Genomic DNA, 70408 nt, shown 5'->3' on the forward strand with positions numbered 1-70408 from the left:
TGTCCAGCCTGTCATCCTTCAAGGAAATCTTGGCCTGTCCTTGGAGAAGCCAAGCTCCTTAAGGCAGGTTCAGCATCCTGTCTGTACCCACCCTAGCTAAGGGAGGGAGAGGGAGAGACTTTACAGCCTCCTGCTCCTGGGGGAAGAATTTGGTGAGCGCTGAGCTTAGACCTTGGGCCCTGTGCAGGCTTTGCCTCCTAACCATCCTGCAGGCCTGGCAGTTAGGGGTCGTAATAGTTTTAACATGGTGAAAGACAGATGACCTCTAATTTAGGGTCTAGAGCCCGTGAAACCAAGGCTGGACCAACCTGAGCTGAGGCCTGGCCCAGGGGCTCTGGGACCAAAGGCATAAAAAGCCACAGGTGCCCCTGGAGGGAGGGGAATGCTGAGGGAGAGGAGAGGAACCACAGAAGGAAAGGGAAGTAGAGATAAAGGGGCCGCCCTGGCCCAGGACAGAGAGTGCAGGGGAGAGGCATGGAGGTAAGCACAGCACCCTCCGCAGGCTTGGTGCTGGAGGCTTCCTGTCCAGGCTGCACATCTGCCCATTTACCTCCTTTTCTTCCAGCAAATGGCTGCATCTCTCTCCTCAAAACCAAACGGCCCTGCCAGCAAGCTCCCAGCCAGTTCCCCCGCCATATTGGTTTACTCTGCTTTCAGGGGACCTGTGGTCCCAACAGACGGAACGCCTGCCTCCTGCTTCCCACATGGAATCTGTCTCTCAGCCAGCTGCTGGGAGGCATTTGGGGAGAGGGATGCCCGCTTCCCATCCGGGCCCTGGGTTTTGTGATTTTCATCATTAACACATGGCAGCTTAAAAATCAGCTTGATGCCCAGAACTCACATCACGCTCAGAGCAGCTATTGCAATAAACACCTTGTGCTAGAGTCCTTGAGCCCCAGGGACTGAGGACCTGGTTTTGAGCAACGTCCCAGAGTGTCTGTGCTTGTTAAATACTTGTGGGAATGAATGAATGAAGAATGAATGACAGAAATACTAATACTTGCAATACACTGGTTCACTGGTTCTTATTTGGGCTGCTTTTCTGTGCTCCCTCAGCTCGCTAAAGGGTAGGCACTACCATAGTGCCCGTTTTACAGATGGGGAATTGAGTAGTTCAGTTAATGGCCCAAAGTCCCTCGAGCTCCAGGGGGCAGAGCTAGGCCTTGAACTTATGCCCCGTGTTCTTGCACTCTGACCTGCTCTTCCTGTGGAAAAGGTTCTGGGTGAGGTTTCCCAGTGCCTTAAGAGACTCTGGGGATGTCCTCCATCCTGGATGTTTTATAACCAGCACTTGGACCGCTGTGGCTCCGGGTCCCAGGCTCCTCGGGTGCGGTGAAGGGTTGTTCCGTTCCTCTGGGCCAAAGGAAACAGTAAGTCCCCCATAGCTGAGCTTGAGTCAGTTACATAAGCAGCTCTCAAAGCCCAGTGGTCAGCTTCGGTGGTTGGTGGGGGGTGTCCCACAGCAGCCCCAGGCCTGCCCTTGTGTCTGCCATGCATTTTACAGGACACCCAAACCCCTCAGCAACTTCCAGCCTAAGTCAGGCTCTGAGTGGGACACTGGGGCTGAGCAGAGGATGAGCTCCAAACCAGCGTGCGGGACGGGGAGGGGCAGAGGTTGGGAGGTATGCACAGCTGCAGAGAGTCACCAGGGCTCCAGAGAGAATGACCTCCTTGCCTGGCAGTGATTGGAGCCACCCTTGTGGCGTAAAGGAAGCTGTGTTTGATGACTCAGCGGTGGAACAACTTCGTTACTGTGTCCCTCACAGGCTGGGAACCATGGAGAGAGTACTGGTGAGGACATATTGAATTGCCTAGTGTCTTGTGAGTCTGTGCTTAGATAACCTTCCTGGAGTCCTTCTTTGGGGCAAGGCAAGTATAAAGATGAAATCTATCTGAATGTTTCTTGGGCCTGAAAGTGACATCCCCAAGGGTTGTCAGGGTTTGGAGAGCCCTCATGGTGCACACCCCTATCCCCTTCACCACTGTCGTCACCCTCTCGAGGCCATGGAGTCTCCTACTGCTCTGAGACTCTGACGCCCCTCTTGACATGGGGCAATGGAGGCTGACTTTAGCCCACTCCGAGCCCCCTGGCCCTCCCCCTGGGATTCCCCTGCGCTCCAGCAAACAGTTCCTGAGCTCTGGGACTGCTTCTGGCCCAGGATCTGCCCAGCAAAGGCACGCCTTCTGTATGAACTGGACCTGCACCAGCAGCAACACATTCAGGACCCCATCAACCTCAGGACCAGGAGAGGAGGGAGGGCCTTCCCTGGCTCCCCTCCACTACCCCTGGCCCTACCAGGGCAAGGGGAAGGCAGGGGAGAATTTCTTCCATCTCCCTATCCCAAGAAACATCCTTTACTATTAATTCCCTATCTAGGACCCAAAAACAGCCCTGGAAGGTCAGCAGCTAGGCCGTCATCCCCACCTGATAACTGGGGAAACTGAGGCTCAGGTCATCACAAGGCTAGTGGCAGAGCTGAGAGTGGCCCTCGGGGCTCTAGGCCTCTCGTGGCCACCATCTCCCATCTGTCACTGATGCCCTAGGAGAGAAAAAGTGGCCACAGGACAGGATGATCCCTTGCCTCGCTGGACTGCAAGACGCTGGGTGCAAACCCTCTCAGAGAATGCTAGAAGAAAGCCTGGGAAAGGGGCAGGCAGCCGGGCCTCCAGGGAGACGCTTATCTCGTTCAAGTGTTGGTACGGGTGCTGACCAGCAGAACAAACTTCTGCAACTCACATAACATTTACGTCCACACCCTAGAGCACACACGTGCACACAGCTGAGTGGGCGTACACAGACCCGCCCCTCAAAAGCACCCCCCAAGTGCCCTGCGTGTGTGAGTGAGAGAGTGGGTGGGCGCCTGAGTCTCTGGAGCTTGCTCAGAGCCCCCCGCTCTTGGCTCAGCGTCAGCTGCAGCCCTTATGCACAGGCAGCTGCCTCTGGAGAAGGATTTGAAGGCTCCCAGAAGCAGCCTACCCCTCAGAAACCTCCTTCCCCTCCCCCTAGCCTGCCAGGGGGCCTTCCCAAGCCCCTGCTGAGATCCATGGTGGGAGGGGACCCCAGCCGCAGCCCCATGGTGGGCCAGGCATTGTGCTGATTTACATACACCCGTCCACTGAATCCCCCACAACAAACTTGCAAGATAGCCATTATTTCCTAGTTCACCATCCTTTTGGTAGAGGTGAGAAAACCCCGCTCAGGAAGGCAGACAGAGCGGTTCAGGTCCTCAATGGAAAGTGGCAGAGCCAGCATCAAAGCCCATGTGCCCCAGGTCTTCCCCAACACACTGAGGAAAGAGGCCAAGGGACCAGGTTCTTTGGGTACCCTGGCCTAGCTCAGAAGAGACAAGTCTCAGGAGGCCACAGGTAGAAAGAGAGTGGAGCCCCCAAGTGGGACAGGGAGGGCCACCCTGAAGGAAGTTTCCAGATTTGCAACTCAGCCACCACAGTCCTATAGCTCTTAAGAGCAGTAAGACCAAGAAGTGGCCAGAGCTGTTGCCTCACCAGCTGTGCACACACACACATGCATGCATGAGCAAATATATACCCTCACATGTGCCTGTAGCAGGAAAGATGCTGGGAAGAAGGAAATGTCTGCAGTTGGGGGCAGGGAGAGGATTCTGGTACCCTAACCTGGAAGATGCCTGTGGACAGAGACTGATAACTGAGAATGCCCCCTACACCACATTCCCCAGACACTTGTTGTCTATCCAGCAAACCCCAAGGCCCCCCACCTCAGGCTGGACCCTGTCCCTGACTGCATTTCATTTCACCACTCACTTCAGACATGGTTTAGCAGCATCTCAAGAGGACACAGAGCTGGAATCTGAACGTGGGTCTATCTGACTCTACAAGTTTGGGTGCTCAGGGTGTTTTGGGCCTGGGGAGGTTTGGGGAATGGAAGGAAGGCGTAAGATACTCTGGAGTCCAAGGTTCATTGGAAGAGGGAAGGAGCAAAGAGAGATGGAGGCCCTGACAGCCAGGAATCCCTCTTCAGAAAGAATTTTCTAACCAGGGCAGGGCTCAGAGATGGGCAAGGCCCACAGTGAGCCTCCTAGAGGGGCTGGTGTCCCTTCAGCCCAGGACTTGTCATCTGGGGAGGGCTGATTCCAGTAGCCAGGACCACTGAGCAACTGGGCCTGGGACACCTGAATTGGTGTGTGGGGGGGTGTGACACCAGATCAGATCAGAGGTCATATATTGGGGTCCTAAAGGCTGAATTTGTGTGAATTTGTGTGTTGTCTTTGGCCAACACAATGCTGGTCCACAAATGACATTTTGAAAATCAAATTAGTTGCCAACATTTAAAAATCAGGAGGTTGCTGAGAATCTAACAATCTTACTGGGCACCAGTCTGTTGTAGGTGAGTAGCAGCCATCCACTAGGGAGACCCTAGTACTGTTCTCTGCAGTTCCCAACCCTCCCTACTGCCTGCCCCAGCTTCCACGCTCATCCTGCCAATCCCTGTGGGTCTTTGAGTTTGCCAGGCCTTGACTGGATGGTGTACCTTCCAGCATTTACACACCAGGTTCTCAGGCAAGTCATTTCAAACCCCTCCTCAATGGATCCACCTTGAGTAAGCCCCCACGTGTTGGAGATAACACCAAGTGGCACAACCGTGTAGGCAAGTAACTTGCCCTCCCATGGGCAAACAAAAAAAATCAAACTAAATGAGAAGGCCCATCCCGACACTAAGACTCTGGGATTCAAGAACAGACAGAAGGTGGAAAAGAAGGAAAGTAAAGGTGGCAGGAAGATGTCCCTGGAGTGTTGGTGGTGAGAATAGGTGACAAATACAGCTGCCTTTTACTATCTCATAGTCTCTGTCATGGGTCCATTTGGTGGATATGAGTGCATCATTTAGCTAAACCACCCCAAAACTTATAGTCTTATAACAACAGCCATTTAGGGATGCCTGGGTGGCTCAGCTGGTTAAGCATCTGCCTTCGGCTCAGGTCATGATCCTGGGATCCTGGGATGGAGCTCCATGTCAGATTCCCTGCTCAGCGGGGAGTCTGCTTCTCTCTCTCCCTCTGCCCTCTCTGCCTGCAATTGCATGCTCTCTCTCTCTCTCTCTCTCTCTCAAATAAGTAAATAAGCTTAAAAAAAAAAAACAATAGCCACTGATTTAGCTCAACATTAAGCAAGTTGGTAATTTAGGTTGGGCTTAGCTGGGAGGTTCTTCTGGTCTCAGCAGGCTGGAGGCTGAGCTTGGCCAGGCTGTTCATGCAACAGAGATGGCTAGACTAGGATGGAGCATCTCACCCTTCTGAGGTTGGCACATGGTCATTTAGGACAATGATGGGGACTGAGCCATGTGTCTCTCGTCATTCAGCAGACGTCCTGGGCAGGATTCCAAAAGAGTGAATGGAAGCATGCAAGCCTTCTGGACACCCAGGTCTGGAACATTTCCATGGTCATTTCTGCTATGCTCTTGGCCAGAGCAAGTCACAAGGCTAGCCCAGATTCAAGTAGGGAGGAAACCAACTCCACGTCTGGTGGGGGAGCTACAAAGTCACCCTGTGAAAAGTGCCAGTATTGGAAGACATGTATGATATAGCTATTTTCACCATTGATCTCTGCAAGTAGAAAACACACAGAGGTGGCCTAAAAAAGATAGACTTTTTTCTTCTCTCATATAAAGAAGTCCAGAAATTATAGGATGGCTCCTCAAAGAACTCAGTGATATAGACTTCCATCTTTCTGCTCTGTCACCTCAGTGCATCTTCTACCCTTAAGGTTATCTCATGTTCCAAAATGGCCACTGAAGCTCCAGCCATCAAGTCTTCATTCCAGGCAGGAAACAGAAAGAATTGGGGTGGAAAGGAGAGAGAATGCACTAAAGAGCATACCTTCCTACCCAACAACTTTTGTCCACATCTCCTTGGGATCAATACTAACAGCAAGGGGGGAAAAAACATGAGGTCCATGATTTGGGAACTTTGCCACCTGGATAAAATCAGCTTTCTATTAGGGAAAAAAAAAAAAAAGATATGGAGAAGAAATACTAAGTCTGAAACTATCAGTATTTGCCAAAGGGAAGAGAAGTGGAGGGGAAGAGAGAAAAAGATGTGCTAAAAGGAGTTAGAACCACAAACTTCCCCTTCCTGGCATCTTAGTTAACTATCTGGAGGGCAATAAAGAAACTTTTTCAATGATTACACTTGTGAAATTATATTATCCATAGTAAAGTGTGTATTAAGATACTTGTGCATTTATTAAAGAACATAAACATCCATGTACCCAACAAGTAGGAAAAAATAATCAGTCACTACCCCATCAATAGAGAATACAGACCTGGGACCTGTCCTCGGATCATTCCTCCTGAAGAGGAGACACCCCAACGTGTAAGTCTCCCCTCAGCAACCCCCATCCCTCCAGTGGAGAAACCCCAGCCCCAAGTGGGGCCTGACTCATGTCCAGGTAGTATCTACAGGGAAAATCTGGTAGCAGCACCCTGCCCTAGATGGGGTGGGGGGAATTCCTCTCTACCACCAGGCCTCCAGACCTGCCAGGTTCCACTGCATCCCCAACTCTCACAAGACTTGCTGACCCCAGATGAGCCCTGTCAGGGCCCCAGAAAGGACAACAAATGTCAGGAAACACTACCGTCAGAAGGAGGTAATAAAACGTAAAATGCAGACAGGGTTGCTCAGGTCTGGTCTAGACACACGGGTCCCATCATCATGGCTTCCCCCTTCTGAGCAATTTCCTCTGACCCCTATGTCGCCATGACACCTCAGACAAGGGGCTGGACCCAGATCAGGGAACAGAAGGGCCTGGGAGCTGCAGCCTCAGTGTCAGCATCTGGGCAAGCAGACCGGAGCCAGAGCCAAGCCTTAGCTCCCTGGAGGGTGTTCTTCTCCCCAGCCCAGGGAAGAGTGAAGCTCGCTCCATTTTTCATCCAGCGGGGATTGACCGGACCCCTACTGGAACCCACTTCCTCTGCCAAACTCATGTGGCCACCTCTGGGCACAGTGCACTTAGCTGACATCAGGCTGGAAGGACCTGAGCCAGCAAAGGCCATCATGAATTCTATGGCATAGCCTAGCCCATGTGGAGTGAATACTGTGTCGGGACCCCCAGGCTCACCTGGAAAGGTGTGCTGTGCTGGGCCTCGAAGGTCTGCCATCAAGCATGACCCTCACATGGGTCTCTTGCCAAGTATTTCATCTGCAGAAAGGGCTCGCAGTCGTGAAGGGATGGGTGAGCGCGTGAGCGAATGGTTGAGAGCCATACACCAGAAGAGCGCTGTTGATCGACTCCACAGAGCTTACCAGGTGGAGCCTGCATGAGCAGCTCCGTGCACACAGGCTAGGGTACAGAAAGGAAAAGCCCAGCTATGCCCACCAGCCCTGGACGAGACAGTTCCGCAAGCAAGAAGACAAGTCCGTTAGAGATGAGAAAACAATGTAACAGACCTTACTGCCGCTCACCGCTGGTCTGCCAAGCCTTGTTGCCGCACCCTCCCCAGTCTTGAGCCCACATCCCACCACCCCACAAGCTGCCCTGTGTTCGTTCCTTCCCCGGGGTGGGCCTAACTGCCACCCAGTAGTGATGGCACCTGCCCCTTGCTGGTGATCAGTGCAGATATGGGCCCCCGAAGCTGGAATAGAGGTTTCTAAGGGCCTCTGGACCCCAGTTGCTCTCTCAGAATTGACTCTCTGTCTCCCCTTCCGGCGGCTGTCCTAGAGAGGCACAGACCCAGGGCTGCCGCGGGTCTCACACTCCCTGCCCAGAGAAGCTGCCAGTCCACAGAGGAGACAGGGCCAAGATTACCAGAGATAACATGCGCTAGCCTCCCCCAAAGACCCTATGCCCGCACCCTCAGATCTGTGAGACCCAGGGCACCCCACTGCTTAAGCCTGCTAATTTGGGGTTTCTGTACCTTGCGGCTGAAGGCATCCCTGTTATCTGGCTTAATGGGGACTGTCACAGAAACAGAAATTTTCTGCCTAGAGGAAGGGGCATTTAGGCAGAGTTTTAAAAGCATGAGCATGAATTTGCCAGAAGGATAAGGAAGGAAGAACATTTCAGGCAAAGGGAATGGCATGAAGAAGAACAGGAAAATTTAAAAAGCCTAACTTCCTCAGGCCGTGGGAAGGGAATGGTCTTCTGAGGTACGGAATTTTGACAGCGGAGTATCACTGAGTGTCTCGCCGCGTTGGGACTCTACTATGGGATTAAGCTCATTTAATCCTCATGGTGACCTACCAGGACATACAAATTTGGTCCCCACTTGAGGATAATTATCAGCTTTACCCCCTGAAGAGACTGAGGCACAGAGAGGGTGAGTAACATACCCAAGGTCCCACAGCTGCTGTTAGAGCTGGGATGTCCGGGCAAGCCCTGGCGCCAGTGTCCAGACTCAAAACATTCTGCTCTGAATCCCGACCGTCGCATCACCTGGGGCAAGTCATTTAACTCACCTAGCCTCTATCTTCTCAACTGTGAAATGGAGATATGAAGTTCTCCTGACAGACCAGAGACCTGAGCAATCGGATTGTATATCTTCTGTGGGTTTAATTGGGATCCTCTGGCCTTTCTCCCTGAAGGAGGCAGTCTCAGGAAATGAGTGGTTACCCAGGTCCACAAGCCTGAGTCTGCATTCGCATTTGACCTGTTTCTTCCTAAGCGGCTTTGGGCAAGTATTTGACTTCACAGAACCTCAGTGTACTCGGCTGCAAAATGGAACTAATAGAGCAAATGGAAACCCCCTGGTAACTGACCAGGTGTCTGACTCCTAGGTGGTTCAGCAAGCCTGGCCAGCTGCAGGTTGAGGAGGGCTGGGCATTTAGGAACACAGAGTCTGTCCCAGGGGCTTTCAGGGTGGGGAGGGGGGGTGGGCAGAGGAAGCCATGCGAGCACGCACCCCAGGAGAGCATGCAGTGAGAACCCTGGAAACTCCACAAGGCGGGGAGGGAGCAGACCCTGCAGAGGCATGAGGGAATGGGAGCACAGCAGGTCAGGGAGCAGCAGCTTTGGGAGCCAGGAGCAGCCAAGGAAGCAGGCAGCAGGCGGGGTCAGCCTCCTCAAATACCACAGAGAAAGCAACTGTGATAAGAACCCGCAAGTGCCTGGCAATTACAAGGTCATCAGTGACCTTGGCAGTGGCCATGGGGGCAGTGGGAAGACAGGAGCTGGGTGTGGAGGGAGTGGAAGCTGGCAAGGCAGGAAAAGCCCTCCCAGGAGAGAAGATAACTGGTGACACCAAATAGCAGCGATAAGGCAGTGGTCTGCATGGGCCACCAAGTTCTCAGGCTTACTGGCCAGGAGGGGGTGGCCAGACCCCACCCCCATGGCAGTGAGGACATCCTAAACCCAGCAAAAGCAGGACAGGGACTTCTAAGGACACACAAGCTTTACCTGTCAAGTCACCAGGAATCACCTCGAAGCACAATCTTCCAAGGACCTGCAGCACATCTTGCCCTAACTTTAGTGTAGACGCTTGGGAAGGTAGATGTAGCCATATCTCCCAGAAGTTTGCATGCACAGATGGAGGCAGTCCTAATGATACATGAAAAATTGTGCTGTTTCAAAATCTAAACCTAGCTAGTAGTTATTTAGTGACTACAGAAAAGCAGACTCCCCTGCATCCTGCTAATCGTGAGCTGATGGGAAACACATAAAGGCAGAGGCTAGCTCTCCAGCCCCACCCCTCCCATTCGATTATTTGGATGGATGGGTGGATGGGCAGGTGGGCAGGTGGGCAGGTGGAGGGATAGATGGATGGACGGATGGATGGATGAGTGGATGGAAGGAAGGAAAGAAGGAAGGAACGTTATTGGGATATATGGTTTGGGTACAATGCTAAGTGATCACCCAGGTCACAGAAATATTTTGAAACAAACCAGAAGCACAGTATGTCTTCCTATGAATAGAGAAAGTCAGTGAAACTTCTCCAACCCCTTCCTCTAATTTGACCATCACTATTTTGGTTACAAAACTCAAGTGTCTAAAAAATATATTTAAAAAAATAAATTAATTAAAAAAGAAAAACAAAAACAAAACTCAAGTGTCCCTTCCAATCACAATCTGGGAATGAGATAATACTACTGCTACCCCTACCAATTTAATTTTACTTACTTACAGGTCCCCAACTTAAAATAACAAGGTTAAATTACCCCTGTGCCTACACACTATTGGTCTGATTTACAATGGGTGGAATGTGAAGACGCAACTTTTGCATCTAAAAGACTGGGTGTAGATAGCTACCTCCCCCCACCCACAGCACAATGGCCTATTAGCCCTCTTGGAACACCTAGGACAGGGCCCAGCATACAGCAGTTGTTCAATAAATGCTAGTTCTTATTTTTCTTCTTAGTCAAAATCATCACCCATTTCAGGGGGTCCTAACCAAGTGGTTTTCCCAGGACCAGCGTCTTGACAGGCTTTACGGGAGCCATGCTGACCAACCATGACAGCATCAGCTTCACCAAGGCCTCCAGCAAGCCTCCAGATTCTCAGGAAGAGAGGTCAGTCCTCCCCTGAAGCTAGGCTGACCTGCTGCAGGCCAGGAGACAGGCCTCCCCCTCCGGGGCCCATGGCTGGGTATCCCTGCAACTAGAAGGACTAAAGCCAGTGCTGGTTCTCTTCTTACCCAGCTATGTGACCTTAGGCCAGTGACTTAACCTCTCAGAGGCCCATTCCTCTCACCTGTGAAAATGGGGACAATACTAGCCCATGGGCCCAAGGATGCTTGTGAGGATCACACAAAAAAATAAGTGTCAAGCATTTAGCTCTGCACCCATACGGCAAGAATTTACTAAATGGTAAAACAGTGATAATCATTTTTATTTTCTAAAATAATAACAGTCTTCCTTGGGTAGATCACTCAAAATTATACAGATGAAGTGGTCCTCACAGTCACGGTGAGACAGGGCAGAAGTTCTCATTCAGATTATATCCATAAGGAAATGCACTGATCAGAAAGGGTAAGAGACCGGCCTGAGGTCACACAGCAAAAAAGGCTGACGTTGGGAATATGCCTCCAACTCCTGCCCAGGCACCTTCCCAGGGCCCCTCCCGAAACCTAGTAAGACATCCTTTCTGACTGCCCAGGCCCAGCCCTGCTCATCTTTGTCCTATCTTCCCCTCCCCCTTCTCCAGGCTAACATGATTTCATTCAGCCCCAAACGTGTGAGAAGCTTGGGCTGATGCATAATTCATGATGCCAATTTGCATTCTCTCCACCAGGCCTTCAGCCTCCTCCCCCACCGCCCCCAGCCCAGCCCAGCCGCTCCTCCCAGATCTAGCATCTGCGTTCCCAGTGACATTTTTCTAGCAGCAGTGGTCTGGAAGCCCCATTCCAGAGCTGGAAATGCTTCGTGAATCACAAGGCAGTTCTGTCTCCTGTGGACCTTGGCAAAGCAATTCAGGGGCCTGTCCTTGGGGATCATGAGTCAGGCCTCCTTCTGGAACCTCTATTGGGCAGGTGAGGCAGGAGGGAAGTAGGAACAGAGCATTTCAAAGTAAGCCCCTGTGTATGCATGGGGGGAGGAGTTCTTCTCATCTTGCCCCACAGCAGGCACACATACTGCATTTTGGTCCAACCCCGAGGATGCTCAAGTCAGGTTCACTGACCCCCAGCCTCTGTCAGAGCTTGTCCTCAGATGAGAAGATGAGTCTGGTTGAGTCCAAACTCCATGCTCCCTCTGAGGCCCTGATGTGAGGCCCCCAGGCCTCGGCAGAAGATCTGGCTGAGGCCTGGGGAGGATGAGGCCTTGACTCTGCGGCTAGGATGGGGATGGGGGAGAGTAGTGGAGGGCAGGTCAGACACCCCAAAGCTGCCTGGTGGGAGATGCAGGGAGGTCCAGTGCAGAGACCTGCAAGGCCAAACTCCCCCATCCAGACTCCTGCCCACCCAGGGACGAGGCCCCAGGCCTTCCTAGATGGGCCTCCCGGAACAGACAGACATCAGGACATAGTGGCACCCTCTGGAACATCAAGAGGGCCTGTAAAGGCCCATGTGGGCTTGCCCACCTCAAACAAGTGTCCTGGTGTGGCAGGCACTGGGGAGGGCCGATTGCCCAGTGTGGGGAGGGCCCTGTGGGGGCAAGAGGGCCTGCTTGGCCCAACATCTCCATCCCTGTTGTGGGACACAGTAGGCACTCAGCCTTACAAAATGCTTCTGGGGCAGCTGTCTGCTATGTGCCAGAGGTCCTGAGGAACAGCAGTCCTCAATGGCTAACCCTACTTTGCACGTGGAAAAAACCAGTCCATCCAAAGTCCCCCAACTAAGGAAGGACAGCCTGGCCCTCTGTCCCTCCCCAGGGTCTCAGGGAAAGGAAGAAGGTTGGATTCACTGTTCCTAGCAGGGGAGAGCCCCTCCCACGAGCCCCGTGCCAAGGCCAGGCTCCATCTGTCCAGACCCGGCTGCTCAGCGAGCGTGGGAGGGAAGAGATAGTTCACTTAACCTCATGGGGGCCTTATCAGCTAGTAGACTCGATGAGGTCAGTGTGCGGCTCCTCGCCCTTCACCTCAGCCCTGCCCTCCCGGGCCCCTCTGTTGTGTCTCCCACGGGTGATAGATTCAACTGGCTATCGTGCCATCTTTAGGCCAGAGCTGGGGAGCCCCAGATGAACTCACTCGCAGGCACCTCCAGCCTTGGGGAGTCACAGGAGGTGAGAAGGCGCTTTGAGGCTGGCCCAAGAGGCCAGTGCCCTTTCTAGAGACCGCCCTTCAGAGGGCTTGTTTCCCCCAACTTGACCCTGGTCCAAAGGACTTCCTTCCCTTGGTGCCAACAGGTAAAACGAGGCACATAGATAGACGATGTCTCTTTGCAAGCGCCAAAAAAAACCGGGAGCCCCAGCACACATTGTACGCTCCTGACCACCAGCCGTTCCCTTCATGACTTCATGGAGTCTTCACAATGACCACCCCCTGTGGTGGGTGCTGTTGTCCCCTTTCCACAGATGGAAAAACCGAGGCCAGGGAAGCTTGTTATCCTTAATCAAAAAGCTGGGTGAGTGGATGGTAGAGCTGGACATCCTGGCCCCGGCTGGCTCACCAGCCGTGTGACTTTGACCGAGTCGTCACAGCCAGCCGAGCCTCCGGGTGGCCGGGCATTTCGGGCTGTGAACCTGGAGCCCAGTGCCTGGGGCAAACCCCCAGCTGTGTGACCTGGCTGCATTCCAGTTTGTCCATCTGTGACACGGGGTCGTGACCATGACCGCCTCACAGGCTGTTATGGGACAATGCGCGTCAGGTGCTCAGGGTGGGACAGCACTCAGAAAAGTTCAAAACGCACCAGCTCCAGCTGTCACATTACTGTTACTGGCAAGAGAGACCGAGCCAAGTTTGAACATCTAAAACCTCATAGCTGAGTGGTTCTCAAACTTTCAAGCTTCAGCGTCAAGTGGAGGGCTGTGTCCATACCAGTCCCTGGATTCGGTCAGTCTGGGGTGGGAGCCTAAGGATTTGTGTTCGTAAAAGTTCCAGGTGAGGTTGAGGCTGCTGGTCTGAGGGCCACACTCTGAGGACAGTGTGGAGCTGGGCATTTTAACAATTCACAACAAGCCTCGTAGACAGGATGGAAAATCTAGCTGCTGGGCTCCGAGGGACAGTTTCGGGTAGGTCCCTGGAGGCCCAGAAGCAGGCGGGCCCAATTAAATCCATAATTGTGCTCTAATTGTTGAGCATTTAGTAGCCTTATCTCTCTAGACTGTAATTGTCCCCTGTCCCCAGTTGTCAGCTAGAGTAGTGCCAGGTGGCACTTTTGGGTGGTGTCTGCTCTTGGGCCAGAACCGTGAGTGGCAGGGGATAGCCAGTTGTCTTCCGTCTCCCCTCCGCAGGCCCAGCCAGGCACACAGGTAGCCACCCAAAGGGAGCTGTTATTCTTTTTTTTTTTTTTAAAGATTTTATTTATTTACTTGAGAGAGAGACAGTGAGAGAGAGCATGAATGAGGAGAAGGTCAGAGAGAGAAGCAGACTCCCCGTGGAGCTGGGAGTCCGATGCGGGACTCGATCCCGGGACTCCAGGATCATGACCTGAGCCGAAGGCAGTCGTCCAACCAACTGAGCCACCCAGGCGTCCCGGGAGCTGTTATTCTAATGATGGACTGCCCCTGGCAGCTGCTTCCCCTAGTACCCACTGAATGATCCCATCAACTGGAAATAGATCCGGGCTATCTCCAGGGTACAGAGGAAGCACGAAGGCTCAGAGAGGCCAAGAGATTCCCCTAAGGTCACACAGCCAAAAAGGGACCCACCTAGTCACAAGCCCATAGCGCTTTTCCAGGTACTCAGTCTTCCTTAGGATACCAGCTCCCATTTCTCAGGGCCTTCCTAGCCCAGGCTTCTGGATCCCCCTGCATTAACCCCCTTTTCTCCTTCACAACACTGACCATCGCTGGAATTAATTCACTCTGCTTCTGGGGCACCTGGGGGGCTCAGTCAGTTCAGCAGCCTACTCTTGATCTCAGCTCAGATCTCAAGCTCAAGGTTGTGAGTTTGAGCCCCACACTGCACTCTACGTTGGGTATGTAACCTCGTTAAAAAAATAAAATAAAATCACTTTACTTCTGTTTAAGAGCTCATGCCTCTCTCCTGCTAGAGTGCCAGCCCAGCTCCATGAAGGCAGGATCCGTGTCTCTTACTCCTCACCAAGCCCCCAGATCTTGGCACACTGCCTGGCATGAAGCATTTATTTCATGACTGATCGCTGAATGAGGTGGTTCCACAGAGCTCCCTGAGACAAGTAGCAGGCCCTCTGGAGGTAGGGATTCTGAGCTCCTGCTTCCCCTCCTAGCGTGGGGCCCAGGAGCCCGGGGAAGCTGGCTCTCATTCTCAAGGACTTCCCAATCCGGCTAGCCCCAAAGTACTGGGGCACATCCCTAGGGCCCCAGCCCATGTGTAGCTAACTCTCATGCCTGGGCCCCATGGGGTGGAAAGATCTGAGTGGGACCTGCCCTGGCCTCTGGCATGGACCTCTGCTTGTCCAAGCACTTGGCACACAACAATGAAGGCGGGACATCTCACCATCTAGAATTGAATTTCTGCCACCCTCGTTCTCCACGCCTGGGAAATGGAATGATGACCCATGGCTTAATCTGCCTTATGGCAATCTTGAGACTGGAGATGATTCTGTACCCAAGGCTTGTAGGGGGACTGGTTGTCCTGCTTTGTCCAGGACTGAGGTGTTTCTTGGGGTGGGGGTGGGGGGCGGGCAGGACTTCCAGCCCTAACTGAGGCAATCCCAGACAAAAAGGAGTGGTTGACCATAAGAAGGTTGACCATAAGAAGTTTGACAAGCCCTTGACATGTGTGTTTTTAACTCTCAGGCTGAGGAGGAGAGCTTAAAGATTCTCCCCTAAGACAGCCCAACAAGTCAAGCCTGAAATTGGCAAAGATGCTGGTCGTCTTCCCTGCCTCCTGGGTCCGCTCTCCTGCAGATGCCCCGGCACCTATTCTCCGTGGCTGCACACAGCTGAAGCATGGGGAGCTCAGCAGGAAGAGAGAACCCTGCAGGGGTTCAGCAAACTGAGGGGCTAGGCAGGCTGCCCCTCTGCCTGACTCATGGCCTTACCTGCCCATTGATCCCCTTAAAGCCTTTTCCTCCAACAACCCTAATCAAGTTCAAATATGCATTACCATTAAACCCAGCTGCCAGCCATGGCAGAGCCAGTGCACAACAAGATAATAGAAGAAATTGCTCTCTCTGCTCAGAGGGCTTGGGGGAGGTGACAGGCACCCCAACAGATGGGACCCGCACCAAGCTTAGGATCTGCCTGGTGACCCTGAAGGGTCTTCGGATGGGTACACCCACGGATACTCAGGGTGTGGCTCTCCAAAAGCCAAGCCAAGCCAGCCAGTTTGGCCAAACGGACAGGGTAGTGGGACCAGAAGAAGAGGCAGCTCAGAGGATTCAGCTTTCCTGGGACTCTGGCATTCCTCGGGCCCGGGTCCAAACCCAGGCGGAGCCACCTGCCAGTCAGTGCTCCTGGGCAAGTAGCTTCACCTCTCTGAACCTGCTTCCTCATCTGCTCATCTTTCTCGAGCAGCCTTCCACATGCGTGGCACCCGGCTGGACGCTGTTGGTGAAGTACATCGCTTGATCCTCGGTGTGACCGTGCAAGGAAACCTTGGAGAGGTGAGGTGACAAATGAGGTGGAGGTCATGGGCTGGAAAGTCAGAGCTAAGGTGCAGAGGACTCGTGCGAGCATACGGGGGTTCTGCACCAACCGGTAAAAGCACGCGTTTCACTGGTGACCCAGGGCAGGAAAATCAATGCACACAGCTTTCTCTCCTCCCACCTTTTTATTTCTGAAACCCCAGGGCTGCGCAAGCATCAGCCTACAGGAAGTAATGGGAAAAGGTTTCTGGAATGAATGAATGCACTGTTTCCCCCCAGTGAGTGTCCGTAGCAGATATGAACACACCGGGAAGCAAGAACTTTCTCATGGACAACTTGTTGTACCGAGGGGCGAAGGGAGGGTCTGGTTCTGCAGGCACTGGTGTCCAAGCGTCCAGCAGCTGCTCTGGGAGACTTTTGGAATGGCGTACAGCACCCACTGGAAGGTGGATTGATCCGCGATGGGTTGATAGCATTCAGGACTTGAGGCTGCCTGCCCCAAACAGCTCCTTGCTCTAGCCCCCAGATGCCCCCACCCTCCCTGTTCACCCAGGACTCTGGCCTTTGCTTTGAATTGTTGGCCTTCCATCTGGCTATATAGCATCTCAGCCCCACCCCAGGCTTGCTACCCACTTCCCTTTTGGATTAATGTTATGTCCTGGTTAGGCAGAGCAGCCATGAGCCCAGCCTCCCATCTCTACAAACCAGCTCCTGGGTGATGTTCCTAGGGCAGAAGCCACACCTGGGGTAGGCTCAGTAGCTCCTGGGTTTGGTGGGAAACTTAGGGGGGGGGGGGCCTTCCTGAAACATGCATGTCTTCTGGAACATCTTGAAGCAGATCTGCCTGTGGTAGGACCCGCAGTCAAGCTGCCGGCCTGGGATGTGTGTGTATTTACTCACCAACCAGACTGAAAAAGACGAGGCTCGGTGGCCAGTGCAGAGCCCTGGGCCTTGTTCTCTGGGTCTGGACCAAAAGACACTCTTGGGCCCAAGGCACTCAGTCGGGGACAGTAGGAGAGTGGGAGCTGAAAGTGACAGAAGTTAAGAGGTCTAGGTCATCTGCCTCCTTGGGGATGTAGAGGCCAGTTGTCTCCCAGATTTACAGCCCCTCCTGCCAGCTCTCCCCTCTAAACCCATGTAGTTCTCCAAACTGTCAGCCTTCTGCCGGCCACCTCTGTCCACCTCAAACTGCTTTCTCCGTGCCCTGCCCCAGCCTGAAAAGCTGCCCACAATGGTTTTCTGTTGCTTTCCACATTAAATCTGGAGCCTACAAGAGAGGGTAATTGTGTGACCTTGGGCAAGTTGCTTAACCTCTCTGAGCCTTGCTTTTCTCAAATGTCAGCAGTGGTGAGTACGCTTGAGACCGTGTGTGTTTAAGGGCGGATATCCTTTCCTGCCCTTCCCTCCCTTTCTCCCTGGCTGGGCATTGAAGGCTGACATCAACCCCCAGCTCTACCTCTAACTTCTTCCCAATGTGGAGCCTTGGCTCATGCTTGGCCAGTTCTCTGACTATTTTCCACTTACGCCAAACTTCACCCACCGCCAGGCCTCCACCCTTATGGAGCCCTTCTCCTATCCCTCCAGTTCCCCACACGCTACCCATCATGCCAGGCCCCTAAGCTAGTCCCAGCTTGACCCTGGGAGCCACCCCTGCCACCGCTGGTCCTCCTGGTCCTCCATCCCCCTCTGACCCTCGCTGTCAGGATGGTCACAGCCCCGTCTGGCCATTGCTTAAAGCAGCACACAGGAGTCTGTGATGTTTTCTTCAGGACCCCTCTTGGCAAGACGGCTGCCAGAAGGTAGGGAAGTATTTTCGGCTTCTCCTACAGAAAGCCCTGGGCTATACACTCAGCAGGCACGTTGCAGGCCTGACCTACCTCAGCCCTAACCACCACCCACGTCAAAGTGCCCTCCCAGACCAAGGGCCCCATCATCATCAAGAAAATGATCATGTGTTGCCAGCCCACCATGAGTCAGGCATTTTACAAATACAGACTTGCTTAATCCTCACAGCTCTGCATGTAAGTACTTATTAGCCCATTTTACAGACAAGGAAACTAAGGCTCAGAGAGCTTGGGTAGAGGCAAGAGTCCTCAGCTGAACTACAGCACGGTCGCAGGCAGACTCGGGTCTACCTGCCTCTGCTGTTTCCACTGCTTGGAACAGTGCCCTACAGCGCACCTGCCAGGCTGGTCCTTGGGGGCGCGGACAGGGGTCCCCCAAGGGGAGATAAAGGAACGGGTTCTTGGCTGGACTGAGGCTCTTCCGGTCTTAGGACTCTCACCATGGAGCTTCACAGCTCTGTCTATAGACGGAGTGAGGCCAGGCATGCTAAGCCAGGCAAGAGACCCAGGGGGGCAAGGCCCAGAGGAGAGTGCAGGGTGGAGGCAGCCCATGGGCCATGGTGGGTAAAGTGAGAGAGACACAGAGGTTGCCTGGATGCCACCTGGAGAGCAAAGGGAACCACTAGTGCAGAGATGCTGAATCTGGAGGCCACCAGGCATGTTCTGGGGTTGAAAGGAAGTGTGTGCATGTGGCAGGCAGCAGGGTCGGAGCGGCAGGGGGATGCCCGAACATGGAGAGCAGGCAGAGGTGAGTCCGATGGTGACAGCCCGGCTGGGAACCTTTGGAGGCTGTGTGCTGAGTCTTCACCCTTCATTTCACAAGCTCTGTCTGTTCACAGGGATGCAGACTGGTGCAGAGGACCAGGGGGCAAGGGAGCCCCGCTAGGAGATGTAGGGGAAGTGGTGACAGTGGCCTGTAGTGAGGCTCCACCTGGGGACAGGAAGAAGCAGATAAGCACAGACAAGACCATTCCAGAATTAGAATTCTTGGTCCTTGTTAGTGGCCTGGGTGTGGGGCAGGTGGCAAAGGGAGTCAGGTTTGTGCCAGATTTCCAGCACAAGTGACTGGTATCTATTGAGAAGACTGGGGGAAAGGGACAATTGAGAAATCTGGTTGGCCCTGTTGCATTTGGGGTGTCCGGGAGACACCCAAGTGGTGACGTCAAGCTGGCAAATGGGGAGAGGCTGGGGTGCACCCCAGTGGGCCAGAAGGGCTGACCTTGGGTGTCCTAACAGCAAGAACAGGGCCGACGACCAGGCCCTGCCAGAGGGTGAGAGGGTGAGGAGTAAGCTGCGAAGGAGGGGGATGCAGCAAGTTGGGGACAAAGAAAGCGGCCACCAGACCTGGCAGCCTTGCAGTGGTGGAGAGCCTGCCCTGAGCAGATGAAGACAGAAAGTGGCCTGAAAGTCAGGCTGGAGAGGACGCAAACCCTTCTGGGACAGCTCATCCTGGATGGGATGTGGAAGACAAGGAGGAGAAACTGTGGTCAGAGGTGGCTAGGTCCTGTCCCAGGATGGTGGGCCAGGGGACAGAGGTCATGGAGTCCAAAGTCCTCAAGAAGTCAGGGGCGCTGGGGCACAGGCCCAAGAGGAAGTGTTGGCCTGTGGGAGGAGGGCCCTTCCCCATTTGTACCAGGAGATGTGAAGATAGAAGTGAGTGAATTGGGGTTTGAGAAAAAAGAAGTGGGGGGCCCCTTGTGCAGTGGCTCCTGTTTTCTTGCACTGAGGTGTGGAGAGGGCATCACATGGGGTGAAGGGTCCCTGGAGGCGGAGGGCCTGTGAGGAGTAAGCCTCTGCATGGGGCTGAGGGAAACCCTCCCAGGAAACCCTCCCAGGAAACTCTCCGAGCACCTGAGCAACCCCGCCCCACTGTGCAGCCTCAGGAACAGTTAGAACAGAAGCCCAACATCCGGGCTCCTGTGAGGGGACAGGGGCCCAGCGGGGATGGGGCCATGCAGGGCAGGAGAGGGGAGTATCTGCAGGACAGCCTTCTGACTCCCTGTCCTAGGGGACCCGCTGCTGAGCGTGTGGGTAAGACTGGAGCTGCCAAACCCCTGTGCGGTGTGCAAGGGGGTGGGGTGGGACACCCTGTGGGACCTGCCCTCCCCGCTCACACCTCTGCTCCAAGCAGGGGGTAGGACCAGACTTCCTTAGGTCATGTCCAGGGAGCACTGGGGAATTGAATCAGTGAGTGAAGACAGCAGGAAGGAAAAGAAATGCACTTACCAGGTACCATGCTAGAGAGGACACAAACAAATCCCCTTTTGGGGGGCATTCTATGCCCCCATTATACAGTCAAGGGGACTGAGGCTCAGGGAACCTGCATCACCATTGTGGTTCGTTCGAAGTTCAGGCTCTGGGGCCAGTGGACTTGGTCCCAGGCTAAATTCTGGCCCCAATCAACAGTGCTTTGGGGCAAGTGACTTCACCAGCCACACCTGCCTTAATTTCCTTTCCTGTAAAGTAAAAATAACCATCCCTCCCTGCTCAGGTTTGCCTTTCGTAGGGCTGTGGAGAAGCTCACAGTCAGTGCCCGGCATCCAGCGGGGTTGGGGGGGAAGGGGACTTACACGGGGAGAGGGGGGCAGGGAGTACCAAATGCTTGAGGCAGCTCCACACTCAAGGGAGTCCAGCCTGACATGTTGTCCTCCTTCTGGGCTAAAAGTTTCATCCACCTGTAGAGTAAGTCTTTCCAAGACACCATTTCTTTGAGCTGGTTATTTTTAAGCCAGCAAAGCCAGGCAGGAGGGGTGGGGGGGCTAGAGGGAGAAAGGCAGAGGCCAGGGGCCCTGGAAGAGACAGGAGAAAGGGAGGGAGCCCCCAGCTGGGTGATAGAGCGGAGGGACGGAGAGACAGGGCAGCCACAGCGGGCAGAGGGGAGATTAGAGCCCAGAGCAGGATGGAATGCCAAGGTCACCCGGGTTGGGCTGGCTGGGGCCACCAAGACCCTGAGATCCAGATCATGACCTGGCCTTGTGGGCTGAGTCACCTATGTGGTAGGGCTGGGAGGAAGGGCCCAAGAAAGCCCCTCACCCCTCACTCCTCAGGAAAGCCACTGCTCTGTGGTCCTACCCAGTTGTCCCAGAGCCTCATTTCCATAGTAGGGCTTAAGCCAGTCAGCGATGGAGCCTGACTCATGTCTGGCCCGAAAGCCCAGGGCTCAGCCAGGGTTCTGTCACCCCCTACCAGCCAAAGGTCTCCTACCTTAAATGTGCACCTTTAAGGGGCACCTGAGTTGTTCAGTCTTTAAGCATCTGCCTTCGGCTCAGGTCACGATCCCAGGGTCCCAGGATTAAGCCCCACATCAGGCTGCCCTCTGGGAAGACTGCTGCACCCTTTCCCGCTTCCCTTGCTTGTGTTCCCTCTCTTGCTGTCTCTGCCAAATAAATAAAATCTTAAAAAGAAAAATGTTCACCTTTAAGACACACCCCAGGGGCTGAGTGATTCTGGCTTATCAGCCCTGGTAGGAGATTGGAGCTTGGACATCCCTCCCCAGCCAAGGGGGAGTGCAGGGTAGGGTGTGGAGGGAATTGTGGCTGATTGGGGGATGGGCCAGTGGGTAGAGGCATCACTGCAAGAGATCAGGGGCTCACAGAAGAGTCTCCAATGCCCACCCAGTCTGAAGGACTCATTTCTCAGGTATTACACACTGAAGCTAACCAAGGTGAGGCCGGGCTGGAGGTTGGGGTCTTGTCAGAGACACCACATAAGAAGGGCTAGACACAGACAGGGATGTGGGGTGTCTGGGCACCTGGTCCGCTGGGCCTGCCGAGCTGCTTCAGCCCTTCTCTGTGGGCTGCAGGAAGGATCTGGGTTGCACTGTGTCCTGGCAAGCAGGGGTGAGAACCAGCACCGGGGCTGTCCAAAGCCACACGGCAACAGGAAAAGTAGCAGGGCTTTAGGGTCCCTGGGCAGAAAGCCAGGGCCGGCTATTTATCATTCCATACCGCCTTTCCAAACATCCCAGATGCTACCAGGAAGAGCTCAAGGACGCACATTTGGAAGAAGAGAGCATTCGCTTAGGGGACGCCCAGAAGGAGGAAATGAAGCCAGTCTAGGGTGCAGGTCCATGGCAAGTCAGGAAAGCCCTTGGCCCAGGCCCTGTTCAGACAGACTCACAAGCTGGTCCTCTGACCTGCGGGTCTGGCAGGATGGCAAGAGGGCAGGGGAGCAGCTGCCAAGACCTGGGGCAAAGGAGAGTTCCAGCCTGCCCTGGCCAGCCCCCAGCAGCTTTGGAGAGCAAGAAGCCCCCAGCCTACAAGACACAACAGTGATAAGGGGCTATCTGGGGCAGCGGGTGGGGCACGGGAGGGCAGTCAGCCAGCAGCCTCCACAATCTCCCGGCAGCCCCATCTCACCAGCCCCCCAAGAGGCCCGAGGAGTTGTCTCTTTGGAAAGGCCGATTCAGGGAGGAAGCAATCTAGCCATTCCTTCTAGAAGAAGGTGCCCCCCAAAATTGTGGTGGGAACACCAGTATCCCAGATTTGCACACTGTCCAAATTCTGGGCTTGCCACCCTGAGTTCCTGGGCATAGTGGGCATCAGGGAGCAGCTGTGTCTCAGGTAGAGGAAGAGCTCCCCAGCCAAGGAGATGCTTCCTGATGTACAGGGCCGTTAACCCCAAGTCCATCCTCAGCCTCAGAAATGTTCAAGGTGGGGCGCCTGGGTGGCTCAGTTGATTAAGTATCTGCCTTGGTTCACGTCATGATCCTGGGGTCCTGGGATCGAGTCCCACATGGGTGCTCCATGCTCGGCACAGAGCCTGCTTCTCCCTCTGCCTGCTGTTCCCCCTTCTTGTGTTCTCTCCTTCTCTCTGTCAAACAAATAAATAAAAATCTTAAAAAGAAAAAAAGATTTAAAAAAAAAGAAAAGAAACGTTCAAGGTGGGGTGTGTGAAGGGGGTGCTGTAGTTGTCCCTCAAGATGTCTCATCACTCATAGGGAGGATCTAGATCTGCCTCTGTAGAGCCCTAGGGTCTCCCAGTCCCAGGGGTCCAAGCTCCACTCTGCCAAGCCCAATGATCGCAGACATGTCACTTGGACCTCCTGTGCCTCGGACAAGAATGACCCCTTTAGAGGGTCTCTGTAGAGGGGGATTCAAATGTTCCATGGGATAGCTGCCTTCTGATGTCAATGGCAGTTCGCTTCCCCCACTGTCAGATCTCCCCACACAGCCTTATTTTTGGCCACCTCCCTTACTGGCACGTTCCTGCTAGGGACAAGTTGGTGCTGAGGCCCTGGGATCTTGGTGGACCCCCAGATAAGGCACACCTTCAGAAACGTCCAAGTCCCCACAGAGAAGAATCACTTCCCCTTCCAGCCTTCCAGGACCCGTTGTGGGGGGGGGTTACATAGAGGAACCGCCGCCTCCTCCAGTCTCATCTGGGGTCCCTTACCACCTTTGCTAAGGGCCCCTCTCCCACTCCCTTTCACAAAGGTCACCTACAACAATCATGGAGGCCAGGAGCTCAGATGCCGGTGCCTACTGTGTGAGCTTAGGCAATCTGCTTTATCTCCTTGTGCTTCTGTTTTCTCATCTGTAAATGGGGGCGACAGAGGGCCTACCACATGATATTGCCCCAAAGTCCATTCAAAGAGCTCAGCGTGGAGACCTACCTGGGTGAGCCCTACAGGTACTGGCTCTTGACAATTTTTAATTATCACTGTCATCTCCTCTGAGCCTTTGCCCCCGCTGTTCTCTCTAGGATGTTCTCTCTCTCTCCCTTCCCCTGGGTAACTCCCGCCCAGCCTGCAGGACCTGGCCTAGGCATTGCTCCCCCAGAAATCCACATCGTACAACATGCCCATTGATTCCAACCCTATGCAACTCCCCACTTCCACCCTCTGGGCAGCCCGAATTTTTTCCCCCACATAAAAGGAAATGTCTGGGTCCACACAGGCAGCCAGGCCAGGGCTTCCTTTCACTCTGGGATCCTCCCTAGCACAGGTTTAGCAGAGGCTAGTGCCCAGGAAAACGTTCTCATGCTCAGAGCCTAACCATGAAAGTCGTCAACGTTTCATTGTAGCAGCTCTGCCTGTCAGACCCTGGAAATCTTTCCTTTATCTTAAAAAAAAAAAAAAAAAAAAAAAAAGTTCCTTTTTGCATTGTAATTACTTTTGTTGTAAGTCAGTTCGGGAAAACCTTATTCTTGTGAAACAACAACAAGAAAACAAAAGATAAATATGATGAAAACTTCCTGTAGAAATCAAGCCCTCCAAGGGCCAGAATGCTCTCCCTCCCCAGACCCAACCACAGGCAAGGGAGAGAGAGCCATAGGGATGTCTTTTGTTTTTTCCATATACATGAGTCTGTGTCTGTAGGAAACAAATAGAAGTCTGTGTGTGTGCTGTGTACTCACTTAAAGGACACCCTTCCACCCCTTGCTCTTTTTCCACAAGAATCTAGCTCTGATCTCTCCCTGTGTTGACACCTGGTTAGAAATCTTTTTGCCTCCTTACTCTTTCCCCAGCCATTGACCCTTTGGATAACACACCTGATCCCCGCACTCTGGTAGATTCTCCCAGCCTGGGACTGGAGTTGAGCCCAGGGGACTGTCACAAGGCCGGCATTTCCCAAGGTGAGATATGGGGGTCGTTGGACCAGGGAGATGTCATAAGGAAAACACCCAATCTCCTTCTCAAATTGAATGGGGGGGAAACGTAGTATGTTAGCCCTCTCTTGAAAACTCCCAGGGAACATAACAATAGAGGCCCTGAGAAGCAGCTTATTGACTTTCCTTAACCCAGATGACCCAAGCTTGGGAGATCATGGAAGACTCAGGATATTTAAATCACACCAGATGAAATGCCAGGGAGAGTTCTTTCCAGGTTGATACTGTGGTGGTACATTCTGATTTTTTTTTTAATTTATTTATTTGAGAGAGAGAAAGAGACAGCATGAGCAGTGGGAAGTATCAGAGGGAAAGGGAGAAGGAGGCTCTCCGCTGAACAGAGAGCCCCATGCGGGGCTCAATCCCAGGACCCTGGGATCATGACCTGAGCCCAAGGCAGATGCTTAACCCACTGAGCCACCCAGGCAACTCTGAACATTCTGATTTTTTTTTTTTTTTTTAAAGAAGTCACCATCTTGAAATCGACTTCCCCACACTCCACTTAAAAAAAAGAAAAAAAAAAAAGGTAAATAAGAGCCTCGTGGCAACCTCTTGTGGGGTCCTCCTGGTTACTGTGTATCTCCTGATTTGTGTCAAATTCCCCGCCTAGCCTGAGTCCTGGAATTTGACAGAGCTTGACTTCCTCCCCATGGAGTTTCTGGAATTATTTCCCTTTTATGAGCCTGGAACTTTAGCCTGTCTCCACTCACCTGGCAATTCTCCTGCTCTCAAGAAGTCCTCAAAGCTTCTCCGTCATGGCTCTGCAGCTTCCTCGGCCAGGCTTGCCCATCCAGAGAAGAGGTGATTTGCTGGAGTGGGGCTGACACCTGCTTTGTGTCACAGGTAGGTTGCCGTCAGGATTTGCCCACAACAGTGTCACTCCTGACCTGCTGATCTCAGGAATTTCGTCCTGCTCCACACACAGAGACCCTCTGAAAGATAAGCCCTGGTGGCTCCCCCAGATCCACATGGAGCCTGCCCTCCTGCTAGACTTCGTGGTGGCCTTGACCTTGCAGACCCTACTTGAACTATTTCTTTGTTTGGTCTCAGGACTCTGCTTGCACCAGGCACAATGACATGTCCTCATGACCAGAAGCCCTGCCCGGGGACACCAAGGGAAGTGAAGAGGAAGCTACCGCCCTCAAGAGCATGGCTGGAGTAAAATGTTGAACCAAGAGGGGCACTCTTGGGGTTGGAGAAGAAACAGATTCTAGGAGACAGAAGACAGCACAGGAGTCAAGGAGTTGGGAAGGCATCAGTACAAGTCAGCAATGAAAGGCAAGGAAATGGGATGAGACGGAGTGTGGGCTCAGGTAGATGCTCCTTCTGTGCAAAAACAGACGCACTGAAGGTTCTAGCCAAGACACTTAAGAAAAAAGAGAAAGAGAGGAAGGAAGGAAGGAAGGAAGGGCATCCAGATTGGAAAGGAAGAAGTAAAGCTACCTTCATTGCTAGATGACATGATCTTGTATACAGAAGATCCTCAGGGAACCATTGTAAAACTATTATAATAAATGAGTTCAGAAGTGCCTGGGTGGCACAGAGGGTTAAGCCTCTGCCTTCGGCTCAGGTCATGATCTCAGGATCCTGGGATCGAGTTCCGCATCGGACTCTCTGCTCAGCAGGGAGCCTGCTTCCCACCGCCCCCAACTGTCTCTCTGTCTACTTGTGATCTCTCTCTATGTCAAATAAATAAATAAAATCTATAATAAATGAGTTTAGCATAATTGCCATAAACAAGATTAAAACACAAAAATCAATTCTATTTCTAAATACTTATAATGAACAATCCAAAAGTGAAATTAAGAAAAATAATTCCACTTATAGTAGTATTAAAAATAAAATTTTTGTGAATAAATTTAATAAAAGAAGTATGAAAATTATACTCTGAAACCTACCAAAAAAAAAAATGTTGAAAGAAATAAAAGGAGATCTAAACAAAGAGAAAAACGTTTCATGTTCACAGACCACAGGACTTAATATTGTTAAGATGGTAATGCTCCCCAGGTTGACCTACAGATTCAAAACAAGCCTCATCAAAATTCCAGAAAGCTCCTTTGCAGAAATCACAGGCTGATCCTAAAATTTATATGGATATTTGAGAGACCCAGAATAACCAAAAGAGGCATCACATTTCCTGATTTCAAAACTTACTCCAAAGCTGCAACAAACATGACAGTTTGTTACTGGCACAGCAGTAGACATATAGAACAACGGAATGGAGTTGACAGTCCAAAAATACATTCTCACATTTCTGGCCAACTGAGTTTCAAAAAGGACGCTAAGACAGTTAAATGGAGGAAAGGATAGTCTTTTAACAAATGGTGCTCGGATAACTTGCTATCTGCATGCAAAAGAATGAAGCTGGACCCTTACCTCACACTGTATAGAAAAATTTCATCCAAAGACCTAAATGTAAGCGATAACACTATAAAACTTTTATAAGAAAAACGGGATGATGTCTTCATAACCTTGGATTAGACAATGGATTCTTACATAGGACACCAAAAGCACAAGCAATAAGAGAAAACATAGATACTCTGGGCTTTATCAATATTTTAAAAATTTCATGTTTTAAAAAACACCATCAAGAAAGTGGGGTGAATACACAGGAGGGGAGAAAATATTTGCAAATCACATGTCCTGTAAGGAATCTGTGCCCACAATATATAACGAACTTATACACCTTGATAATAAAAGACAAATCATCCAATTTTAAAAAGGGCAACAGATTTGAATAGATATTTCTCCAAAGAAGATATGTAAAGAGACAAAAAGATGCTGGTCTTCACAGCCATCAGAGGAAAGCAAATCGAAGCCACAGCGAGACGGCTCTTCGGTCCCATTAAGATAACGGTAATCACAAGCATTAGCAAGGACATGGAGGAGTTGGCACGCTCATACACCTCTGGTAGGCGTGTAAAATGGTATGGCCACTTTGGGAGTCAGTCTGGCGGTTCCTCACAAGATTGGGGGTTACGTTGTGTCCCAGCAATCCCATGCCTTGGTATATCCTCAAGAGAACTGAAAACATGTGTCCTCAAAAAAACAGATACGGACATTTACAGCAGCCTTCCTCACGATGGCCAAAAAGCGGAAACCTCCCGAATGTCTGTCCGTCGATGAACAGATAAACAGAACATGGTATATCCATGCAATGGCATCCAATTCAGCCATCAAGTGTGGAAGAGCTGATGCTATGACAGGGACGGATCTGGAGAACACACTGCCTGGAAGAGGCCATGATTTCATTTACGCGAACTGTCCGTAGTTAATAGGTCAACCTAAAGAGGCTGAGAGGAGGTTAGGGACTGCCTAGGGCTGGGGGTGGAGGTAGAGGAAAAAGGGGAATGACTGTTAATGTTTGTGGGGTGAGGTTTGGGAGGTGATGAGAATGTTCTACAATGGGTTGCGCTAACAATTGTGCGACTCCATGACTGTGCAGAAAACCATTGAATTGTGTACTTTAAATAGGTGAATTGGATGAGATGTGCATTTTTTCTCAATCCTACTCTTAGAATTGGAAAAAAAAAAAAAAAAAAGCAGCTCTGGACTCATAAAGGCCTGGCATTAGGTTTGGGGGGCGTGGGCACGAACCCTCCTCGGTTATACTCTCTCCTTTCTGGTTCCTTTCCATTGACCTGACCCTTGCCTGAGAATTCCTCCCTGGGCCCTCCCCACCTTCTTCTTCTTCCTGTCCAGTCACCCCAGATAACCTCACCTTCTCCTTGCTTCCTCTCTCAACTCAGTGCCCTTGACGGGAGGAGCACTCTTGAGACACCCCCTCCCTCCGTCTGGGAGCTGTCACCCACGCTGCTGGGGGCTTGACTCGTGTTCTCTCCTGATCATAATGACAGTGACAGTGATGATGGTGCTGATAACAGCTATCGGGCTACTATTACTGCCAAACCCTGTATCCCCCAGGCACCCCATGCCCACAAGGCTGGCCCATTCAGGCCCTCCGTGCTTCCCGGGCTCATGGAGCGAGCTCCCAATGGCAAAAATGACTCAGGCCCACCCACTGAGGCCCAGCTCTGTTCCGGGAACAGCATTTTAAATGAAGTGACTCAGGGCTCAGATGAGTAAGGCAGACATTCAGTCCAACAGACAGACAGACAGACAGAACATGGCAGTCGGTGTGCGAGACGTGCAGGCCCTAGGCGCCTCGGGGCCTCTGTAGGACCTGTCTGAGCTCATGCGCTCAGGAATCAGGTTCAGAAGATGGGCCCTGCTCCTGCCCCTGGGGGCCCAGAAATGCCGCCAGGGCTGCTCCCCAATCCCAGCCACGAAGGAGCCCCCAGCCGACCTGCCTGCTGACAGGATCACGTATTTTCTGTGCCAAGTGCAGCCCTTCCCCAGGGCTCTGTGATCTAGTTTTTCTTTTCCTTCCTTAGAAATAGCTCATCGCAAGTTTACCCACAAGCCCTTCTGAGGGCAGGGGGCCCCCATCCCCCAGAGGAGAGGCTCACCGATGAGGAATTTCTGAGGGCACAGCCAGCCTTGTAGTGATATTCAAGTAACTTTTTTCTTGAGTGACAAGGAAGGAAGATGAGAGAAATGGAGGGAGGGAGAAAGGGAGCGATTCTAGGAGCCCCTGGTTCATTCAAGTATCCTTGAATTGACAGACTGGCTTTACTCTCGTTGGTCTTCCAGACGCTGTGTGACCTTGGGGAAGTTATAGAGTGTCTCTGGGCCTCCTTCCACCAGCCGTCAGCCAGGAGGTAATAAGATCAGGCCACTGCCTACCTGCTGAGACAGCGGGCATGTGATTCCAGCATGGGGACTTTGCTAGGACTTCGCCAGGACTTCGCCAGGACTTCTCAGTGCTCAGCCTGGCTTGGGTGGATCTTGTCGTCTCCACAGCTCATCTCCCTTTCCCCCCACACTCCTCACCACATTGGCACCTACCCAGGTCCTTGCTGCGCAGTTGGGCTGCATGGAACGTGCTATGCAGAGTTCAGAAGGCAGGTCAGCAGCTCTGGATAGAGACAGAATTAAGCCCCCTAGGAGAATGGCTTGGAGAACCCACGCCTCCTTATGGAATTAGGACATTCAGGGAAACATGGCTAGATGACCCTTCTTGCCTTCCCACCCCCTACCCTCCTGCCAAAGCACACACACAATTTCTGCCCATTCTTGACTTGACTGACTTGTAGCTCCCCATCACTGCATTCCCACCGAGTCCCAGACTTCTGGTGGGAAGACTTTGGCCCCTTGACCATCGCTGGTCACGGGATGTTCAACAGCTCACCATTCTGGGAGTCTGGAAACTGTCCTGACACCTGCAGGGCGGTGGGGGAAGGGGGGTGCTCCTCCGGGAAAGAATCTCAAAAGCTCTCCCCAACCTGCCACTGGTTGACATCTCCCCCTTCAAACACCCCCGCCCTACGGCTGCCCTGTCCCACGCAGCAGCCCCCACAAGCCAGCACCCACCCGTGTGCATGCATGCCCACACAGAGACACACACGCACATGCCAGCCTGGTTCTCAGCCCCACAGGTGCTCCAGAATTCTGGCCAAGGGAAACTTCTAGCCTCCTTCATAGGAAACCAGGCCATGGATAGCAAAAATGGAAATGCCACTTCGTGAGTATGCTTGGTGACCTGACAGAAACTACCAGCCATCTCCCAGCCCCTGGGACAGGAGACCACCCCCCCCCCCCCGCCCCAGGCCTAAAGATAAAACACCTCTGTTTGTTCTGGAGCATGGCTGTAGGGCGACCTCGCAGAGGAAGAAGACAGGACCCGAAGGGTAGGTCCCACAGGGCGACCACAGCCTCCTACACCTGCCCTCCCTCCAGGGCCTCCTCCCACCTTCTCCACACCAGTGCCCCACATTTCATGGTCCCAGCCACTCCCTGCTCACTGCCCAGCCCTGCCTGGCCTGCCTTCAGAGTCCTGCCTGAGTGCAGCCTCTTCTGTGTGCTTTCTCGCCACTACCTGATACCAGCTCCCTCGACTCTGGCCCGCCGTACAAGAGCCTCCTCTCCCGGCTTCCTTCACCTCCTCACCCTGCAAAGATCCTTTCACCACAGCATCTTTTGAAGACCCCCAGGTGCACCATCACAAACAGCCCAGCATGACCAGGCCCTTGCCCCTGATTTCTGGTGGTATTGTCTTCTTCCTGCTCCCTTCACTCAGACTCCTCTAAGCTTCTTTCAGTGCCTCCAACATGAAAACCTTTTCCTGCCTCAGGGCCTTTGCACATGCTGTTTCCACTGTCTCGACTGCTCCTCCCACCCCACCCTGACACACCTCTTTCGTGATTAGCTCCTTCCTCAACACTCAGCTGAACTTTTGGGGCAGCTCCCCCCGACCACCTCATCTGAAGCAGGCCTCCCTGGCTACAGCCTGTGAGGGCTCTGGCTATTACTTATGTGCTCATGTTGGTCATCTTCACTGGACAATGGGCTCTGGGAAGACAGGGACCACATCCACCTTACTGGCCATTATGGGCCTGGCCCCTGCCACTGCCCTAGCACTTGTGGACACTTGTAAGAAGATGTGAAATGAATGGAGGGATACGGAGAGGAGTGCAAGGACAGCAGAGAGATGAAGCCACACCACAGAGGAAAGGTGGAATGGAGACATCTCCCCCTATGCTCCTGGTCTTGGTCACCCAACTGACCCCAACACTAGGGGCTATCAAGGCTGGCTGCTTGCCAGGTGCCATCCACCACATGTGGACTATCTAAGTCAATTCCTGTGACATATCATCATGAGTGCCCTCTTCTGAGGGGAGGAAATGAGGCACTTCTGGGAGCCCCAGGGGCCGGAGAGGAATGACCCAGGCCAGCCACCACTGGCTTTAGGACAGACGACAGACCCAGAGTGAAGCTGTCCATGTGCAAGCTTTGGGGGTCCCCAAGGGTCCCTGAGACCCACAGAATTCTAGGCAGCTCTGGGAGCACCATTGCAGGGGTGCAGGGTGGAGACCATAACTGCAAACTGGCCTGGGACCCTCAGGAGACACCTACCCCGCAAAGGGCCTATGCTTTGCAAAGTTCCCCGGACAGAGGTGAAGTCCTGACTGGCTAAGCTCCTTCCCCAAGCCCAGCCCTGGCTGCTAGTGGCCTCGTGGGGAGAACTCACAGAGGCCTGGTTCCTCAAGAGCCCCCTTCCACCCAGGAACTCCTTGGCAATGTAACACCTTTGGCCCCAGCCCAGTCCCACCAACTGGAGTCTGGTGCCACAAGACCCCCAAGGGCCCTGGACCCCACTAGGAGTTCAGAAGCTCTGCTCCCACGCACTCTCATGGCCTACACGCAGGAGGAGCGTCGCTCACGATTCCAGTACTGTTCTTGGCAGTCTAAAAGCCCCACCATCGACAACCAATTTTCTCTAAGATGTTCACCATAGAGTTGTTTACAAAGGAGAAAATTTGGAAATAGCCTAAGTAGCCAACAATAGAAGACAGGCCCCAAAGTAAGAGACAGCCATCCAAATGCTCCTGCCAGAGCGTCTGATCACCTGGGGGAAGTGGTCTGACGCTCCTACTGTTGGGAAAAGCCAGCTCAGACCTGTGTGTGGGCCTCCACGACACAGTCCCACGTGTATTCACATTAAGCTCAGGCATGTTCTGACCGCCGAGAGGAAGGTGATTTTTTTTTTTTTAAAAAGATTTTATTTACTTATTTATTTGAGAGAGAGAGCATGAGACAGGGGAGGGTCAAAGGGAGAAGCAGACTCCCTGCTGAGCAGGGAGTCTGATGTGGGTCTTGATCCAGGAGCCCCAGGATCATGACCCAAGCCGAAGGCAGATGCTTAACCAACTGAGCCACCCAGATGTCCAGTTTTTCTTATTTCCTTTTACTTTGATATATTTTCCTAATTCTCTCAGTGAACATACCTTACAATAATGATAATGAAACCAGTAAATGATATTATTTAAAAGAAAGAAAGAAAAGGTAAGAAGGGAAGAAAATGTGATTATTCCTTGGAAGAGGCACTCTTGCAGCAATGTATTCTGCCAAAGAGCCTGACAAAGCAGGTTTTGGGATACCACCTGGGGCAAGGCACTAAGGAGGGAGTGTGGGATGAGAGGAGGTCATGAAGGTAGTGTGAGAGGCAGGGGTGTCATGGGCACCTTCCCTGGGAAGGCTGGCCTTCTGGAGGCCTGGTTGGGGTGAAGAAAGCCAGGGGAGTGAGAAGCACTCAAGGCCAAGGCCACCCACAGTGGGGACTTGGCTCCTTCGACCTCAACTTTCTAAAACACCTTTCCCTCTACCTTCTTTTCCGGCCAGCAAGACCTGGTTCGCAGATCACCTTCTCCAGGAAGACATCCCTGATACCCCCAGGCCTTTGGGCAGGGTTAGGTGCCCTCCTGTGGGTGACCACAGGAGCCTCTTGGGTTCCAAACAAAGAACTGTGAAAGTGTGCTAGAAAAAGTCTCATGCATGCATTTATGACAGTGTCTGGGACCCAGAAAGTCCTCAACGAACAGCCACTATGCACACCTAGCTCTCCTTCTGATTCCTGGCTCACCCGGCTTCCCCTGTGTGAGTCTCCATGGGTCTTCTTTCAGCTCCTTGCTCTGGCCTAGGCTCTGCCCACTCCTTTGGGTTCTGCCTACCAGTTGCTCTGGGCCTCCATGTAAGGCCCAAGACAGAGCAGTTTTATGAAAGCATTTCAAGATGGATGCCAAGCATTTCTGGCAGGCTCTGCAGTGGGTTCAATCCCTCCTCAGCCCGTAGGTCTCAGAGCCCCACTTGGACTCTGAGGGTCCAAGGCTCCAAGTCTTTCCAGATCCTCTCCAGCCCCTTGATCTGGGACCTTGAGGCGACGCAGGACAAGCAGGAACTCACGGTGCCTATGTTTCATTGAGTAATTGTAGAATAAAGGGAGATGGGAAAATCCCCACTCAGTGCCTGGCCAAGGGAGCATGCTCAGATCCTGCAGGTTCCCATCTCCCTCCAGGCCTGTGAGGAGAAGGTGATGGCTTTTCTAGATAGGGCCCAGGCGAGTGCGAGTCCTGCAGACCCTCACCCAACCAGCTGGTCCGGGCCAGGCCGTTCTTCGAGGTGATCCAGCCTCAGGCCAACCCAGCATCCACAGTGGGAACATCCACCTTCTCTAAGGAGGATCCTTGGGCAACACACTCCCTTAAGGGCCACACTTGGCACCATTTCCAGGATTTCTTGGGCTGGTTGTGACATCTGCTTCTGGATTCAGTTCCAACTGAGGTCTGACATCTGAAGGGGCAGGGCGCACACACCCACTCACTCATAGAGAGAACTTCCTAGGCATGGAAGGCCAAGACAAGGTGTGCCTCTGAGAATCTGGCCCCCTGGAGAAAGGGCAAGGTCAGCAGGCAAGAGGACACTGACATCTGCTGCCAAGGAGGCCATCAACAGGCCTGCCCCATGGCTTCTGTCATTTGTGGTTTTTTTTTTTTTTTAAAGTTTTACTTGTGACATATTAGGTGTAACATGAAATTTACCACCTTAACCACTTTTTTAAAAAGATTTTATTTATTTGAGAGAGAGAGCGAGCACGAACAGGGGCAGAGGGAGAGGCAGACTCCCCGCTGAGCAAGGACTCCGATGTGGGACTCGATCCCAGGACCCCGGGATCATGACCTGAGCTGAAGGCAGCTGCTTAGCCAACGGAGCCACCCAGGCACTTCCAGACTTTTCTTGTCCTCCCCAACTGAAACTCTACCCATTGAACAACAACTCCCCAGACCCCTTCCCCTGGCCCCTAGCAACAACCCTTCTACTTTCTGTTTCTATGAATTTGACTATGTAATTGGCATATACTCATCTGTCACTGGACACCTGGGCTGCTTCCACCTTTCGGCCCCAGTGAATAACGCTGCTGTGAGCACAGGTGTGCGAAAACCTCCCCTCCATTCCATGCCTTCAGTGACCTGCCCAGGAGTGGGATGGCGGGATCATATGGTAGTTCTATTTTGCCACCCACTTCCTGTGGTTTTTCTAGTCCCACTCTGTGCCAGGCATTCGGAGGACTCTGAGGAATCACGGAGTACACCCTCAGCCTTTCAGGACCCTTCCTTCTAAACATCCAGGAGACACTCACTGATGGTGAACTTTAACATTCAGCGGACTGTGACTATCTTGGCCAAGGTCATGTGTCCTCTGCCCGCATCAGCCCTGGAAGGTCCTAGAGGTATGGTGGCCTATCAGGAGGGTCTTGTAGAAGGAGAGTGGAGGGGGAACACCACAGTGGCCTACTGGGACATCCGTCCTGCCAAAGGGGCATCTAGATCAGTGGTCAACTAAACTTTTCCTCTAAAGGGTCAGGTTCAATGTTTTAGGCTTTGCAGGCTGTATAGGTCTCTGTCATAACTAATATATAATGAATGAGGAAGCTGTATGCCAATAAAACTTTATTCACAGGCACTAAATTTGGATCTCATATAACTTTCATGTCACACAAGGTTATCCTTCTTTTGATTTGTTTTCAACCATTTAAAAATGTAAAAGCCATTTGTAGTTTGGGGATTTGGCCATAGGTTATCAAGCCCTGTTCTGGAATTGACATGGCACTGGCAGGGCACCTGGCCCCTGCTCTGCCCAGGGGGTGGGACATTCCTCCAGCTCTCTTCAGGAGTCAGGCAGTCCCAGGCAATCTGGTTCCATGGGAGAGCATGGCTCAATAGGAAGCCGTGTTGGCACTGACGCTCAAGGGCTCACCAGTCTGTGCCTGGCTCTGTGTTCCACGTTGATGACAGCGGGAAACCATGGGCATCTACTAAAGGAGAAGATTCATGACTAAAGATCGGGAATCAGATACCATGAACTGCTGGGGAAATGCGGCTGGAATGCCTGCTTCACGATTTCCTAAAACAATCCCAGAACTCTGTGTCAACCTTGACCTGGAAGGAGGCTCACGATCATCCTGGTGGCCCTGACAGGTCTAGCCCAGGCTCTCCGGAGAGAGGAGGTTCACCCATTCCCCAGAATCAGCCAACTTCATGAGACCCAGCAGGGTGCAGACCATACAGACCGGAGCCCAGTATCCCTGGGAACCAAGACTTCCCTGTGGCTCTTCCCTATCAGACCATGTGACCCTGGGCCAGTCACTGACGCACTTGGGTTTCTTCACCTGTGGACTAGAAATAATAATACTCCCTAGATTCGTGGTGGATTAGTTGGGTGAAAATATGTCAAGGGTTTAGAAGAGTTCTTGGCACATTAGGAGCACTCAGTAGGACTATTACTATTATTGTCTCATTTAATCCACACAATTAGCCGGTAAGGTAAACACTATTATTAGCCCCATTGTATGAGGGAACTGAGACACAGAGAGGTTAAGCAACTAGCCCCAGGGCACACAGCTAGAACAGGGTGGGGCTCGAGTGTGGAAAGCCACACCACTGTCTACTTAGCTCTTAGCCACTGGCCTGCGTGGCTTCCCCCTCTTGGGAAACTGTGGGAGCTGAGAGCCCCGGGGCCCAGGGAGGACCCTGCAGGAAGGTGCCCTGGGGTGATGGGGCCAAGTCCTGCCTCTTCCAGAGAGCCTTTCTCTGCGCTCCCATAGCCCCACCTCTTACCTTCAGGCACCACGTGCGCATGGCTGTGTATCACAGGCCGGTAAGGATCGGGAGGATGGCATCTTGCAGGGTCAGACTCTGCCCAAGAGGGACCCTGTCACTCTGTGCGCAGAGAGAGCACCAGGTGAGAATCTGCGCAGCGCAGCTGAGCTCCATTAGCTGCAGGGCCTCTGGCGAATCTGCAGCCTCCCTGTAGCCTGGTTATCCCCGTACAGAGTGAGAGATCACATGGGTTTCTCTACAGTTCTGTGATCTAACCAGCCTCTGACACATCTTCTGCTTCCAGCAGAAGTGGCTGCCCCCACCCCCACCTCCCCAAACACTAAATCTCGGGGCCTGCCTTCCCATGACTCACAGGAGACTGAACAGAATGGGAGCTCTTTTTTAACTTTTACCCGGAAGTGCCCCCGTGGTGGGGAGACCACCTGCCTTTCCAACACCAGGCCAGCATGGATATCTCTTGGCTGGCCAAGCCACTCATTCCTCCCTGCCCACTCCCAGACCGGCCACAGATGAGAGCCCATTCCAGCCTAGTGCTCAGAAGAAGCGAAATATTGTGTGAAGATAACATTCTAGCCTATCACGGTGGCTAAAACCACGGCGTCCCCAGCCACCAAGGGGGGGACACAGAATAATCCCGAAAGTGGGTATCAAGGGGAGGCCCAGTCTCTGCCTGGGAGGAAGGTCACATGAAGTTCACATGGAGCTGGCTCAGGATGACTGTCCCTCTGAAGGCAGGTACCCCCTATCCCAGAGCCCCGGGGCCTTGTCTTTTCCAAGGGAATGGCTCTTGGCAGTAGCAGGGGCTACAGGTGACTGTCCTCAAGGAGAGAGGAGTGCTGCCTCTGGACTACTGATGTGTAATAGACACTTCAGAAATGAAGCGAGAAAAAACAAGGAATTACTAGAGAAATAAATGAGAGAATGAATGAACGAACCATCTAATTCAATCCAATTTCAGGCGAGAAAAATCTAGGCTGGAGAGGGCAACAAACATGCCTAAGATCACATGCCCTGGGGGCAGGGCCAGCAGCTACTTCCTGAGAGCACCTGCTATGGGCCAGGCGCCAATCCCACGCTGGGGGGATACAGCCATGCACAAGCGGATAGGCCCCCGCCCTGGCGAGGCTGACAGCCTAGTCCGCCTCCCAAGTCCAGCCCCCGACCCCTCGTCCGTCCAGGGCCCTTCCTCACATCGAAATGGCAAAGAAGATGCACGGCTCTGGAACCTCGCTCACACCCCCGGGGAGGGGGCAGAGGGCTGCCCTGCAGAGCCGACTCGGCCTGTGCACCCTTCCACTCCTCCTCGGGAGGGCCGGAGCCTTCATTAGTAACGCTGAAGTAACTGACCCTCGTTATGGTGCCAGTCACCCGTGGGGGAGGGCGCCCGCATTAACCAATTCATCTCTCAGTGATTGATTAATTAAAGCTGAGCTTTTATAAGACACCCTCAGGTGGCAAACCACACTTTCCTAGGAGTGGAAGCCCAGGGCAGGGAGGGATGTCTTCTTCGGGGTGTCATGAGGTCTAGGCGGTGGGGGGAGGGGTGGTGCCCCAGAAAGCCAACGGGGACCCTTGATTGGAGCCCAGGCACTTGGTTGCCACTGAGGCAGATAGCATTGTGTTTGCCCAGAAGCTCCTATACGAAGCAGAGCTTTGCCACAAAGGCTGAACACTCAGGGCAAATTACAGGTCTTTTGAAATGCTATTGCATGAGTCACCTGTGGGGCACGGGGTGCTCTTGAAAGGGAGAAAAATAACAAAGGCGTGGCCAGGAGCGCTAGCTAGCTTTGGGTCTTAGCCCGCTGAGCCTGGGCTCTGCCCGTTCCCCTCTGCCTCGTTGCTCCATCAGGGAAATGGGTGAGTGGGGTCAGACCTCTCCCCACCCCCACCCAAACATGACTGTATTCCTTCATTTTAACAATTGTGTGCTGAGCCCTAATTCTGTCCCAGCCTCAGGACGGTGCAGGGGTGAATAAGACGGACCCGACCTTCCCTAGAGTCCAGGCAGGTGTGGGGGTGACCGTGCAGGTAAGATCATGGAGGGTGGGAATTCTGAGGCTTGGGGAGCCAGGGCTCTACTCCAGAGCCCCAAAGGGAGAAGCACAATCACCCAAGAGGGGGAGAAAAGGTGTTGGGGGCAGAAAAGGGTATTTGGAGACCCCGAGGTGAAGGTGGTGAGCTGTCAATGGGAACTGAAGCCTGAGTGTGGCAGGCAAGAAGCGGCCTGAGGGCTCCAGGTGGGGAGGTATGTGGCAGGCCTGGGGCCCTGGTGAGCCCATGAGCCACCGGACTTCTTCCTGGGGCCCGGGAGCCCTGGGAGGATTTTATGTAGGGGAGTGCAAGGGTCGACCAAGTATTACTTAAAATATTACCCAAGAAAGGTGGGAGCATGCCATGGGTGTATTTTGGAAAAAGACCTATGATTTGCCAACTGCAGGGTTGGCCTGAGACTGCCACCACCCAAACAGGCCCTCTGCCAGGGCCAAGGTGGCCCCAGCCCCTTCCTGGTTCCCACGACCAGCCCTCCCCCAAAGGTACGACGTATCTGCAATGGGTCTTTCCCTCCCACCCTTACCTACTCCCCCCTTCCCCGCCGAGGGATTTCTGCACCTCAGTCCACCCGCACAGTTAGTGCTGAGAGGGTCACCGAAGCTGCTCTCAAGTAGGGACCGAGGAGCCCTAGACAGAGCTGCGGGGTGTCCTCCGGGCCACCCCCACAGCGGGAAAGTTAGGAAGCAGTCTCAGAGACAGGGTGGCACACCTACCTGCTCACGGGGCTCCGAGGCCCTGGAAGAGGATGGTGGCCCCAGGAGCCTCATCTGTGGATGGGGTGAATGGCTGTGACTTACTGCCCTCCCAGGGCTTCTGGGAGAAATGAGACGACGCCCCAAAGCCCCAGCACAGAACCAGACCACACTCAGATTGTCCCCTGAGGCCTGGGGCCATACTCCTCCTGGGTTGATGGGGTTCCCGAATGGCCTAAAGACCAGGGTTCTCCGTGAGGCTCCGAGCTCCCCAGGGGGTGAAGATTCTTACACAGGCATGCCTGCCCACGCCCACGCAGACGCCCACGGGGGGGCCAAGGAGGGTCTCCCCTTCCCACCGGCAGACCCCAGGGCCTTGTGCTCCACCCAAAGGCCCCACAGTAATGAGGAAGGAGAGTGAGTCGGGCAAACCCAGCCCTCCCACACCCCTCGTTCCAGACCAGGGCTGGAATTAGCACCCAGGAACCCACCCTCACGCTCACCACCATCCCCTGAGGCTGGGGAGGGAGACACAGGGCTGAGAGGGACTGGGCAGGGGAGGCACAGGGAGCGAAGGTAGCTGGGAGGCCTGGTAGGAAGAAAGAGGTGAAGAGGGGGCACACCAGGAGCCTGCCCGGAGGGGTAGGTGAAGTTCTAGAGGAAATGTTTGAGGACACAAAGCCCTCTGAGCTAATGTGGACTTGGAGGGTCCCTGTAATTGTATGTGGGTAGTAACACCTCCTTCTATAATCCTCTCTCTCTGCCCCCCTCTCTCCCCTGGCTCAGTGAGGGGGTCTAAGAATCCATCTTTGAAATCCCACTTGCAAATGCACCCCGTGTGCATTTTCTCAGTGCCTCTGTGGGCCTTTGCCCCTGTCAGATTCTCTGGGGGTATGTAGTGACCTCGAACGGGTCCCCATGCAGTGGCCATTCTCACCAGGTGGGATCTGCAGGTGGGCAGGACCCTTGGGAGAGGGGGAAGGCTGGGGGACAGCTGAGGGCTTCTAAAAGGCCTCCCCAGGTCCCTTTGGCCCTAGAGCAGCTCTCCCTCCTACCTCCTCCTCCATCTCCCCCAGCCCCTGGGGCTTAAGGACCCCGAAGTTCTCTTGAGAACACTGAAGGGAGAGGAGGCAGCATCTGGAAGGCCACAGACGCCATCCAGCCCTGGAATCTCTATGAGGCCTCCAGCAAGATAGTCTACTTCCTGGGCCTCGACTCCTCATCAGTAAAATGGGTACACCTCACCTGCCCAACAGGGAGGTTTTAAAGATTAACCAGACAGTGTCGTGAAGCCATACAGCCAGTGACTGTAAATTCTCCGTAGATGTTAGCTAACATCATCCGCGTCACAGCCCCCAGGAGTATTCATTGAATGAATAACTTAGGACGAAAGAGTATAGGGGAGAGGGCCTCTCCGAGGAAGGGCAGGGCTCCGGCAGGACATCCCGTACCATTCCTAACACAGGGAAGACTTGGGAAACAGCAAGCGCTTGGAAGCCTGGCCCTGTTCTAAGCACCTCAATGCTCATGACAACCCCCTGAGCCTCTGGGCCCCATGGTAGGGACTGTCACTGCCCCCATTTTACAGACGAGGACACTGAGAGGCTAGGTCGGGCTATCATCACAAAACCAGGTGGGAGGACCCTGAGCAAAGGCTTCCGGTGCCTCTACTAAGGAAGATTGTCTAGACCGCCTCCACCACCACCATGGGGCCCAGAGGCAAAGCCACTGGCTTCCTGCCCGCCCTTCCCCATCCCCACTCATCTTTGCTTAATCCATAGTCTGTTTTCTAAGAATCAGGCCCAGAGGCATCACACCCACCTGGCCATGGAGGGAGAAGGGATGACACATGGATGGTGGTCCCCATAGCCAAAGAGAACAGCTCCAAGCACAGGTGGCATTGATATGCTAGGTTGGAGCCTTGGGCAGGAGTGGTGGGATGGTGGCATGGGGACAGAGAGAACCCTGAGCTCCAGCCTCCTCTCCCTGCCAGGTAGGCCCCAGAACAACTGTGTCTTCCCTTACCTGTCCCCCTGGGCAGCCCAGCAGCTGTAAGTGACTTTAGAAACAGCTCCTGGGGGGCCAATCCCAGCTCTGCCACTTATGGCTTCTGGGGGCCAATCCCAGCTCTGCCACTTATGAGCTGTGCCACCTTCAGTGAATGGCTTTCTCGGCCTTCATCTTCTCATCTGTCAAATAGGGATAATCATACTTGCTCCCACACTGACCGGGATGGTGAAGAGGACCGAGCTGACGATCCCCCAACGCAGAAGAACAAGCCCCCAGGTAAATATTTCTTGAGCAATGGAATGACTGGCCAGAGGGTACCATTTTACTTGTAAAGAATGGCTTCAGGGGTGCAGGGACACCATGGTGACAACCCCAGCCCCCATCTCTTGCAGTGAGTGGCCAGCGCAGGGCTACAGGGGTGGTGACACCACACAGGTCAGCCCCTGATCCAGCATGCCTGGCACCTGCCTAGCATGGGGGCAATCTAGATGCCAGTGGTGGTGGTGGGAGGCGGGGGACTTGCCAGCCACGGGCCAGATTTATAGATATAACTACCTCGATGAAATACACACAACCAACCATGTGACCACACCCTCCCATCACAGACTCCCAGCCCACGTGGCCTCACCCCCAACCACACACACACACACACACACACACACACACAGCCTCAGACACAGCCAACCACATGCCCCAAGATCGCACATACAGTTGCACCCCCCATGGCTCCCATGTAGAGTCACACCTGCAGTCACACCACCTCACTCCCAGCTCTCCCCGCCCCCACCCCCACCCTTGCACCACTGAGCTCACCCGCAACCACTCACCCACAGCCCCCATGCAGCCCACGGGCTCCAGGAACCTGCCACACCTGCCCGACCCAGGCCCAGGCCTCACCTACAACAGGCGCAGCTCCTCGTGCCAGGCCCATGGGTCAATCGTCGTTGGCTCCAAACATCCCACGAGAAGTTAGTATGGGTTAGGAGTCCTCCGGGAGCCTCTGCCTGCAGGAAGGGCATTGGCTTTCTGCTCCTTTGCCCACACGGCATCCTTTCTTTGGCCTGTAGTGTGGTCTTCATGACTTGGTGGCAGTCTACGCGCCCCCACCGCCCTTGTCCCTGCCCCTGAAGGAAGTCTAGGAAGCTGTAGGGATGTTCTGCCAAGCTCCTCACGGGGTTCCCCGCAAGAATTCCCACCGGGCCTTGCAGAGGGCATGCTAGGCGTGTGCTGGGCAAGCCTGAGTGCCCAGTGAGCTGGGGGCCTAGCCACGGTCCCAGAGCAGCCCAAGGCCCTCTCCTGGGCCTTGGTATGGACCCTCAGCCTTTGCACAGGTGGCAGTGGTGATGTCATACCCGGTAGCAGGACCATGGATACAAGCTGTGACGCACAACAGGCCCTCCTAAAGGCTGCCTCCACGTCGGGCTTCGCAGTAGGGGACCCACTCTGTGCTCCACGCTGAGCCCAACTCTCAGAGGACTGGGAGGGAAAACAGGCATAGGACATCCCTGGAGCCTCTGTTTAGTGGACCCTCCATCTGTCCATCTGGGAAATAGGGGAAAACCGAAGGGTGGTGGGTGTGGCCACCACACCCCATGCCCCATTTCCCCAACCTCAGACTTGGCTCCACGGAGTCACTGAGGACTTCAGGCAAGGATGAATCAACATGGTAGGTTCTCACAAATCACAGGGGGTGGGTGGTGGGGCCATCTGAGGCAGGTCTCGTAGGCTGGCTGGCCCTGCCTGACCCATTGGTCACATGAGAGGATAACAACCTGGTGCTCTGAAGAAGAGAAATAGGGATACGGGGGAAGGAAGAGGAACCTTAAAACAGACCAGGACAGCCCAGGGTCAGAGACACTGGACCCGGAGGACAGCGTGGGAGGTTACTCTCTGGCCTGCAATGTGGGGCTCCAGGGCCATACCCCAGAGAGAAGTGTGCCCTCAGGCCAGGCCCACTGAGAAGACAGAGGCAGAGAATGGGAAAGGGCAGTAGGTAGAAAAGGACCGAGAACTGAATAAGAAGGAAGGAACAGGGGAGCCTATGGCCACAGAAGCATGGGAAGGAAGCAGCATATCCCAACTCTGAAAGAATACTTAGCCCCGGGCCCAGGGAGCGGACCTGTCTGTCCTCATTGCACCTGTCAGGAAAAGTTACTACTAAATGCCGTTGTCCCACCGGGGCCAGAGCCCACAGGGGCCCCTGCCAGCAAAGGGCAGCAGAGCACCACTCAGTCCACTGGCCTCGTGACCTCAGAGTCCCAGACCCTTCCTGGGGCTACTGTGGGATCCATGGGCCACGCTGTGAAGCTCAGTCCCAGGAGTGGGCCCCAGAGGTGCTCAATATCCCAAAGAGTAGAGGCACCCTGGTGACTCACACTGCCCACCCCAGAGGCTGCCAGCAAAGATTCTGGGGCCAGGGGTGGGCAGCAACTGGACTAAGGGCCTAGAGCAACCAGCAGCTGGACGTAGCCCACTGGAGAGAAGCAGCTGGATCCCAACTTACATCCCAAATGCCCAGGCCAAGCCTATCTTTATGAAATTTTCTTCTTTGTCCCTATTGATTGTATAGTGTCTGAAGATCATGTAGGTCAATACTTACAGTCCTCAGGAAAAAAGGCTGGTAGAGCAATAGTTCCCTCAGATAGGCAAAGGATGGAGACAGAAGCCAGATACCACCTCCTGCTACCAGTGGGCTGTGCCTCTTGTGATATGTCCCTCTCGCTGCCTGCTGCCTCCTTCGGTTTTCCCATTGTAACCTTAACGGGGTTAGACCAATCTGTAAGACCCTGCCTGCTCAAATGTCCTGAGATTTTCTGGGAAGACCACATGTGATCCAAAAACCAAGGAGCAACCCCAGGGCCTCAGATGAAGGCACTGCCTTAGGGCTGCAGTCTTCCCCAGAATAGGTGGGCCAGCTGGGGCACTTGGCTTCTAGTGCCCAGCGTTCCTGTCCCAACTCTGTGACCTCAGGCAAGCTCTGAACCTCTCTGAGCCTCAGATTCCAAGCTCTGGAAAATGATGAAACCATGTCCCCAAAAAGCACGATACCCAGCAGCCCTTCATGGGTCTGCTGAGTCCTACCTGCCGTAAGGGCTGGACCTTTGTCACTACAAAAACCACCGCCACTACCTACTCCCAGTTAAATTCCCAGCAGGCAATGACAATCAGCATACTCATGGCCTCATTTCTGTTTCACCCTCCTGTCCTAAGATCCCAGCCTCTTCTGGGTTACAGTCACCCATATTAGTGAATGGAGGTGGGTGTGGAGGTCAGGTGGGCTTCTCTCTTCCAGGTTTTACATTTCCTTCCAGGGATGTGGGGAGTGGGCTTAACCAGCACTTTCAAGTGGTAATAGATGTGGGTCTGGTAGAACATAATTAGTCTTGGGACCAGGAGAGTAAACAAATGTGTAATTCATGAATTTGCTAATTGTCCTTCATTTTGATCTTCTGCCATTTTTCCTAGACTCTCTGACTGACATCCGTGCTCATGGCAAGGACTCAGAGAGGGCCAGGAGCGAGCTGTGGAGGCCAGGGGCATCAAAGCTGGACACCCAGCCCATGCCCTCTCCCGGCCACGGCCTCCTGCCCATGCCCTGCCCCCCGCCCCCCCCCCCCGTCCCCGTGGCTCCCCCAACACCACACAAGGCAGGAAGCCCGTGGCACTCGATCTTTTATTTTCTTAAACTGTACACAGATGTAAAATACTTTAACAGCAAGTCTATGGGAAAATTGTTTGGTTTTAAATTATTATGAAACAGAACCTAAGGGGAGCTTTATTAAATAAACATAAAGGTGGGGATTTAAGGACGCACACCTGCATTCTACCATAGTCATTTTTTTTTTCTGTACCTTCTGGGTGTGTAAAGATAGAAAAGACACATCAAACTGAATAAACAAAATCCATTTATACCCTGAAACGTTGGCAGGCCACTCAAGGGATTGTTCAGAACGTCTACCTCATAGAAGATGGCCTCACCATCTAATAAAAATTAAAACTGATCTGTTGGCCTCTTTGGTTCCAAAATTATGTATAATACATTTAACTGTATTTTTTTTTTTTGCTGCTATAAAAATAACTTCTTTTTTCAAATGGCAGTTTCTGACTAATCATGCAACTAAATCAGTGCAAACATTAAAAGCAATCATTCGCTTAAAAAAGAAGCAAAGGATTTCATTTCAAGTATAAAAAATATAAAAAGAGTCGTACGAGTCCAGTTTCGTCTAGTGTGGGTCAACCCTTTAAATTGCATAGTTCACGCGGCACCTGGGCCTCTGGGGGCCGAGCGAGTTCAGTGCTCTGCCAAGGGCCACTCCTGGACACACGCAGATGGGCAAGTGCAAGATCACGGGCGTCAGGCAAGTCAGCAAGTGCTAGGAGGGGCGGGCGGGCAGGCGAGCAGGCGGGAGGCGGGGGGGCACGTCCATGGTCCACCCTGGTGGCTGGGACCCATGCAGGCAACTTCTGTAAAGCAGCTGAAAGCCTTCCCCGGCTCTCCCAGACCAGCTACACTGCTCCCCTCCCACAACCCTGCTGGGGCGGGGAGAGGGCACCCCCCTCCATGCCTACCAGCATTTCCAGAATGCCTCCACTCCACCCTTTCCTCCTCCTCTGGGCTCATTCCCTTGCCTTGGGGTCATTTCCCCCCCAATCCCAACTAGTCCTGGAGGAACATCCCCAGTGAAGGGCACAGATTGCAACTTTTATTTTCTTCCCTTGAAAAATGACTCAAATCTTAAGTTAAAGGTCCTACCTGGTAGAAAAGTCCCTTTTCAATGATGCAACTGGAATGTGTGACCTGTCTGTCAACTGCTAGTGATCAGTTAAAGCATCAAATTAAGATCCTTCTCCTCTCCCTCCCTCCCTCCCCCCAACACACACACACACATATAAGTCACGCCAGGGACCCAAGCGACAGTCAAACGGTCATTGCCACGGCTCCATGGTCTCTGGCAGGTTATGTCCATTCCAGGCCTCTTTCCCTCTACAAGGCTGGGAAAAGCCAGGCTTCCCCTGGTCCTGCAGCATGAAGGATCCCAGGCAGGGAAGGAAGCCAGCATGTCTGAGCCAGGAGATGCTGAGGCCTGGCGGGCCTTGCACACAAGCAAAGGGGGACACACAGCCCTCCTGCCTGTTCATACACTTCCCACCCCTGCATCTGCTCTTCCTCTCTGTGGCTCCCGTGCTCCCTCTCCCTCTCTCTCTTTCTCTCTCTGTGTCTCTGTCTTTGTGCTTTTATGTGTGCTCCGAAGGCGTGATTCAGAATGGCCGGGCCAGCTGGTGGGAATGGTGGCTGCTCACCCCATTCTCTCCGACTGACAGGCATTCGTAGCTAAGCTGCCCTTTGTCACCGCATCCATTTGCTGGTATCCCAGAGGCTGCCGTGTGGGTGGCAGGACGCGTCTGGCTGTGCGCACCTACGTGTGCATTTGAAAGTATCTCGTGTCAGTTGAGCGTCCGAGCTCTGGCTTGGACTGATTTGCTCGATGAAGTAGTAGGAAAAGATTTCAGGCCTCACCCTGGCACCTGCTGGGCAGCCCGACAGAAGGACCGCACTCGGCTGGCTGGGCAGCCGGTTCCCACAGGGGTCGGAAGGAGCCCTTCCAGGGGCCCCATCCTCGTGCCCCCTCGCACCCCCTCCCCCCACAGCCGCAGCCCTGCCGCGGTCAGGCGCAGCCGCACTCCTCCACGATCATGTTGGGCACGTCCCGCTTGACGATGTTGTACTCGTCGTCGAAGTAGAGCATGGACATGGTGCTCAGCTTAGTGGGGATGCAGCAGGAGTTCACCGTGCCAGGGTTGAGGCCCCGCATGCGGTACTGGTTCACCACCGCCGTGTGGAAGGACGAGGCGGAGCCAGGGACCCCTGCCAGGTAGGCCGGGCAGCTGCCCTCACAGTAGTTCCCGTAGTAGCCGGTGGGCGCGATGATCCAGTCGTTCCAGCCGATGAGGCGGAAGTCGATGAAGAACTGTTGCCTGCAACAGAGGTTGGTCCGGCCATCGCACTCCAGGCCCCGCTTGCGGATGCGGTGCCTGCTGTCTCCCAGCCGGGCCTGCACCACCACGAAGGGCCGGTGCGACTCCTCGCCCGGGTCCACAAACACCGGCACCACGGCCAGCTCCGGGCAGCCGTCGCACTGCACGTCCAGGTTGAGCCGCCGCTCGCCGCGCTCAAACAAGGACTGGATGGCCTCGGTGAGTGGGAAGGTGTGCCAGCCGCTGCGCTTGAGGTCCACCTTCTTCTCTACCACGTCCCACTGGTCGCCGTGGCCCTGCTCCTGGAAGTATACCTTGACCCGCACCTTCCTCCGGCTGCCCTTCTCCAGGACATAAGGCAGGAGCTTCAGGTAGAGCCACAGGCTGGCCTGCACCACAAAGAGGTTCTGGTTGCCTTCATTGGAGATGAAGAAGTACAGACGGACCCGGGAGGAGGCCAGGCCATCTGCGGAGAAGTGGGAGAGCAGGCCAAGTTAATTCAAGGAGAACACGAGGCAATGGGGAAAGACACTCAGCGGTGTGATGCTGGAATGCGAACTTGCCACACAGCTGGGAAACGTTATTGACCAGAAAGACTGTTCCTGGGGCCAGGGCCTCTGAGTGCAACCTGGGAGAGGCAGAAAAAAGCGCTTTCCATTGAGAAACACCCAACCCGCTTGGAGCTGGAGGGTCCGGTGGGCCTCTAAAATTCTGCCTCACCTCTCCCCAGCCAGGGCTCCCTGGAGACAGGCTGTCAGGCCTCAAAGCTCAACAGAGGAACTTGTCAGAGGGCCAAGATCTTAACAAGTTGTTATGGGTATCTGTGAAATCTGAAAAACAAAACCAGGATCCTGAGGATTTGGGGGTGGGTTGTGTCAGGAGAGAGGTTGGTTTTTTGTTTTTTGTTTTTTTGTTTGTTTTTTTTTTTTTTTGGTTAACTCAGGGCATTGCAAAATCGAGCTGAGCCACCTACAGCCTCTTCCCAATGTTTACCTAAGCATGATCTGATCCAACCCCCAGTGGAACCTCCACGGCAAACAAGCGAGCTCTGCTCAGATTTCTGACACAAGAAGGTGTGCTTTGCAGGCTGCAAAGTGCAGCCCTCGCTTCTGACAATTTCCAAGTTTCAGCCTTGAAACTTGAGGTCCACTCTGTTTGGGAGATGCTGGCTCCCCATTAAGGGCATGTTAATATCGTCAAGGAAAAGGGGGAACTGCCTTGTTAGTTTCCTTCATAATTCTGCTCAACAAGAAGAGAGGCCATGCCAACCTAGACACAACTACTCTCTCATGGTACATTTCAGTGACTTCTGGCAATCTGTACTTTTTTCTTCTTTCTCCTCTTTTTTTCCCCCCCAGGAAGAACAAATAAGGCAACTGTGTGACCATGGCTGGTTTTATCAAAACTCCTACCACTGCCTTGCAGCCCCCTCCTCAGGCCTCGCCTGGCTCTCTAATAACACTGACATCTGACTTTGAAATGGGGGAAAGTGCAGCCTTAAAAGCTGGTCTTGGACGAGCTGCCTGTGACCTGAATCTGTTATTTATAAGTCAAAGAGCTGGCTCCGTGAATCGGACCAGAAATACACCAGCCCCCGCTGTCATTTTGTGCCACCGGGACCAAAAGGCCTTCTCGACCTTCCAGAATCACATTTCTACTCTGGGCCCCAAAGCACCTTTTAATCCAAGCTCTCTAATTGCATGTAGAGCTTTCCCTGACTCGGTGGGACAACTAAAACAGCAATGCATTTCTTTCTAAGCACAAACCAGCCCGATTGTCTCTGCTTTTCTCCACACCCGGCCATGCAAAACTTTTCATCCCTTTTCATCCCCAGGCGGCACCAGGACCGTCTGCCTGGGAGGATGGGGGGCATTTTCAGCCTGGTGACACAAGCGTCCCCCCCTCTACAAGCTCCCTGCCCACCCCCGCCCTGCCCGCACCAGGGCTTCCCCCTCTGCGACCTTCTCCGCAGTCCCCTCCGCACAAATGGGGCTGAGCTCCAGGCACAAAAGCCAGCCTGGCTCATTCAAGTCCTGAAAAGGACAGCGGAGTGGAAAGCACTTGCAGCATTTCAGCGCGGGCACATTTTCCTTCTTCTTTTAAAGTTCTGAAAGATTTTCTGTCTCTCGATTATTATATTTAGACAGCGGTAGAAATTTGCAATCCGGGGCCGGGAGAAAATTCCAGAAAGGACTCCTACCCTTTGTTAACTACGAACTCTGCGGCTCTCAGGCAAGGGGGCTGCTACCGCTGCCAGGAGAGCCGAGAGGCACCGGGCTGCCCCCCGAGCCGAGCCGCGTCTTTCTCTGCGTAAATGATGGGACCTGTTGAGAAGCCTGCCTTCCGCCCGATTCCGGTGCCCACACAATCGGAAGAGAGGTTGCCTAGCTCTCCCCAGTGAGGCTTCAGCAATCCTGGCAAGCCCACGCTGCCCGGCGATGGAAGCGGCCCCGGGGCCTCTCACACAGGCGCGCGCGCGCGCGCGCACACACACACACACACACACACACACACACACTTCTCCGGCCCACGGATATCAACAAGCACACACATCTCCAACCACACTGCTAAGCCTACACTCCGATCGTGGGAAACAAAAACATTAAGCAATCACCAAGCAAGTGCCCGCGGAGCCAGGGCCGCACGCATCTGCCGGGAGGGGGATGCACGCCCAGAGGCGCTGGGGCCCGGTTTCAGAGAACAGGGGTGGAGGGCAAGGCGTTCAGCGACGGGGACGGGGGAGCAGGAAGAGGTATGCTGCCCGGGGTGGTGGGGGGCGGGTAAGAAGACGGCAACCAGGACGGGGCGCACAGGGCCAGAGGGGAGCGGCAGGGCCGAGAGTCCGCGTTGCACCCAGGGTGCGCTGGCTGGGGCGGCCAGACGGGCAAGGAGAAGGGGGTGGGAGAGGGTGAAGAGGGGGTGGGGAGCGAGGGCCGCATCTGGCCGCCCGTGGAACCAACCCACCTGTCTCCGCGAAGCTGATGATCTCCGAGACGCGCTCCTGGCCGTCTGCGCCCGGGCTGGCGTGGCCGTCGAGGTGCGGGATCTCCACACGGCCGTCTTCGCGCACCTTGCCCGCGTGCAGCTTGCGCAGGGCCGTGACCATGGCGGCCTTGGGCACGGCATGCGTGATGTTGGGCCGGCCCCGCATCTGCAGGCGGCTCAAGATGTGCCGTTTCACCGCCTCCAGGAAGTCCCCGTCTACCCGGCCCAGCTCCTCCGGCCGCCGGAAGCCGCCGCACGACGTGCAGGTGTCCTGCGAGCCGCCGGGGGCTCCGGGCGGCGGGGGCGGTGGCGGCGCGGCAGGCGACGGAGGGGGCGTGGGCGAGCCCCAGGCCTCGGGCCCCAGCCAGCCGGCCGCCAGCAGCAAAAGGCAGGCGGCCCCCAGCGCCCGACCGGGCAGCCCGTCCATGGTGCGCCGCTGGCGACGAGGGCGCCCGCCGCGAGGCGAGCCGAGCCGAGCGCAGGGCCGGGCTCCGGGCTCCCGGCGCGCCGCCCCGCCCCGCCCCCGCCCGCGCCCGCCCGGGCCTCCGCCCGCCCGCCGGGAGGGCCGCCGCCGGCTAGCAGGGGGAGGGGGCCGGCCGGGCCGCGAGGGTTCCCGCGCGGCGGGGAAGGGGCGCCGAGGGCCGCGGGGGCCGGAGAGGCGCGCCGGCGAGGAGAGGGCCGGAGGGTCACTGCCGCGCGGGCGTCTCAGGGCGCCTCGGCATCTGCAGCCTTCCCCCCATCCTCTCCGCGTCGGGGCCCCGCAGCCCCCAGCTCCGGTGAAGCGAAAGCGGCGGCAGTGGCGCCTCGGCCGCCGCGCGGGGAAGGTGGCGAAAGGGCCGGTCGACGCAACTTGGCCGAGACGGAAGCGAAGACGCCGGAGTCCCCGGAGCGGAGCCGGGCGCGGCTTGGCGCGGCGCTGCGGCGGGCGCTGCGGCGGGGCCCCGCGCTCGCACCTGAGCGCCTAGGAAGGGCCGCGGCCGCCGGCGACGGGCCGGTAGTCCTCGCCTCGGGCCGGCGGGCGGGCGGCGGAGCGGGGCGAGCGCAGTGGCGGGAGCGCCGGGGAGCGCTGGCCGCGCGGGCCCGCTCAGAGGCGGCGCGGAGTCCCCGGCCGCGGGCCCTGCAGTCCTCCCGGCGCGTCACACGGCAAAGTTGTCTCTAGGCTCCCGGGGCGCCGCATCCACCGGCGGGCGGGCCGGCCGCTGCGCGCTCGGCCGGGGCCTCCGCTCCGCCCGCCTTCTCGCTGCCTCCCTCCCTCCGCCTGCCTGCGCGGGCCGGCTGGGCGCGGGGCGCCGTGCGAGGAAGGCGAGGTGGAGGCTGGGCCCTTCTCGCCCCTGTCTCTCCTGCCTGCTGCAGCGGCGGCGAGGTCGGTTGGAGCGTCTAAAAGTCTCGCAGCGTTCCCGGGTGCGGGTGCCCTAGCTCGCTCTCCCACTGGCACACGCCGCAGGGCCGAGAGAGCGGGAGGGTGGCGGCCGCGTCCCTGCGCCCGACCGCGACACAGTGCGGAGCCTGCCGAGGAGTTCTTCTCTTTGCCCTCTCTTCTTTTACTCTCCTCGTTTTTTCTCCCAAGGGGGGGAAAAAAGGCCGTACAATCTCCGTATGTGCGCGCGCGTTGAGATAGACGTTGGCATAAAAAAAAAGGGGGGGGGGTGGTGAGCTAGTCTCCTCGTCCTGGCCATGCGGGAGGAGGCTGTCCGTGCCTCCCCGCTCCGGCTGCCCCCCCCGGGGGGGGCGGAATCTGTTCAAGTCGCTGCCGCCCGCTCCCCACGCCCACCCCCGCTTCCCCCAGCTTTTTTTCCTTTCTGCCTTCGCGGGAAGGAGGAGCGAGCCGGCCCGCTCCCCTCCCCCCCACACCCCCGCAATGCCCGGCCACTTTTGCTGTCTCGAAACTTTCCCACCACGTGGGCGCCCCGGACCCTCGCCCAGCTGGGTGGCGGGCGACACCGACGGGCTCCCGGCCCAGGACCACGGTGCTTGCCCTCTCCCCGCGGTCGTGCAGGCCCTGCCCTCGCCCCTGCCCCCGCCTTCCGCGACCGAGAGAAGCAACTCGCCGCCGCGGCCGCCTCCGTCCCTCCCGGGGTGCACCTTCTCGAGCTTTGCGAGGCGGGGGCGGCGGTGCGGCCGCTGGCTGGATCCGCGGGTGGATGTCGCTCCCGGGCTGCAGTGCCCTAGTCAAGCGCCCCGGGCCGCCCGAGCACTGAACGAGGCATGGGCCCCCGCGGGCTGGAGGGGTAGAGGAGGCGGTGGCCGTTGGAGGCCTGGCCAGCCGCAGCCTCTGCCTGCTCCAAGTCCCAGGAAAATCCTCAACTGTGTGGGGAACCGGCCTCGCGGCAGGAAGGCCTCTGAGCCCCAAGACTTGCGGGGCTGACGAGGTCTCCGACATCACTGCCTCCCTCCCCCAAGTGATCCATTCCGGTCTCAGACAAACCGGGGTTCCAGTGGACTCTCAGCCACCGCCAGCCTTGTAGGAGGGACCTTGGGAAGTCTTCACCCTCTTGTCTTTATCTCGTCACCTGTCATGGGGGACAGTAACACCTGTGTCACACCTTGGGAACTCCAGACAAGGTATCTTGGTCACGCTCCTCACAGAATCCTGTACACTGTGATTCTAAGGCATAGTTTCTTGTGTGGCCCATACCAAGCGGCGGTGTCAGTGAACACGGAACACCCAAACTATCCAGAACCCCAAGTGCTGCCGTTCCTTCTGTCCTTCCTTACGCCCCCACCTGGGCACAGAGTAGCACAACAGTGTCCACAGGGTGCAGCACCCCGAGGCCAAGGAACACCACCCTGTCCCATCCCCTTACTGCCCAGACCCCCACCCACTCCACAGGCAAGACTGTGAGGAGGGAGCAGGATGGGAGGTCATTCTGGCTTTCCCAGGACCTGGGGGAACTTAAGCTGGAACGTGGCATCCAGCTTAGCGTTCCCCACACTCCCTGAGCTGAGAAGCTTCAGGCAGCCGCTTCAGGCTGGCTCCTGCCTCTGCGGAGCTCAGCCAGGACTGCAGCCCCGCTGAGGCCCGCAAGTCTGGAGGCCGAGCGCCCCCTCCCTCCCAACCCGAGGAACCGACCTGAAGGTGCTTGGCGGTGTGGGACAACATTGGACCTGATACAGGAAGTCAGAAGCAGGGGCCCAGGAGGGTCCCCACGATGGCAGCCCTTCTGCCTCCTTGGAGCTGTTTCCAGAGCCCAGCTCTCTGCTATTCCCATCCACACAGCATGCTCTAGCCTCTGGTTCCATCTCCTTCACAATCCCCCCAGCCCATGGAGGCTGTGGTCTCTGGGCAGGAAGGAGGTGCTTTGGCACCGCAGGACTCTGAACCAGGCTGCATCCACCTCTGCGGCTTTGCTTGCCTCTCCACCAGGCACACAAGCTCTGGTTCTCTGGGTCTTTCCATCACCACAGCCACCAACCACTTGGCGCACTCCTTCTGTCTTGGAGACCCAGCCCCATCTCTCCTCCTTGGTGAAGCTCACCATGGCCCTCTTGTGCCCTGAAGAGTTATTTGCCGTATTAGGCTCCTCGCCCCAGTGCCTGGCTGTTATCCCTTTGCCTCTCTGTCTCTTTTGTGGGACCTGGACTCCTGGATGACAAGAACCAGGTCTCATGGGTTGCCTCTGATGCCAAATCAAGGGCAGTTTATTGAACTAATGCTTGGTTGATTGAATGAGTGAATGAATGAATGAACGAAGGAATAAGTCCTTAAGCCAGTGAAGAATTGAGCACCCCGCACTCCCCAGTAGCCTCACAACAGCCGTCCTTGCCTGTCTGGCTCCCACCGTTCTCACTGTGAGCCTCACCGGGGCTGGATAGGACTGAGTTGGGGGGGGGGGGCTCCACATCTTTGGGAAGATCCCAACATCCTACTCATTGAGTGGGCTCTGGGAGGGGCAGAAGTCACTTCATCCTTGCTAGTAAGAGGAGGGAAGAGGAGGTTGAGAGGAGGGTCCACACTTTGCTGGCCTGGTGGAGAGCTGTCAGCCCCGCTGTCAGTCATCTGCTGGGAGGGAACTGGGTCAAGCGGTAGTCAGAAACCATCTGCTCGAGAAGCTGGGATTATCCCGCCCTCTGCTGATCCCCCAGCCCACAGGAGCCAAGGGTGTAAATTGAGTTCTTCCAGATCACCTTGTGCTTGTGGGGGGAGGAGCCCCCCATCTCCTACTGAGGGGCAAGGACCTGTTTCTGTTGCTTTAAGGCCTCTTTTAGCACTGGGCTCTGTCCTCCTTGAACGGTGACCTCAGCCTTCAGTCCCAGCCAGAGGTGTGACCATGCCTGTCAGTTTTGAATGCAATAACGCACATCAGTGTTGCAGCCAGTGCCCTCCTGCAGGATCAGGTCACCCCCCCCAACATAAACACTACCACAGAATGCTGGCTCCCTGCCACCAAGGAGGAGCTCGGGCCCCATGGGGAAGGCAGGAAGAAAACATGGCAGCGTCATGGAGCAGGGCACACAAAACCTGAGAGGGCTTCCTCTAGGAGGCACAGGCATGTGCTCTCATGACTCTGTTTGGGTTAGTTATTTTGCATAAGTCACAGTTAAGTGTCAATTGAGGGATACTGAAAATGTTCACAAGTGACAAAGGAAACCATAAATGAGCCTCAGAGCACGTTTGCTAAAAGGGAACCCAGGTGCAGCCCTTGCATGGCCCCCGCAGCATGTGGGATGAAGAGAAAGCCCTCACACCGATGGCACTGGGGACATGGGCTGAAAAGAGGCCTTTGGCACAGTTGGGCTGGGGGACATGCTGGTCACTTTTCCAGCGCTGGCCGGGGAGCCCCTGTGGACAGACGTCACTGTCCCACATCACACCTCTCCAGAGTGGCTCAGTGTCTGAATGGAAGGAGCCGCAGGGCTGGACCAGACAAGATGTTCTGTCCACCTGGCAGTTCAAGACACGGGCGTGGAACAAACCTGGAGGCAGGGGTCGAAGCAGGACACTGCCATGGGGCCCCCCAAAGGGACAGGAGCCAAGCTGGCCTTCGGAAAAACTCAGACACCAGCGTGGTGCCCCTCAGAATACCCTCCCTCCCTCCTCTCCCCACACCACTGAGGCTACCTCATGCTTTCAAAGTCACAGAAGCAAGTCCCTGACAAGAGAGAGTGTGGGGAAAGGTGATTTTGAGGTGACAGCCCTGTACTTCTCACCAGAGCCACTGGATGGCGCCCACCTTTGGGGAACCCCACCAGGTATACACCCCCTTACATTCTGCTGTGGCCTGGGGAGGAATGCTTGTCACCTCTGAAACATGAGCTCCAGGACTGAGGCCATCTGTGCCCTTCATCTGTAGCTGCCCGGCACCCAGCACAGCCCAACTCTGGGACTGCTGACAAACTAGCCAGTTCTTCCCGCATAACTGAGGAAGGCGCTGAGGCGCAGGAAATGTCGTCTGATCAGTGGGTCTGGAGTTCACACAACAACTCCCAAGTTCCAGTTGGCCTGCACACGGGGCACAGCACACAGGCTTCCCTCCTCTTTCCCACCCAGGCATAAGCATGCTGACCCAGCCAATCCCTAAACCAGGTTGTCATGCAAAACCTGGGTGTAGGGCTCCCTCACCCAGTCATTTCTTCTCAGTGGACTCATTCAGCAACCAGTCCCCTAACATCTATCATGTGTTAGCAAGAATCCTAGAAATCATTGTGTCCCCGGACCCATTCTCAGTATGACCAAGGTGCTGGGAAGAAGCTTGCTTGACAGGACCTGGTACCATGTCCCATGTACCCGTGTACGACGAAAACCCAGTGAGCTAGTTATTTTGCAACTAACAAAAGCAAAATGGAGCATTTCGAAGGTCTCCTTGCTTTGGGTCCCCAAGTCCAACCATGTCTACTTCAGGAACACTCAAGTCCAAGCACGAAATTCTCCTTAAATAGCACTCCACAGTTCTTAGCTGCTCTTGAGCTTCAGAGCTGACCCTTGCATCCATACCTTGGAAAATGAGAAGTCACCCACCTGTCCAATGAGCCTCCAGCAAAAAACCAATCAGGTACAGCCAACCCAACATAGCATTTCTTAGGTTCTCACAGGTGACAGAAAAAAACAGGGAAATGATTCTTGTAGATGGGTATAGGTAAGACATCCTTTCTGCTAAAAAGCAACGAACAGATTAATTCATTATGTATCTAAAAACTGAAAACCTTTATGTCCAATAGTCAGTATGCACCAACCCGCCCCCACCCCCACTCCCACCGCCCGACCCCAGTGCACCTTGGTACTCGGTAGTCACACCAATCCAGACCTGCCAGGCTCTCACGGTGAAGTAGTTTAGAAAGAGAGCCACCATGACGTTACATTTTACGAAAGATCACACCTTCCTTACATAAGACTCTGATTGAATTCTTGGTGCTAGTAAAAGGGTCTCTGTCTTGCCATTGAAGGGAATTCTGCAGGGGGAACCACTGTGGTTGTAGAAGAAGAAAAAAAATAGGATCATACCAGCTCAATCCCTGGCCCAGCCCAGGCCTATTGCTGGCTCATAAAGCTGTGTTAATTTCAAGCGCTCCAAACTGAGCCCTTTCTCTCCCTCCCGGCACTGGGCATTCTCACTCGACACACACTCATCTGTGCTGCTCTCCCCAGTTTTCGCTTCTGTGTTCCGCACCCCCCTTCCCCCTTTCTCCCCCCTACTACCGCCAGAGTCAGGTCTAATCCAAGAAAGGAGGGATCTCTCATCCACCCCCTGGGCTCAAACACACTCAGCTCTTTCCCTACATTTCCTTTCCCATACATCACATTATGATTGAAATGCTGGAAAAACAAAAATGAATATAAAGAGAATGATCAGATTTTTGTTCATGGATAAATGTATTTATATCTAATTAGGAGACTTCACTGTGAAGGGGGTACAGTGTTTTAGCTCTGCCTACAGAAGGACAAATACCTAGGTAGCACTCATTCTCCAAGTTGGTAGAAGATGCCCAGAGTCGGTCCCCATTAGTGGTGCCAATAGTACCATGAGCAGAGCTCAGGCTAACAGGCAGCGTCCCCGGGGCTCCCCTTGCCAGTGGAGCCTGTCTGCCCAGAGTTTTTTTCATGCAAGTTGGTCTTAAGCCAGGGATTTGAGAAGATTTGCCCTTCTCCACCTTTCCAAAAAAGGAAAGAAAGATATAACAATATAGATACAGATGATAGAGGGTTATAGACATATATAGCTAGATGATAGATGATAGATAGATAGACAGATAGATGAGATCAATAAGGAAAAAGCATCTTTAAGATGAAGAAATCCAAACCGTTAAACTTCCATTTGACCTTCATCTCCCTGAGAGTGCCTAACGCTTCTCATACCCCCACAACTTCCTACTGATTCAGAAATAACAGCACAGAGCAAGGAACTTAATTAAAAATAAAAAGAAGAAGCTGCCAGTGCCTTGGCTTTCATCAGGGACACAGATACTAAAATACTCATCAACTGACATTCACTATCACTCATCAGAAGAAGCTAAGAATATGCATTATTATAAAATCGCTTCATGACATTATTTGTACCTGTAAATAATGTCAAAGCGTCATCTACCTGAGCTCAGCTAACCAAGTATCCTCTGTAAATTAAACCGGGACACACTCTGACACACTCACTTGTCTTGCACGTACAGGGGAGAGCTAACCCTCCCAGCCACGAGGGCATAATCTGGGTACAGGGCCTCTCAGCATCATCTCCAGCCCTTTTCTGAGCCCTTCCATCTATTGTGGAGAAAGTGTTCTTTTATTCATTGTGCAATGCGTTTGTTCGGAGAACCTAGAGAAATGGAGCATGGTGCCAGGCAAAGAGAGGACTATGGCACTGGCCTGCCTTGGGCCACGTGGCAGGGAGGGCCTGGTCCCCCGGGGCCACACAGAAGGAGTGTAAGGACCAAAGGGGTGGGAGAGGTCTGGCGCTGTGGGACTTGCAGAGGGAGGAGGGAAGAGGGGAGCTTGGAGAATTTCATGGGGGCTGGGTGCTGAGGGTTGGAGCGACCCTGGCCAAGGCAGGGCAGAGCCAGTCAGGGTCAGGGAGGGGGTCTGGCAAGGGCCTTCCAGACAGCAGACTCGTCACAAATTGAGGATGGCAGAACAGAAGGACCGGAGAGGGGTCATGGTGACTTTCTGGGGCCACACCAGCTACACCAGCCCTGTGTTGCCTTTTCTGCTCTTCTCTTACACAGAAGAAGAAAACCTTGGGAGCTTAAACCACCAGTGCTGGGGGGATTCTGTTATTTGCAGCCTAACCTAATGTTAATTCAGCGAAGGGTCTTAAGCACTGAGATGAGGTGACCCCCCCCCCCACCCCCGGTAGGGAGTAGGAGGGGAAAAAAAAAGAAAGGAAGCAGAAAAGGAGAAGTTGGGGGGTGGGCAGAAGAAAAGCCAGGAGAAGGTGGTATCACCCAGCCAGGGGCCTATAAGAGCAGAGGTGACCAAACAGGCCAATTGTGGCAAGGGGTCCCCAAGGAGACCTGGGGAAGGTGCAGCAGTTAGCAAGTGGAACCAGCAGGTGGGTAGTCTCTGAATGAGCAAACTGCTCAGGGGAAGGAAGAGAGCTGGACCCAAAGGATACCACGTTCCCTCGTGATCCAGGCCAGGGGGACCCAGAGCTTTAAGGCTGGAAGTTGGGCAGTCTCTGCAGAAGGGCAGCCCCCCCAGGTGGGAGACAGGGCTGGCTGACAGGCAGAAGCTGAGGCAAGCAGACTGTAGGGGGAGATCTGCAGGGGGACATCCTCTGGGGGAAAGGATTACCTGGGGCATCTTTGACAGAGAGCTGGAAATAGGGAGCCAAACTGGTCCTTGAGTTTGGATGATGGGATGGTGGTAAGCCCGAGAAGGTCAACGCAGGAGCAGATTTCAAAGGACTGGATGGGGTGTGCGTGTGTGTGTGCCGGTGCATGTGTGTGAGTGTGTTGGGATCTGTGCGTTAGTGTTTGCATTGGTGTGTACGTGTTACGTGATTTGGGGTATGTGCCTGTCAAGACATGTGTGTTGTGTATAGTGTGTCCAGGGGTCTGGTATTGGAATGTGTGTCATGATACGTGTCTATCGGTATTGTGGGGAGAGTGTGTTGGCATGTGTATGTGCTGATGTGGCAGGTGCTGGTGGTGGGAGCATGTATGCACCAGTCTCAGGATGATTTTGCCAATAAGAGGAAGAGCAAGGGAGTGCCCTGGGTGGCTCAGTCAGTTAAGCGTCTGCCTTCAGGTCAAGTCATGATCCCAGGGTTCTGGGATCAAGCTCTGCATTGGGCCCCCTGCTCAGTGGAGAGTCTGCTTCTCCCTCTCCTTCTACTGCTCCCCCGCTTGTGTACGTGCTCTCTCTCTCTCTGTCAAATGAATTTTTAAAAATCTTTATTTTTAAAAAAGTGGAACAGGAAGGAAAACCACATTAAGGACATTTCCTGCTCTATAAAACTTTAGCTGACCCCAAGAGAGACTTAGAAGGCAGAACTCATGGGAGTTTGTGGTTGCATGAGAAAGAAAGGGAGAAGGAAGATTCCAGAATGGCAGGCATCTCGCCCTGGGGACCTGCTTCCCCCTCTCTAACCCTGGGCATGTCAGACGTTAAGACAGGTTCTTAGCCTTGGCGGCATGGCCACCACCCCACCCATGGACCCATTGGACTAGAAAGCTGCTTGCCCAGGCACACTTGCTTCTCCCACATTACCACAGCCACAAAAAGAAAACATTCCCCAAATTCCCCTGGAATGACTTTCCCTGGAAGCATCCAGAAAGCATGGTCTGCAGAATGAGACTGGCCAGGAGGAAGGAGGCAGCCCACTTCTCCACCAAAGTTTCCAGAGCAGCAGCTGAGAAGAAGCAGGGTGACTCCCAGAACTGCCCATGAACACTGGCTCTGGGCAAGGTGGGGAGGGTGCCAGTTGGTTGGCAGACACAGCTCCAGGCTGGCTACTCCAGAGCCAGGGGTCAGTGTGTGGGCCGCTGCTTCAAGCAGGAGCCTGTCCCCGTCTGCCTCGGGGTACGAGACATGCTGCTTCTGGAGACAGAGCAGAGGCAGCCAAGCCCGCCACACGGAACATGCAGGCTGTTGAGCTGTAGTTCCTTGTGTGTTCCTGTAGGAAGAATCGTTCTTCAACCAAGGAAGAGTTAACTCTTTCCTATGACCGCGCACTTCTATCCTGCAGTCTTGTCTCATGATCCGCCACTGCCGAGGGAAAGTTCGAATCCCGCCTGAAGATGATGGGGGCTTCTCATCGAGCTCTTGACCTCTCTAGCTTTCTATGAAGAACCCCCTTTCTCGGCCCTAGCCCCTCACTTCCCCTCTCCCTCCTCCAGCCCCTAAGAGTGACTTCTAGTGACCAGGACAGGCCATGTGTCTCTCTGGGATAACCACTCATCTTGGCTTTCCCCTGGGCCAAGGCGTCTCCCGGGACGTGGGACTTTCCGTGGTAAAACCGGGACTGTCCCAGACAAACCAGGACAGTTGGTCACATTGCATGCCTCACCCCTTCTTATCTTTACTTATGTCATTAGCCCAGCCTGCAGAGCCTTGCTGCCAGGAAACATTCTATCCACACTGGGCCACTGCCTCTAGGAAGCTTCTCTTAGTCAGCTTCTGTCTCCCTGAAAACCCAAGAATCCATCTCCATCGAAACCAGACAACAATGTTGTCCTCAGTGCCCTCCTGGGAGGCTGAAGGGTCCAACACAGTACTCTGCTATTGTAGGAGCTGAAAAATCAGTCCTAGACTTGAGCTTCTGAAGGTCAACGATGCCGTCTTCATGTCTCTGTGATTGTCTCTAAGCCCAGCCGTCACAGGCAAGCCATAGATGTTTGCTGAACTATTTTGCCAAAATATGTAGGGAGGGATACTGTGATGTATGCCAACGTGCCAAGATAAATTTCCTTCAAAAATTCTGAAAAATCATTGTATTCCCCTGATTCATTTAACAAACACTTATTAAGCACCTATTATATGCCCAGCACAGGGGTGCTCGCTTCGGCAGCACATATACTATATGCCCAGCACAGGGGATAGAACAGCGAACAGGAGTCAAAATCTCTGTCCTCATAGAACCTACCATGTAGGGGAGAAATAGATAACCAATATGTTTTTTTAAAGATTTTATTCATTTATTTGACAGAGATCACAAGTAGGCAGAGAGGCAGGCAGACAGAGAGGAGGAAGCAGGCTCCCTGCGGAGCAGAGAGCTGGACACGGGGCTCAATCCCCGGACGCCAGAATCATGACCTAAGCCGAAGGCAGAGGCTTTAACCCACTGAGCCACCCAGGCGCCCCAACCAATATGTTTTTAAAGTAACTAATGTCAAAAGAGGAAAGTGTCATGAATTTTAATAAAGGAGGTTAATGGGAAGCACACTGGTGAGGGGGCTTGACCTAAGTCAAGAAAGGCCTCTCTGAGGAGTGAACAAAAGATAAGGAGGAGGCTGTTGCAGAGATCTGGGGGAGGGGCTCCAAAATGAGACTAAACTTAGAATGTTCAAGGACCAGAAAGAAAGCCAGTGTGATGGGAGCATGGCAAAGCAAGAGGAGAAGCCTTGAAGAAAGTAGGAGAGGCCGGGTCACATTGCACTTTGCAAGTTCTACTCCTTAGGATTAGATTTCACCTCAATGGCTAATGCAAGGTATATCTCATATAGGAAAAGCTCAGATTTGGAAATCCCAAGCCAGTTATGATGGCTCCATGGTCATTTGGAGCTCATGTTCCTTCTCCTTTATCATGAAGTTTCCATAAGTTTTCCATGAAAGTTACCTCACAACTACAAGATGGCTGCTGGAGCACCACCCATCACACTTCTGTTTCAAGCACAACCATCACTCACTCTGTTTCAGTGGGAAGGAAGAAGGTGGAAGAGCAGAGCCATGCATCCTCTTGTCTGGGCCAGTTCTGTTAAAAGGATAATCCCCAGGAGCCTGGGTGGCTCAGTGGGTTAAAACCTCTGCCTTCAGTTCAGGTCATGATCTCAGGGTCCTGGGATCAAGCCCCACATAGGGCTCTCTGCTCAGCGGGGAGCCTGTCCCCCCCCCCCACTTCTTTCTGCCTGCCTCTCTGCCTACTTGTGATCTCTCTCTGTCAAATACATTTTTTTTAAAGCCTTTTTTTTTTTTTAAAGAATATTCCCCAAAGCCCCACTTGACAACTCTGCTTTTATCTCCTAGGACACCCCTAGATATAAAGGTGGCTGAAAAACCCAGACCCTTAGCTGGGTACCACACTGCTCCAAATTAAACAAGGTTTCAATCAGAAAATAAGAAATGCAGAATAAATACTGAATGAACACACAGCATGTGTCAAGGAGCCTGGGGTTTGTTCTAAGTGTGAGGGAAGGTTTTAGAGGGTTTTTGTCAGTGTTGATGAGATTTGCCCAATGAGAAGTACTCTGGCTGCAGGTGGAGCAGAAACTGCCAGCAGGGAGGGGCGATCAGGAAGATGAGTTAGGCATGGTTGCAATCATCCGGGTGAGAGATGATAGAGCTGAGGCTAGTGTTTCTGCAGGAGGTGGTGAGAAGCGGCTGGACCAGGCCTCCGTTTGGGGGCTAGTGCTGCCAGGACTTGCCAGTGGATGGGTATGGGGTGTGAAAGGAAGAGAACTTGGACGGTTCCCAGGTTCGGGGGCTGAGCAACCAATAAGATAACGGTACCCTTAATGGGGGTGGAGAGATGAGGAGAGGAGGAGGGGGCAATAAAATGTTCTGCTTGAATATATTGATTTTGGAGGACACTGGTAAGGGTCTGCTTAGTAGGTAGTTGGACTCCCCTTATGTTTGGGGTTCAGGGCAGAGGGGAAACAAATTTGGGAGCTGCAGGCATATACGCAGTACTGAAAGCCAGAGCGAGATGAGTTCATGCAGTGAAAGGTGTCGATGGAGAAGAGAAGAGGTCCAAGGTTGGACCTTGGGGTGCTTTGCCTTTAGAGCTGGGAGAGGCAGCAGAGAGGGCATAAAGGAGCCCCAGAGCTGGCGTGGTGGGGGGAGCAGGGGGAGAAAGCAGACCAGAGTGGTGGCCGGAGGAGGAATAACGAGTGGCTGAGCACAGCAGAGAATTCACCCTGGGGTTTGGCAAGGGGGGGGGGGGCTTGTAAGTGACCCTGATTACACCAAAAGCCATGTCAGTTCTTCCAGGGCTGCTCACTGTGTGGGGGGGTGGGGGGTGGAGAATTTGCACCCCCCTTGCCTCTTTGTGGCTCACAGTCAGGTCCCCCTGAATTGGGAGGTTGACCAGATGCTGCTATGTCCCATCTTCCCCTGGGTTTCCCTGGGTCATCTTCTACTTCCTTCTGCTGCCTGTCCTGTGCCCCTCTCTCTGGGTCTTAGAGGAAAACAGCAGCCCTGCTAAGGGGATTGGGACCAGGACTTTATTTTTTCTTCAGTTGCTTATAGAAATTCTCAAACACAGACAAGAGTAGAGAGAAAAGTATCAAGCTGACCACAGGGAGCAGTGGGAGGAGGAGGAAGATGATCCTGTGGCCCCAGAGTACGTTTTGCCAATGGACTGTAGGTTCCCAGTATTTTATGTCAAATAAAACCAGGTCACGAATTCCAAAGTTACTGGCTTAGGACCCTCATTTAATGCAAGGAAAAGGAATGCAAAAGAAAATCATAGGAAAACACTACACACACAAAGGTGAATACCATTTCCTGACACTTGTTTTCGTCATCTATGTTTATATATTTGTAGGCATGCATGTGGGTTCTTGGTGGTGACAGCAAACCGATTTGCTACATTGAGTTTAAAGTTAAAAGAGGGTGAAAACCACCAGCCTCTAGGACATCTCCTTCCCCCGACCCCCTCGCCCCAGCAGTGAACATGTTCAGGACCACAGACTGGACGGGTAGGCATCACTCCCAGGAGGGGGCTGCTGGTTTTCTCTAGCAGGAATCGTGTGCCACGGGCAGCATGTTGGAGAAATAGTAGATCCAGGCTGTGGTTATCCGATCTGCCGTTGTCTGGAGCTACAGTTAATGCAACCAAATACAACGGAATGGCTGAGATCCATCTAGTGGCCAGACCCGTGGTCCTCAACCTGGACACAGGCTAGAAGCAGCTGGCCAGCCTCACTCCCAAAGTCTCTGCGTAATCGGGAAGGGATGCTGCCTGGGGTACCGGGAGGCTTCAGTGCTAATTATAATGCAGGGCTTGAGGGAGAACCATGGGCAGAGCAGGAGGTAGGCACTTCCGGCTCACCAAAGGCTGCCCCCCTGCCCCGCCCCCACCTTCTGCTGCCGGACTGGTGTGCTCTGTGGCTTCAGTGTCCAAAGCGGCTGGTGCCCCCTGGGTGTGGCACAAGGTGGTGTGTAGGCCCAGCAAACCCTCCAGGAGCTCCCATTTGGGTTGGTTGTTCAGTCCTCTCCGCCTCATGTCCCAGAAACCCTAAAGCAGTGTTTTGTTCTTTTTTAAGAGAGAAAGAGAGCAGGGACAGGGAGGGGCGGAGGGAGAGAAAGAACCACAAGCAGACTCTGCCCCTAGTTCGAGCCCGATGTGAAGGTCAGTCCCACCACTCTGGGACCTTGACCTGAGCCAAAACCGAGAGTCAGACGCTTAACCCACTGCACCACCCAGGCTCTCCCACAAAGGCATTCTTTGGAGTGAAGAAACCCCTCTAGCATGTGGGCTCTGGGCAGAGATCAGCAGGGAGCTAGCTTCCAACAACCACACTTCCCTGACCTTGCTCGAACACGACATACATTTGCATTGGACACGTCTTTCACGTCTACAGGCGATGTGTGTTCTTCAGAAGTCTGCTCCCTCCCCACGCACTCCTGCCCCTTCCCTCTCCTTTGGGTGTCTGTCCTGTTTCCCTCTCCCTATTACAGGAGAAAGGGGGCTATCTGAAGACCACCAGGACCAAGAATCGGTTTGATTTTAACTTGCTTGTAGAAATGTCCATACACAGGGCACCTGAGTGGCTCAGTCAGGTAAGTGTCTGTTTTTGGCTCAGGTCATGATCGAAGAGTCCTGGGATCAAGGCGCGTGTGTAGGGCTTCCTGCTTAGTGGGGAGTCTGCTCCTCCCTCTTCCTCTGCTCCTACCTGCCCCCACTCACTCCTCCCTCTCTCTCTCTTTCTCTCTCTCAAATAAAATCTTTAAGAAAAATGTCGAAATACACACAAGAATGCAGAGAAGAGCACAATGAGCCCCCATGCGCCCCTCACCCAGCTTCAGTGGTCCTGGTCTGCTTAGTTTCCTACGGGGAGGACACGACCACCCCAACATCACAGCTCTTTCCCCCCACACGCAATCCCCCAAGGACTGAATTCCAAAGGAAACAATTCGGAGCTTCTAGTTATCCCCCTGGGACACTAAGGGCTCTTACATGGACACCTGCCGCCTGGTCTGAGACACTCACTGGGGTGGCATATGGATCACCCCCCACTCTGTGTGCCTGGCAGATTGGGGAATTTCACCTACACCCACTTATTTCAGGAGAAGAGCGGTGGCCCCCTCCCTGTCTCTCTTCAGAAAGGCTGCTGGTGGACTTCCCAAGTCCCACGGCCCTGGGGCTTGTGTACCCACTCAGCACCCTGCCAGTCCATCCTGCCTTGACCAGACACCTTAGGGGGGAAAAAAAAAAAAAAAGGCAAAATTCCTCCCCAAATGCACCACCACCTGTGCCCTGAGATGCAAAAACCTCTACATGTGTGCTTGTGGGGACGGGGTGGGGAGAAGGAGCAGGGCAAAATGGTTCATTTCCAACTTGAGTGGCTTTACCCGGGGTTTTGCTCAATCCCGGGCTAACGGCTAAACTATCTGAACTCCAAACCAAAATAAATACACCTCTGAGGTTCAACAATGTTATTACATCAAGGCTGATGTAATGGCTCCAAACCATGAGAAAATAATATTCCAACATAATGGGTCCCTCTGTTCAGCCAGAGGAGAGCCTGGCCTGCTGGCTCCTTGCCGACTGGAATTTGGCATTTTCTGTCATTGTTAAGCTGGGTGTGTGTATGTGTGTGTGTAACCTAATTGATGATGTTTTAGTAATTGTGGTGCGAAAGAGTATAGATAGATATTAAAATATAATTGAGGGGTGCAGAGCAAGTCCTTGGACCAACCCAGAGTTCCAGAATGATCTGTCTGCCCCACCTCCGGAGCCCCTCCCAGACTCAGCTTCTCACAGGGTGACATTGTAGGATTCTGGTGGCCCTCCAGGAGGTCACGGTTCAAGGGGTGGAGAAAGGTCATGATTGCTCAAGGCTACTTTACCCAGGGAGACAGCTTCCAAATAAAAAAGGAAGGGGCGCCCTGCCCCAGGAAGGTATCTGCGGACACTCAGGGCGTCTTTAGAAGCTGACAAGATTGGCTCCTGCAGCCAAGCCAGGCTGAGCGGGACACGTGCTAAACAAGCATGGTCCCCTTGTGGTCCTCTCTGCACCCACTTAGGCCCACGGTCTCCAAGCTCACGCTCTCCTGCCCTCAGTCCTGGAGGGCTTGGTCCCTCCTACATCCTCACTGGGTTCTGGCTGGGCAGACAGTGCCTGGAAGGCGTGCCTTTCTGTCCCCACGACCCCTGGGTCGGAGGCTGATGTAGAAGGACTTGGACATAAAGAGTCATAGGTCCCGGTGCCAACACTCAGTCTGCTTCCTTGGAGAGGTCACCATGTCACAAGCTCCCCAGCCACAGTGAGCAGCTGTCTAACTTGAGCCTTCCCTGTGTAGGCACCACCCATCCACACCTGTGGGAAAAGCCAATGCCAAGGGTGTCCGGTCAAGTTTCTAAGTCAGAGAAATCAGCCAACCAGAGGAGCCTGGAACCTTCCAACTCCAGATTCTACCTAGAATGCAAACGTTTTTGGTTTGGGGGTATTTTGGGGGTTGGTTTTTCAGGTTTTTTTGTTTTGTTTTGCCTTTACATATCAGTCATCAACGTCAACTGCCAACCCCTTGCAGAACTCAGAGCCAGCCTCCACCCTGGGCCCGGGGGCTCCTTAGCCAAATCAGGCTGAGGCACTCATGGGGACAAACACTCATTGTGTCGTATCTCAGGGAATCCCTACCACAAATCTGTCATTATTCCCATTTTGCAGATAAGGAAACAGAGGCTCAGGCAGGTTCACGAACTGGCCAGGCATTTCATGTGTGGGGTCTGGGAGTGCTTTAGGCCTCATCTACCAGAGGGGAATGGGGGCCTGCTCCCCAGACGAACGTTTGCTTGCTTGGGCTGCCATAGCAAAGGACCCATGACGAGGTGCCCCCCACGGCACACATTCCTTGTCTCACAGTTCTGGAGGCTGGAGGTCTAAGATCAAGATGTGAGCAGCGTTGGTTCCTTCTGAGGCCTCTCCCCTTGGCTTGTAGATGACTCCTTCTTCCTTTGTCTATCTTCATTGGCCTTCCCTCTATGGGTGTCTGTGTCCTACTCCCCTCTGCTTGCAAGGACAGCAGTCATTTGGGATTACAGTTCACCCCACAACCGCATTTTACTTTACCTCCTTAAAGGCCCTATCTCCAAATGCAATCCCATTCTGACGCACAGGGGAGGGGGTAGGGCTCTAAGTTATGAATATGGGGAGGACACAACTCAGCTCATAGCAGAGGGGAGGACGTGCATGACGTGCTTGCAGCAGCAGAGGGCCCCCAGCGGAGCTCCCTCAGGGCAGTGATGAGCACCAGGAGTGGTCAGCCCTAGGACCCATCATCGGTGTTTACTGAGTGCCTGCTGGGTGTGAGATGGGCCTGGACACCACTGTGTGAGCAACGCAAGGGGCGGATGTTCCCAGCAGGCCACTGGGTCATCCTAGAGAGCAGACAGCATGCTCGGGAGGCTGGGCAAATACGTTCCAGACACATCCACCAATTGCACACCCTCCTAGCATCCTGCAGCCTCGGGAGGGGGGCACCTCGCTCAGCTCAACAAAGGAACTGGGGGGCCCCCAGTTCTGCTTCCTCCCTGCACAAGGCAGAGCGGGTGGTGTGGGTTCCACAAGAACTGGCTGAAATGAGTGACTGAATAAACCAGAGTTAGAGCTGATGGATGGCGTCCTGCTGGTCTGCCTTTGTTTCTCTCCCGTGGAAACTTCGCTCAAGTTCTGGACCAGCCCCCACTGCCCACCAGCGGGACTGAGCACTCCAGAGCTGGAGCTTACCCCAGGGGGCATCAGCCAGCTCCCAGGCGGGCGGCCAAACCACTAAGGCCCCAGCAACCCAACACTCTGGGTCACTGCCTATCTGTGCCCTTGCAGCCAGAATGCAGAGCTGGGTTTGCAAACACACCAGCAGGGGTTCATGAGGTGAGCATCTCTGAAATCCCTCTGAGGACGAGATGGGCAGGACTTGAAGCGGGGGCACATCTGACGCTCCTCGTTTCCTGTCGGAAGGGCTTGTTAAATGCCACAGGGTGTGACCTGGGGGAGACTTCTCTGTCAGCTCTCCACAAGCCTGACCATGGGGATAAATTTACATGTCGTCTTGCCTCAAGGCAGGAGGGAGAACCAGGTGACCTCTTTGGGTCCCTTCCTGCCCTGGGATTTTAGGCGGACATTAACATCTGAGGAGTGACAGGAGCTGAGAGATCCCAGTGGCCTAAAGCCAACAGTAACAGGGTGGCCCGGTCTGAGCAATCCACCCAGAGCTAACCAACTGGTAGAGTTGCAAAGAGCAACAAGTCTGACAGCTGCCAGGATTACCCACTTGACAGAGCAAGGAGCTGTGGCTGGGGCTGCTCCGTTTCTGAGGAAGCAGCAGCACGGCGCAGGTGTGGGCCCACACCAGTGTCACAGGCACACATGTACACAGAAGGCATTTGCTCAAATGCAATGGGAAGGCTTGCCTGGGATGTCTCTCCTCTCCAACCCGAAAGGCCTGAGAAGAATCACAGCCCCCAAACCCGACAGCTCCTTATTTCCCCTGGCACATCCCTTCCGAAGCAAAGGGCTGGGGAGATCCTCTGGATTTCCTCTTGAAAGACAAGAACCACGAAGAGAGGGTCAAGGTCACATCAAAGTTGCCCTAAATCCAGTGCCATGTTCCCCAGGTCTTTCTAAGGAACTTGTGTTCTAGCCACCTTTAAAATCAGATGGGTGTTTTTTTTTTTTTGTTTTTTGTTTTTTTTTTTAAGCCTGGTGTATGGTTGCATTTTCTCACCAACTAACCTTATCAATCAGTCCATCAACTAATCAATGCACATGCATTTTTAAAAGTCCACGCTTAAGAACCCAGACCACGTGGAAAGGATAATACTTTCTTTTAAAGAGCTTAGCATCGGGAACACAAGATGAATACAAGAGAAACAACTAGAGGCTTGAGAAGATAGCACATAATAAGGGGCTGGAAGCAAGCTGGATACTCAGGGGAGGGCAGTCAGGGAGGGCTTCATGGAAGAGGTGGAACACATGCAAGACCTTGAGGAAGCCTTGGATTTTGGCATGTTGGAGACAAAAGACATTCTAGGCCAAGTGACCTACAAACAAGGGTGTGGCAGAGTCAAGTGCCAAGAGCCTCCAGTGGGACACAGGTCTGCGAGGTGGGGGGCAGACCCCCAAGCCCACAAAGGGGAGCGGGGCTGGATGCCGTGGTGAGCTGTGAGCTAGGGCAGGTCTCTGTCCAGAAGAGAACTTCCCGACCGTCTTTGTATAGGGGCTGTGGCTTGTAGCCAGACTGTGTGTGTTGTTCCCCAGCACGGAATAAGGCTTCCCCCAGTGTGCTCACCACCCACCTACCTGTCACAGTGCTGAGAGTGACATCGATGGGGTCCTTCTGACACTGCCAGCATTTGCACAGTGTTTCTACGGCACCTCAGCCCTGAGGGCCCCAGATAGATTCCCTCAAAACCTACACCTCTCCCTTTATTTGGTGCCTGGAAATTTCTCAGCACATTCATCACACACACATACACACACACACACACACACACACAGTAAATGACAGACGCAAGGCTCTATTAATTGACTTGACTTATAAGCCATATATTTAAAAATCAAAGGCTGGAAATCAGCTTCTCAGAAAGATCTCTGTATCCACAATTAATTGTTGCATTGTTGGTCCTTCCATACATTCTTCCCACAGCACATGGGGGGTTTGGCCAAGAGAGACCCAGGTTGCTCTGGTTTCCTGTCGCTGTCTGATCTTGCTGTCTGCCTTTCATCGTACGCTCCTCTGCTCAGAAACCATCTGTGGCTCCCTGCCTATCACAGCCCTGAGCCCTGGCCCCTCCACCAACGTCTACACCCAGAGTTACTCATGCACCCGCCCCCCCCCGAGCAGGATCCGGGTCCTCCCTGTGGGCCCACATGGTGCTTACAGTATGTGGAGGCAAATGGAAAATAAACTTTTGTTAAGTACGTTCACCTCATTGTATGGGGCGTCCAAGATACTGCGTTTTTTTGCAAATGGAAAGTTTGTGGCAATGCTGCCTCAGCGCCATTTTCCCAACAGCATCTGCTCATTTTGTGTCCCTGTGTCACATTTTGGTAATTCTCATAATATTTCAAAACTTTTAAATGATTATTGTATTTGTTGTGATCATAGGTGATCGGTGATTATGAATTGCTGAAAGCCCAGAGGATGGTTAGAATTTTTGAGCAATAAAGTTTTTTCATTAAGGAATAGGCATTTTTTTTAAGACATGATACAATTACACACTTAACAGATTATAGTAGAGTGTTACAGTCACTCACATTTAATGTGACTTCTACATATGGGGAAACCCCCCAAAATTCATTTGACTCACTTGATTGTGATGTTTGCTTTATTGTGGTGTTCTG

General features: G+C 53.9%; 1 protein-coding gene and 1 long non-coding RNA gene across 3 annotated transcripts; one reads left to right on the forward strand and one right to left on the reverse strand.

Annotated features, from left to right (window-relative positions):
* The first annotated feature begins 37835 nt into the window (after positions 1–37835).
* Positions 37836–44456, forward strand: LOC131826916 (uncharacterized). 2 transcript variants are annotated; one of them, XR_009351807.1, is made up of 4 exons: positions 37836–37898; positions 37992–38069; positions 40986–41071; positions 44261–44456. It is a non-coding gene; the product is annotated as an uncharacterized LOC131826916 (long non-coding RNA). The 2 variants fall into 2 exon arrangements; XR_009351806.1 differs by having other exon boundaries at positions 37843–38069.
* Positions 44450–51510, reverse strand: INHBB (inhibin subunit beta B). The gene is made up of 2 exons (XM_059166614.1): positions 49736–51510; positions 44450–47237 (listed from the first exon to the last, which is right to left on the reverse strand). The coding sequence occupies exons 1-2, from the start codon at positions 50181–50183 to the stop codon at positions 46462–46464; spliced, it is 1224 nt and encodes a 407-aa protein (XP_059022597.1). The 5' UTR covers positions 50184–51510; the 3' UTR covers positions 44450–46461.
* Positions 51511–70408: the final 18898 nt, after the last annotated feature.

The sequence above is a fragment of the Mustela lutreola genome, chromosome 3, assembly GCF_030435805.1.
Source record: "Mustela lutreola isolate mMusLut2 chromosome 3, mMusLut2.pri, whole genome shotgun sequence".
NCBI classification, from domain to species: Eukaryota; Metazoa; Chordata; class Mammalia; order Carnivora; family Mustelidae; genus Mustela; species Mustela lutreola.

Excerpts from the sequence above, each read along its gene's own strand:
- INHBB (XM_059166614.1), bottom strand. The coding sequence starts at position 50,183 with ATGGACGGGCTGCCCGGTCGGGCGCTGGGGGCCGCCTGCCTTTTGCTG. Across the intron at positions 47,238-49,735 it reads CATCAGCTTCGCGGAGACAG|ATGGCCTGGCCTCCTCCCGG; the intron begins GTGGGTTGGTTC and ends ACTTCTCCGCAG.